This window comes from Phocoena sinus, chromosome 3 (genome assembly GCF_008692025.1).
Source record: "Phocoena sinus isolate mPhoSin1 chromosome 3, mPhoSin1.pri, whole genome shotgun sequence".
NCBI lineage: Eukaryota > Metazoa > Chordata > Mammalia > Artiodactyla > Phocoenidae > Phocoena > Phocoena sinus.
In genome coordinates this window covers 128,180,957-128,253,045 of record NC_045765.1, presented here as the reverse complement: position 1 = coordinate 128,253,045, position 72,089 = coordinate 128,180,957, and positions in this window count along the sequence as shown.

Sequence of the window (72,089 nt, the reverse complement as noted above, 5' to 3'; positions counted from 1 at the left end):
CGGAGCCTGTGCTCCACAACGGGAGAGGCCACGACAGCGAGAGGCCCGCGTACCGCAAAAAAAGAAAAAAAAAAAAGAAAAATCTAATATCCTGCCACACAGACGTGAAGCCACCTTCCAAATACTGCTTTAAAACAGCACCATACAAGAAGCACAGATAATACAAAAAATTCCCTTCCTCTTTTTCTTTTTTCTGGTCAGTGACTACCTCTCCTGAGGTAAAATAAAAAGTTTTCACAGAATAATCTGAATCTTACTGAGAAGGTGAGTTCCTCTTAGAAATAGCTCGCTGACATCGAGGAATATTTGAACCTGTGGTTTTTGCACTGATTTTGGCTGACCCTCACATACAGATGAAATATTAGGGTAAAGTTTGGTGTGTAAGCAGAGCTCCCCTGGCTGAAGTAGCACCAGCTGTGCCTCCCTGGATTCTCCTCTCTTCTCAGGCCACCTCCACTCAGGAAGGGCTTCAGGACGGAGTTTTGCAGCAACTTCCAGAGGTTTCCAGAAGTACCATAGGAAAAGCCCCCTTTAAGATGAAGGTGGCATGGCAAGACCTGGATTGGTATTTTGATTCTGCCTGCTACTTCCTGGAGAACCCTAGGCAAGTCACTTCAGATACCTGGACATTCCTTTCTCGGGGTTAATACCATTTGCCCTCTCAGGGTTATCTTGTTGGTCAGATTAGGAAATGCAGGAGGAAGCACTTCTAAAGCTTAAAATGGAATGTAAGCTCTTTGCACTTACATTTTCTCAAGTCCTCAAACGATAAACAGTCTCCAAAGTTTCTTCTTCCACCCTTACCTCGTTTCTTTTCCTGCACCATATTCTCTTCTCTGGTGATTTCAACAGCACTTCTGGCTTAAAATATCCCCTCGAGGCATATGACTCTCAGGTTGACATCTATAGCTCCAAATCCTTTTTCAAATTTCCCATCAGAACTTCCAACTGTTTCATAGGCAACAAATATTGCCAACCTCTCAGAATCAGCTGGTTTAAAACATCTTCACTATCTCCTCCTTCTCCTAACCTCTTTTCATCATTTCCTTTTTCTTTTTTGTGCATTGTTCCAAGCACAGAGACTAAAATATCCCAGAAATATTTTGGCCTCTTCCTCTCCGTAGACCCAAGGCACCACATGCAGCTTCACATTTGGTTAATTTTTCTTTAACACAGTCCACCCTTTTTCATCCCTACAGTTAATTTCATCCATACTGCTTCATTCAGGCACTCATTACCTCATGCCTGGATCACTGCAGCAGTTCCCTAACTGATCTCCCCATCCACATCAGCCTCGATCAATCAATCCTACACACCATTCCAAATAATTATAAAGTACACAGATCCTGTTGCTCCCTTGATCCAAAACAGTTAATAGCTCCCTGTTGCCTAAAGAATACAGTATCAAATTTCTTGGTGTTGCTCCTTCACCTCTTTGAGGCACCAGTATGTGTTTGCTAAAGGAAATAAGTAGTGATTGTTATACACCGGTTACTAATTTCTCTGTTAGAGCTGGCCTCACTTATTACCACATTTGTTACCGCAAACTGTAGAGAACAGCGGTCAAATCTGTCCATACGTTTGTCCTAGTTAATTTTAACTTTCCCACTACTTTTCCTCAAATATCTGATGTCCTCTTTGCCTATACTATTATTTCTCAAAAACATTTTTCCATCAACTGTCCATGTGGTTTGTTCTTGCTACTTCTTGTAGCTGCAATGCTCATACTCGTAAATTTCATGGGCAGATGTTCACCCTGTGTTTGGAATGGATTATGCCTCCACACCCACACCTGGAGCTGAAGTACACACTTGCACATGGATCAGCTAATGCAGCACAAGATCTCATTTACACTTGGAAGGGAATTGAACATGCATAAAGATTATGTCACTGTGATATGTTTTAATGCATGTAAAACAGCCTAAGCATAATTACTGGCCTGAGGTATTTTAGAATTTACATGAAAAAGACAGCTCACTTTTAAATTCCCTACCAGAAAAAATAATCTTTATTAGTATATAAAAGTAATTCTTTAAAGATGCTAAAGCAGTACATTGACATAACATTATAAGCATAGTAATATATAGGAGATGACCCAAGACTTATTTAGGAGATAACAGAGAAAATACTCCTCTGAATGAAGACCCAATCAACATATGTCTGCAGAATGGCAATAAATATATCTTTGCAGGTTCTTTCATGTTTCAGTGATGGTCACGTTGTGAGAAATGGAAGTGTCATGGAAGATGGCAGGTGATGAGTTCTCTTTGTGGACAGAAAGCTACAGCATCCATTAACCATTTTCTCCCCCATTACCTCACCCACACGCCATCCACTGCACCTCCGAATTTTGTGTGTTCTTACATTTTTAAGGAAGCTGTTTCCAGGGGAACGGGTAAGGCAGGTTGCCACAAGCTGTTGTAGTTGCTACCACTCGCATGACTATGCTGGCTGAGACAAAGTTAGAAAGGGAAAATGCACCAGCATCTCCTTCTCTTCTGTGTCCAGGAGGATGCAAAGCCAGTGCTTTGAATAAAAGACAATGTTTGTTGTTTATCAATCTCAGGAGGAAACAGATGGCACACTCTAAAGGTTTATCCAAACGTATTAGTGAAAGGAACATATACAAAGATGTGAGTACGGTTAGGGAACTAGTAATACATGATGAATAAACCAGTAACTAGCACCAGCAGGAAGCCATTACCAGCCCTGGAGCTAAAGAAATTAGATGAGAAAAACAGTTACCAAATGCTGTCAGAGATGGAAATGCGGGAGGTGGGTGTGGCTGCATGACAAGAGCTGTGGCTCCTATAGGAGACACTCTGATTTCCTGCTGACACCTCCCTTCGGCCAAACCTAAAAGGCAGCAGAGGGCACAGGAGCCACGGGGATCCAGTCTACAGTGGGCAGCCTCCAGGGCAGGACAGAGAAGGGTGAAGAATGGCTAGAGCTGGGACTCAGGAAGGGGCCAAAGAGAGAAAAACTAGCACTCTCATCATCCGTAAGGAGCTTGAAAACTGTATTAAATGGTGGAAAATATTAAGAAGGAGCATATCTGTCATGGTAACTAATAGTAAATCTTAACCATTGGGTCTTAACTGTAATAGATATTACAATATACTGACTTATAGCAAGGCCAGTAGATTTGGCTACCTTAATGATTTCTGAGGATACAACGGTACATACAGGGTATCTGTTCAAGCAGAATATCTGGTTAAATAACTCATACCAGGTCAATACAAAGAGAGTGGTAGAATCGGAACAAAACCCCAGGCACCGTGAGTTTAGTCTATGTGCTTAACCACTGGGCTCTAGTGAACAATGCAATCTTGTGCATCATTAGATATTAAGTGTAGGGACAAGATGGAACTCCCTGGAGAATTTTCCCCCTCCACTACATTGTGGATGGGAAATAGTTCATTATTTTCCTAGTTCTGAGGATAACTAACCACCCTCATTCTGTAAACCTGAGAGCAATTGTTACTACAAATACTAGGAGTAAAGTTGATGAGACTTTAAAATCATAAACCAAATGATTGTTTAAAGCTACCTTTAAATTATATTTACATATGCTAATAAAATAATTTATTACTTAACCTGCATTAGCACATGTAATCCAGATGAAGAAATGAGAGTACTGTAATCCAGAATCACATGGCTAATGAGAGATCAAGCCAAAATCCAAACGGGCCGACGACCAGAATTACTTTCAGGTGTCTTTAAAACAGGTCTTCCAAGTCCCGCTCTGGATCTACTGAAGTAGTGTCAAGATTAGGTTGGGAATGGGTAGTGGAGACATAACAACTGATATCTGCACTTCTTCATGGCAAGACTGATGCACTAGCAGGGTCATAATTGCTAAAGATGCAAACCCATCGAATGCTACAGCAGCAGATTCTGAGAAGCTTGACTGATTCTCTGTCTCCAAGTGGGCCATCTGTGATAACCAGGAATCTTCTTATCAGGTCAGAATTTTGATAGAAGCTATATTTGGAGTGATGTCGTTTTGTCATTTGACCTGTTATTGTCAGGTCGTGAAAGGCAGTTTAACAAAATGTTTTCTCTGAGACTTGATGCAAGAGTCTAAAAGCCTTCCTATTTGGACATTTTGTGCGTTTTTACAGTTTGCATGGAAAATGGGAACTCAGTTAAAAGAAAAAACACTTCCTTGAAGCTCTGGAAATAGCAATTGAGTTCCGCTCATTCCACTTCTCCCTCTAACACTGGGGTTATCCCAGTATTGCATCTCCAAGTGAAAGCAAACATAAATTCACAAATAAACACTTGAAGGGGGAGACAAGAGTGCATTATGGGTTACCACTCCCCACTCCACAAATAAAAAAAATCATTTGTTTCAAATTAAGATCTCACCAAAGCAAGGCAGCCACAACTAAAATAATGAGAAAAGTTTCAATATAATGAGCAGTAGGACCTGATAAATTGGGAAATTCTTGCAACTGAGACAAGGTAAATGACAGAGAAGCAGCCTCTATTCCTCAGTTTAATGATGTCTCAAATTACTCTCTGAAGATTTGAAAAACTTCAGCAGTCAATTTTTGGACTCAAAGTTATGTTGAATTAATATTCCTCTTCTGTTCCTTATCTCTTTCAAACAACTTGCTGGACTATTTTGCTGGTGATATAATTGTGTTTAAGGGAAGGAATTTTTAAAAACAACAGTGCATCTCTTTTTGTACTAATCTTTAAACTGCCAACATTTTCCATCTGACTCTTGTTAACATTTCTGTAGGATAGAATAAGGTCTGAAATCTGGTTACTCTTGAAACATTAGTCATCACTAATATAGAGTGTACTTTTGTTGAATTTAAGAGTCAGTATGCCATTGGCACTCAAGTTAAAAAAAAAGAAAAGAAGAAAACCAACAATAATCCAATTTCCCTTCTAATATTTGGATGGCAGCCTTCTGGAAGATTGGTTGTATTAATTCAAAGTTGTATTATGGTAGGATAGATAAAGCACTGTGGTGACTCAAATGGAATCTGACTACAAGTAAAAAACATAACTTGAGCAAAGCAACTGCCCACACACAACGGAGGTATAAGTGAGCATGCAGAACTCAACTTCAATGGGAAGTTGAGTACATAAGCACATGGTCATTCAGGGTTTGTGCTGACTCAAAAGGCTATACTGGTGCCTGGCTGTCTTTCTGACTGTGACCCTTCTATTTCCCCATTCCTTTCTAAACAGAAGCTGAAGCAGGAATGATGGCCAGACCAGGCACAGCCCCATCTTCTGATTGCCTGCAGCCCCCTCCCTGCTGTCCCTCTGAGGCTGGAGGACCATTTTCCCTCAAACATGGCCGACTCTGATTATGTCACTGAAGAAGCTCCATTGGCTCCGTCCAGATCTAGGGTCTGCTGAGGCAGCAGAGGGAGGCATTTATCTAAAAGAATTTGTGAATAATTTAGATGATACAGAGGGTATATTACTGTATATAATAATGCATATAATGTGGAGGAAGCATGGCAGAGTGGAAAGAGAAGGCCTATCAGAGTCAGCGAGTCTTAGGTTCAAATCCTCCTCTGATGCTTACTAGGAAGTCATCTTTCTACTCGGTCTCTCAGTTTTCTCATCTGTAAATTGTGATTCCTAATATCTACCTTAGAGATGTATTGGAAGAACAGGAAATGTTACTTATAAAGTTGAAGAAATGGCAGTTATTAATAACTAAACAATGTTACAAGGCACTCTGGGATCTCTCCCCCCGCCCCCCAACCCAACTATATTTTTATTCCATTACCTCATGCAAACGTAGCTTACAAGTAGCAGACTTTGTCTTTTAATGCCACTCTGGGGCGTTTCCCATCTGCACTTCAAAGAGGGCTAAACAGATGAAGGTGTATTTGTTGATAAAGCAAGACAACTTTCAGTATCTCAGAAAATAGCACACTTGTTTAGGCAGCAAAGTGCTCTTTTACACCAAAGGAAAATAGCCTCATTCCATACTTCCTTAAATATATTTCACAAGACTGTTTCTGAAATTCGCTCAATGTAAAGTTTACTTTGAAACAGCTTTTAAAGATGCCTGTCAGATATGGACAAACGAACTTAAATACAATTTTTTTTTCTTTGACAATTAAACAGTTGAGTCAGATCCCTCTGAGAAATGAATCCCAGTTCCTAAAACTCATATTTTTAGCTCATCTTTTTTTTCTTTTTTGCTTTTCGTACTTAATCAAGTGTAGCCATTATCTTTTCCATTTTGCTTATTTGAAAATAACTAGTTTGGGTATTGGAACAAAATATATTTTAACTTAAAAATAAATATTTCCACGGACTTCTTAAATCGGCGCATGTGCTTCTCAAGGCACTTTACTTGTGTGTCCTCAAGAAGAGCTTTGGTATAAGAAGCCAAATATCCCAGGGGCTGGCAGCAAAGGAAGCGTGGATCCATTGTTGCAAACACCCACAGCGATAACACCAAGCTACAGGCAAATTATAATTAGGCGAAGAATGTTCTTTCCTATATTTCTCTTTTAAAAACACTACGAAGATCAGCTTTAAAATACAGAGTCATCTTAAGACTCATTTGTCATATACTGTTTACTGAATCACCTGGAATATTCTTGGTTTGATGTCTCATTGCACAACCAATATGTTTTTCTCTGCCCACCAACTCATGTTGCTGAGAGGAATGGTTATTTGTGAGAAATATGTCTTGGAACCATGAGTCTAAGGAAGTCAGTCTATTCTCAAGTGGAGACAACAAGGCTTATCAAGACATCGAGACATGAGTGGCTGGGTTGTCCTAGGGGCCATTTGGTATTTCAAAGTCAAATTAGGAGCCTTACATTTTTTTCCCACTGAGCTTCCATGTAGGAGGGAAGATAGGTAACAGCAGAACTCATTCTGAACTGGTGAAAATACTGCTCAAATACCAAGGGAGATAAAAATCACACAAAGCTTTGGGAAGAACATGTTAACGTTTAGAAAAAAAATGAGGAAACAAGTGAATTTCACATTAAAGGACCATACAGCTACTTCTCAGTGAAAGGGGAAATTAGTACAAGCAGTTTGAAAGAAATAGACAATCAGACAATAGACTCCCTTCATCTATGTTAATTTTTAAAAGCTGAAAGGAAGGGAACTACCACAGTTAGCTAATAAAAAGGAAGAGTCTGAGGAACGGCTATTAAAGAGGAGTGGAGCTGGGATGAAAAATGCCTTTTAGGACTACAAGGATTATCCAAATGGACAGGAAAGAATAAGGAAGAAATTTTATAATTATTACATATTTACATATAACAGGTACAGTTCTGTGTATCTCCCATTCATTATTCTAACTCAAAAAAAGGGTAAATAATATATAATTTCCAGATTTAATTGATGAGTAACTTGACTTTCCAAGAACTTTCCTAATGTCATACAAATGCTAAGTAGAAAGTCTGCATTTAAAACCAAGGCACCGGGCTTCCCTGGTGGTGCAGTGGTTGAGAGTCCGCATGTCGATGGAGGGGACACGAGTTCGTGCCCCGGTCCGGGAAAATCCAACATGTCGCCGAGCGGCTGGGCCCATGAGCCATGGCCGCTGAGCCTGTGCGTACGGAGCCTGTGCTCCGCAACGGGAGAGGCTATGGCAGTGAGAGGCCTGCGTACCGCCAAAACAACAACAACAAAAAACCAAGGCACCTGCCTACCTAATTTCAAAGCTCATTTTTCGCTCTGTACCAACATTGTCCAAATGCGACGTATATTATATGTAACTTTTGGACAACTTTCACAGAGAGGAGAAAAGGAACTCTCAAATTATTAAGATTATTGGTAGTTTCCAAGGATTTTCAGTAATTGGTGCTATTTCTTCCCACAACTAGGTGCTATGTTCCTACCCCCAGGTCTCTAACACTCCTAAGATAACAGTGTAAAATATAGTTTGCCCCTAGGCATTCATGATGCAAGAATTCAAAATCAAAATTGAGAGTTGTAAAGTTTTAAAAGAGGATAAAGATCCTTTAAAGATAAAGATAAAAAAGAATGAAATTTGTGAGACCCTGAATTTTTAAAATGAAAATTGTTTTAAAATTAGCAAATGCTTTAATAATAGAGTTCAGGCTCTCAAAGTCAGTAATATAATTTCTGTATATACAAACACAAGAATATCTATAAGCTGAGTATTCTACTAGGCACTTACATGTATGCATTTGTGAATGTATATTAGATAAATATTAGATATTGACCAAAATATCAAAAAAAGGGACAAAAATAACATAGGAAAATCTCTGGTCCAAGCATTAGTCTATGTTAACGAAGTGATGCCGAAAGCTCAGCTTCTCTGTACACTGGTGCCAAATCTAATCTCAGAGATGGTTTTGGGTGAAGTAGAATAGAATAGCTTTATTGCTTTGCCAGGCAAAGGGGGACACAGTGAGCTCCTGCTTTGAAAAACTATGTGTCCCAACCTGGGAGGATTTGATGAGGAGTTTTATTTTTATTTTTTGTGGTATGCGGGCCTCTCACTGCTGTGGCCTCTCCCGTTGCAGAGCACAGGCTCCGGATGCACAGGCTCAGCGGCCATGGCTCACGGGCTCAGCCGCTTCGCGACATGTGGGATCTTCCCGGACCGCGGCACGAACCCGTGTCGCCTACATAGGCAGGCGGACTCTCAACCACTGCGCCACCAGGGAAGCCCCTAGTGACAATTTTTAAAATCTACTTTCACATTAATCCACAAATGAGAACTATGAAACACACGTTGGCTGTTCACAACCTGGCCACAAGGTTTAAAATGTGTTTTCCAAACACATTTCTTCTGTCAATTGCCGGGAATGTAGGATGGATTTTCTTTTTCCATTTAAAAATATCCAAAAAATAGAACTTGACTTTTGAGGCTAGCCTGTAAAACAGAAAGTAGAAATAAAGCACTTTGAGCATATATTGTTATCATTTATTTACAGGTGAAGAAGCCTTTGTCCAAAAGATAAACTTTAAAACCAAAATTCCATGTTGTGGAAGCCAGTGGTTCTCAACTGGTGGCAATTTCTGGTTTTTAGATACATGTATCCCAATGTGGCTTTAATATGCATTCTAGATGACTAATGGTGGATACTTTATTAAATGTGTTGTGGTATTCTTGTTGGTATTATAGATTGCAAATATCTGCCCCCACTCAGTAACTTGTGTTTTCACTCTCTTAATGGTGTATTTCAACAAATGATAAGTTCTTACACCAATATTCTGATATTTTTCTTCTTGAGTGCTTTTAATTTCCTACTTAAGCCATTTTTGCCTAATGTAAGGCCATGAAGATATTCTATATTTTACTGTATAAAGGATTTCTTGTTTCACCTTTTACATTTAAATCTTCAACTAACCTAGAACTAATTTTTACATAGTGTGTCAGATAGGGGTCAAGAGTTATATTTTCCCACATAGGAATTCCACCTTTGTCACACATCAAGTCTCCATTTAGATACTGGTCTATTTTTAGATTATTTTATCCCACTGGTTTATGTGTCTATCCTTGTGCCAGTCCCATATCATCACAATTACAGTAGCTTTATTATATGTCTTGGCGTCTGGTAGAATGAGTCATACACCATTGTTCTTTTTCTTCACTAGTCTTGGGCATTTTTTGGCCATTTGCTTTTCCATATAAATTTTAGAATCAACTTGCCAAATTCTACCCTCAAAGTCTGATGGATTTTCATTTGTGATTGCATGTATTCTATAGATCAATTTGGGAAAAAACTGACATATTAATATAAGTTCTTTCAATTCATAAACATGATAAGCCTTTAATTTATTTAGTTCTTTAATTTCTCTTAAGATTTTATGGGATTTTGTATGTGTGTGTGTGTGTGTGTGTGTGTGTGTGTGTTGTGATCTTGCACAATTTTCATTAGATGTATTCCTAGGTATTAGATATTTTTGAACTTATAAATTGTTTATTTTAATTTTCTACTTATTGTTGCTAAAATATAGAAATTTAATTGATATTTGTATATTAACCTTGTATCCACCAAAATTGCTTAATTCACTGTTCATAATTTTTAATAGATTTTCTATATCAGCTATCACAGAGTGACTAAAGACTTTTTATTTTTTCCTTCTTTTATTTCTTTGCCTACCTTTACTACACTAGTTAGGACCACTAATACAATACTGAATAGAAGTGATAATAATGAGTACCTTGTTTTGTCCCCTATCATAGGGTAAAAGATTTTAATAATTCAACATCAAGGATGGTGTTTGCTGCAAGATTTCTAGAGATACTTCTGTTCCAAGTATGCTAAGAGTTTTGCTTTCTTTTATTTTTATCGTGAACGGCTGTTAGATTTTATCAAATGCTTTTTTTTTCATCTATTCAGATGACCATCTGATTATTGTCCTTTTGTTGTTAATGTGGTAAATTATACCAACTGGTTATTAAATTTTAAAACAATTTTTTTTTTGCATTGAGAAGAACCCAACTTGTTGCATACATAATTGAATTTGAGTTGCTAATATTTTGTTAGGAATTTTGCATCTCTGTCTACATCATAAAACAAGTTGAGACTATTCCTTTTTATATTCTCAGAAATAGTTTGTATAAGATAAATATTCCTTTTTTCTTAAATGTTAAAATAATTCCCTAGTAAAGCCAACTGAGCCTGGACTTTCTTTGGGAGATTTTAAAGTACGTATTTAACATATTTAATAATTATAAGATTATTTCAATGATCTTTCCTTTAGTTTTGTAATTTGTTTTTTAAGGAATATGTCCATTTCACTTAAATTTTCAAAATTTTGTTGAAGTGTTAAAGTCATTCATAACATCCTTTACTAACATTTTAATGTTTGTAGGATGTTTCTTGTGTCTTTCCTTCTTATTTTCTATCAGTCTTGTCAGATTTTTACACTTTTTTTAGCTTTTCAAAGAACCAAATTTTAAAAAAACTTTACTTTCTCTATTGTAGTTTTATTTGTTTTCATTCAATTCTGTTCTTATATTTACTATTTTCTTCCTTCTACTTCCTTTGGACTTAATTTGATTACTTTTTTTCTATCCTTATGAGTTGTATATTTAGAACATTTGGGTACTTTAACTCTTCTTTTTTAGTATATGCTTTTAAGGCTCCACATTTCCCTCTAAGAGTATTTTATCATTATCTCACAATTTTTTTTTTTTTTTTTTTTTTGTGGTAGGCGGGCCTCTCACTGTTGTGGCCTCTTCCGATGCGGAGCACAGGCTCCAGACGCACAGGCTTAGTGGCCATGGCTCACGGGCCCAGCCACTCCACGGCATGTGGGATCCTCCTGGACCGGGGCACGAACCCGTGTCCCCTGCATCGGCAGGTGGACTCTCAACCACTGCGCCACCAGGGAAGCCCCTCACAATTTTTGATATGTCACATCTTCACTATCATTCAGCTCAAAATATTTTTCAGTTTTCTCTGGGGTATTTATTCTTTGACCAATGCATTATTTAAAAGTGTATTGCTTAATTTTTTAAAATTTGAGAGATATTATATTGTTACCTACTTCTAGCTTTATTATGCCTTAGAATTAACTCTTTATGACTTCAATCCTTCATAATTTGTTGAGACTTGATTTCTGGTCCAGTATGTATTCAGTTTTGGTAAATGCCCCATGTGCTCTTGAATAGAACAAAAAGCACATTAAAGGTCCCCATAGTAAACTAAAAGAATTATGATATTCCTTGAGCATTTGTATTATGGTGAGAAAATATTTTATTCATAAGAGTACATAGTAATTTTCCTTTTTGCCTGCTTTTATCTGATCAAAATCTTCTATTTTGTACATGTATATACAAAAATATATCACATAAAGAAATTGTAGATAGTCATTATGCCTTATCAAAAAATATCTACTACTTTGAGATTTATAACAATTAAACATTGTGAAAATCCATGAAAATGACATTAAGGAAAACCTTTTTAAAAATCTTGGTTCTTCTGCACATTTGTGAAATCATGAAGATGTCAGTATATTTGAGTTAAAACATTTATTTTCTTTTTCCTTCAAACTTTGTACACCAGCATTCAAAAATTTAAACTTTAAAATCTTACCAGTGAAGATCTGAATTGAATTATCCAAAGTGGGGGTCAGAAACTATCTAAATAACCAGCAAAATAACCAAGCTGCCATTTGACTCTCAGGTTGAAAACACATTTAGTGTGTTGCCTCTCAGATGTGATTTCTGTAATCTTGTTCAACATCTCTTGTTAAACACTTTCAAATCTGTCCTCAGATTTTTGCTCAAATGCTTTTCTTTCTCCACCTGTCATATGGAGTAAATGCAGGTGGAGGGAGCCAAGTTAAATCCCAGGGGGCTTTTATAGAAGGGTTAGCTAAATTATTGGGGTTGTGGTATAACAATTTGGAAAACCTTCCATGAGAGTATATTTGTTGAAACCATTGGCTTTACAGGCACACTTTCAGGACAGATTGTTTCAATCTGACCCTTGACAGAATGACAAAGAAAATCCCATGGTGTAGGAAGGGTCTACATCCTCATTGGTTTCTCCCAAACATCTAGTCATGGGTCAACATTCTATGAAACAGATGGCAAAAACTGCTGTAGACCATCAATAACAATATTAGCAACAACTAACATTTTTATGGCTTTTACAATTTGTCCAGAACTTTCATGTTATTTTGGTTAATCATTTAAAGCACTACATAAAAATGTCCAATTTTGTTTATTTCTAACAGAAAATTCATAAACTAGTGTCACGTTTGTTCTTCCCAGTGGCAATGCAGAACTTGTAAGAAACCATCAGTGCAGCAATCACTCTGATTGCATAATAACAAAGAAAGATCTATGACTAAATTCTCATACTCAATCAAAGCAAATACTGTCACTGTTTAAGACCATTGTTTATTAATTAAAAAGAAAAATCTATAAAAAAATAAATTTTATTGAAAAATAATACTCAGAAATGTGTATGAGTATGCAAAACTAGGAAATTCTTGCACCAGATATATTGGGTGTCTACCATGGGAAAGACACTCTGTCACATATTATGGGAAATGCAAATCTGGAAAATAGAGTACAGGATGCTTAGAATATGGTGGATTCTCAATGGATATACACTGAATGAACCTCTACAGAAAACAAAAGTGCCTTTCAATGAACATTCTTTCTAGAAGGAAAAAAAGTAGATATAATGCAAAAAAGAAGTTAATAAATGCTGAGTAGGGTCAAAAATTATCCAGTAGAAGAGAAAAAGGATATTAATAAGACCTAAAATAGCTAATATTTATGGAATGTTGGTCATCATTCTAAGACTGCACTGTTTAATACCTTAGCCTTTATCCACATGTGGCTACTGAATCCCTGGAATGTAGTCAATCTAAATTGAAATGTACCATAAATGTAAAATGCCCACCAGATTTCAAAGACTTAGTATGAAAGAAAGAATGTGAAATATTTCATTAAACATTTTATAAAGGGAGATGTCAGCACAGCCATTTTGCACCAGGGACTCTGCACTGAAGGGCTGGGTGTGAGGTCTGTACACGAGGCATGCTGTGAGCAAGGGAAACTCGATTAAGCACAAAGGCAGAGAAAAAAGGCCCTTTCTTTTCATGGATTCCACTCTGACAGAACAGCTGAGAAATTCTGCAATCTTAGCCAACAACCTTGTGGTGGCCTAAATGAAAGGCTAAGTTTTTGATTAAGGGAATCCAAAAATGCTGAAACAATTGTGACACAGCCAAAATGGCCATGTTCTACCTCTCTGAAATATGAAGCCATAACTTGGATTTAGAATATTTTCATGGTTGGCCATCTTACAAAAATGACAATTTAATAAACTTTTAACTCATTGTTGACCAGAGACGTATAATACGCCTTTTGTTACCTGAACATTATTGAAAAGAGACGTTTCAATATTCACTTGCATAACAAATCGCTGGTAACAGGCATTAGTTTCTGAAAAAATCCCCCAGTCAGTAATGTGTTAATATGAAAATATGAGGGGGACCTTCAAGATGGCAGAGGTGTAAGATGTGGAGATCACCTTCCTCCCCACATATACATCAAAAATACATCTACATGTGGAACAACTCCTACAGAACTCCTACTAAATACTGGCAGAAGACCTCAGACTTTCCAAAAGACAAGAAAATTCCCACGTACCTGGGTAGGGCAAAAGAAAAAACAGAGACAAAAGAATAGGGACAGGACCTGCACCACTGGGAGGGAGCTGTAGAGGAAAGGTTTCCACACACTAGGAAGCCCCTTCACTGGTGGAGATGGGGGATGTGCAGGGGGCAAGCTTTGGAGCCACGGAGGAGAGCACAGCAACAGGGGTGCGGAGGGCAAAGTGGAGAGATTCCCGCACAGAGGATCAGTGTCAACCAGCACTCACCAGCCTGAGAGGCTTGTCTGCTCACCTGCTGGGGTGGGTGGGGGCTGGGAGCTGAGACTCCTGGCTTTGCAGGTTGGATCCCAGGGAGAGGACCGGGGTTGGCTGCGTGAACACAGCCTGAAGTGGGCTAGTGCGCCACAGCTAGCCGGGAGGGAGTCCGGGAAAAGGTCTGGACCTGCCTAAGAGGCAATAGACCATTGTTTTGGGGTGAGCAAGGAGAGGGCATTCCTTCCTTGTCTGCACACAGAAGGCAGAACACCACCTAAATGAGCTCCAGAGATGAGTGCCAGCCATGGCTATCAGCTCGGATCTCAGAGACAGGCATGAAACACTGATGCTGCTGCCGCTGCCACCAAGAATCCTATGTGCAGACACACCTCACTATCCACCCCACCACCACCCCCGGCAGCCTGTGTGGCCCGCCACTGCCAGGGTCCAGAAATCCAGGGAAAAGCTCCCCGGGAGAACATAAGGTGCACCTCAGGCTGTTGCAACATAATGCCAATCTCGGCTGATGCAGGCTCGCTCCGCCTTCCAATTATAATTACCGTACCCCTCCTTCCCCCACCACCCCAGCCTGAATGAGCAAGAGCCCCCTAATCAGCTGCTCCTTTAACCCCGTCCTGTCTGTGTGAAGAACAGATGCCCTCCAGTGACCTACATGCAGAGGCAGGGCCAAATCCAAAGCTGAGCCCCTGGGAGCTGTGAGAACAAATAAGGAAAGGGAAATCTCTCCCAGCAGCCTCAGGAGCAATGGATTAAATCCCCACAATCAACTTGATGTACCCTGCATCCATGGAATACCTGAATAGACAAATAATCATCCCAAAACTGAGGTGGTGGACTTTGGGAGCACCTGTAGACTTGGGGTTTCTGTCTCTGACTGATTTGTTTCTGATTTTTATATTTATCTTAGTATAGTTTTTAGTGCTTGTTACCATTGGTGGATTTTTTTTTTTTTGGTTTGGTTGCTCTCTTCTTTTTTAATTATTATTTTTTTTATTTTAATAATTTTTAAAAATTTATTATTAAAATTTTTTTTATCTTTCTTTTTTTCTCCCTTTTCTTCTGAGCCATGTGGCTGACAGAGTCTTGGTGCTCCAGCCTGGTATCAGGCCTGAGCCTCTGAGGTGGGAGAGCCAAGTTCAGGACCAGAGACCTCCTGGCCCCATGTAATATCAATTGACGAGAGGTCTCCCAGAGATCCCCGTCTCAATGCTAAGACTACTCCACCCAATGGCCCGCAAGATCTAGTGCTGGATACCCCATGCCAAACACCTAGCAAGACAGGAATGCAACCCCACCCATTAGCAGAGAGGCTTCCAAAAATCATAATAAGTTCACAGACACCCCAAAACACACCACCGGAGGCGGCCCCACCCATCAGAAAGACAAGATCCAGCTCCACCCACCAGAACACAGGCACCAATCCCCTCCACCAGGGAGCCTACGAAAACCACTGAACCAACCACAGCCACTGGGGGCAGACACCAAAAACAATAGGAACTATGAACCAGCAGCCTGCGAAAAGGAGACCGCAAACACAGTAAGTTAAACAAAATGAGAAGACAGAGAAATATGCAGCAGATGAAGGAGCAAGGTAAAAACTCACCAGACCTAGGGCTTCCCTGGTGGCACAGTGGTTGAGAGTCCGCCTGCCGATGCAGAGGATATGGGTTCATGCCCTGGTCCCGCAAGATCCGCCATGAGCCATGGTCACTGAGCCTGTGTGTCCGGAGCCTGTGCTCCGCAATGGGAGAGGCCACAACAGGGAGAGGCCCGCGTACCACACACACAAAAAAAAACCTCACTAGAACAAACAAATGAAGAGGAAATTGGCAGTTTACCTGAAAAAGAATTCAGACTAATGATAGTAAAGATGATCCAAAATCTTAGAAATAGAATAGAGAGAATACAAGAAACATTTAACAAGGACCTAGAAGAACTAAAGAGCAAATGAAGAGTGATGAACAACACAATAAATGAAATTAAAAATTCTCTAGAAGGAATTAATAGCAGAATAACTGAGGCAGAAAAACGGATAAGTGACCTGGAAGATAAAATAGTGGAAATAACTAATGCAGAGCAGAATGAAAACTAAAGAATGAAAAGAAGTGAGGACATTCTTACAGACCTGTGGGACAATATTAAATGCACCAACATTTGGATTATAGAGTCCCAGGAGAAGAAGAGAGAAAAAAGACTCTGAGAAAATATTTGAAGAGATTATAGTTGAAAACTTCCCCACCATGGGAAAGGAAAGAGTCAATCAAGTCCAGGAAGCACCAAGAGTCCCATACAGGATAAGTCCAAGGAGAACATACCAAGACACATATTAATCAAACTATCAAAATTAAATACAAAGAAAAAATATTAAAAGCAGCAAGGGAAAAGCAACAAATAACATACAAGGGAATCCCACTAAGGTTAACAGATAATCTTTCAGCAGAAACTCTGCAAGCAAGAAGGGAGTGGCAAGACATACTTAAAGTGATGAATGGGAAGAAACTACAACCAAGAATTCTCTACACAGCAAGGATCTCATTCAGGTTCAACGGAGAAATTAAAACCTTTAAAGTCAAGCAAAAGTTAAGAGAGTTCAACACCACCAAACCAGCTTTACAACAAATGCTAAAGGAACTTCTCTAGGTGGAAGCACAAAAGAAGGAAAAGACCTACAAAAGCAAACACAAAACAATTAAGGAGAAGGTAATAGGAACATACATATCAATAATTACCTTAAATGTAAATGGATTAAATGCTCCAACCAAAAGACATAGATTTGCTGAATGGATACAAAAACAAGGCCTGTATATATGCTGTCTACAAGAGACCCACTTCAGACCTAGGAACACATACAGACTGAAAGTGAGGGGATGGAAAAAGATATTCCATGTAAATGGAAAATCAAAAGAAAGCTGGAGTAGCAATTCTCATATCAGACAAAATAGACTTTAAAAATAAAGACTATTACAAGAGACAAAGAAAGGCACTACATAATGATCAAGGGATCAATCCAAGAAGAAGATATAACAACTGTAAATATTTATGCACCCAACATAGGAGCACCTCAACATAAGGCAAATGCTAACGGCCATAAAAGGGGAAATCGACAGTAGCACAAGTCACAGTAGGGGATTTTAACACCCCTCTTTCATCAATGGACAGATCATCCAAAATGAACATAAATAAGGAAACACAAACTTTAAATGACACATTAAACAAGAGTGACTTGATTGATATTTATAGGGCACTCCATCCAAAAACAACAGAATACCCTTTCTTCTCAAGTGCTCATGGAAAACTCTCCAGGAGAGATCATATCTTGGGTCACAAATCAAGTCTTGGTAAATGTAAGAAAATTGAAATCGTATAAAGTATCTTTTCTGACCACAACACTATGAGACTAGATCTCAATTACAGGAAAAAAAACTGTAAAAAATACAAACACATGGCAGCTAAACAGTACACTACTAAATAACCAAGAGATAACTGAAGAAATCAAAGAGGAAATCAAAGATTACCTAGAAATAAATGACAATGAAAACATGAAGACCCAAAACCTATGGGATGTAGCAAAAGCAGTTCTAAGAGGGAAGTTTATAGCAATACAATCCTACCTCAAGGAAAAAGGAAAAATCTCAAATAAACAACCTAACCTTACACCTAAAGCAATTAGAGAAAGAAGAATAAAGAGTCCCAAAGTTAGCAGAAGGAAAGAAATCATAAAGATCAGATCAGAAATAAATGAAAAAGAAATGAAGGAAACAGAAATATAGATCAATGGAACAGGATGGAAAGCCCAGAGATAAACCCATGCACCTATGGTCACCTTATTTTTGATAAAGGGGGCAAGAATATACAATGGAGAAAAGACAGCCTCTTCAATAAGTGGTGTTGGGAAAACTGGACAGCTACATGTAAAAGAATGAAATTAGAACACTCCTTAACACCATACACACAAATAAACTCAAAATGGATTAAAGACCTAAATGTAAGACTAGACACTATAAAACTCTTCGAGGAAAACATAGGCAGAGCACTCTGACATAAATCACAGCAAGACCCTTTTTGACCCACCTCCTAGAGAAATGGAAATAAAAACAACAATAAACAAATGGGACCTAATGAAACTAAAAAGCTTTTGCACAGCAAAGGAAACCGTAAACAAGATTAAAAGACAACCCTCAGAATGGGAGAAAATATTTGCAAATGAAGCAACTGACAAAGGATTAATCTCCAAAGTATACAATCAGCTCATGCAGCTCAATATCAAAAAAACAAGCAACCCAGTCCAACAATGGGCAGAAGACCTAAATAGACATTTCTCCAAAGAAGATATACAGATTGCCAACAAACACATGAAAGGATGCTCTACATCAGTAATCATTTGAGAAACGCAAATCAAAACTACAATGAGGTATCACCTTACACTGGTCAGAATGGCAGAATGGGCATCATCAAAAAATCTACAAACAATAATTGCTGGAGAGGGTGTGGAGGAAAGGGAGCCCTCTTGCATTGTTGGTGGGAATGTAAATTGATACAGCCACTATGGAGAACAGTATGGAGGTTCCTTAAAAAACTAAAAATAGAACCAGAATATGACACAGCAATCCCACTACTTTGCATATACCCTGAGAAAACCATTATTCAAAAACAGTCATGTACCACAATGTTCACTGCAGGGCTACTTACAATAGCCAGGATGTGGAAGCAACCTAAGTGTCCATCAATAGATGAGTGGATAAAGAAGTTGTGGCACACACACACACACACACACACACACACACACACACATATATATACAATGGAATATTATTCAGCCATAAAAAGAAACGAAGTTGAGTTATTTGTAGTGAGGTGGATGGACCTAGATTCTGTCATAGAGAGTGTAGAAAGTGAAGTAAGTCAGAAAAAAAAACAAATACCGTATGTTAACACATATACATGGAAACTAAAAAAAAAAAAAGGGTTCTAACGAACCTAGGGGCAAGACAGGAATAATGACACAGACGTAGAGACTTGAGGACATAGGGAGGGGGAAGGGTAAGCTGGGATGAAGTGAGAGAGTGGCATGGACATATATAAACTACCAGATGTAAAATAGATAGCTAGTGGGAAGCAGCCTCATAGCACAGGGAGATCAGCTCAGTGCTTTGTGACCACCTAGAGGGGTGGGATAGGGAGGGTGGTAGGAAGACGCAAGAGGGATGAGATATGGGGATATATGTATACGTATAGCTTATTCACTTTGTTAAACAGCAGAAACTAACACAACATTGCAAAGCAATTATCCTCCAATAAAGATGTTAGAAAAAATTTATAATGATTAAGTGTCAAATTGATAATGTTTTTGGTATATTAGATTAAGGAAAATATTATTGAAATTATTTTCAATTGTTCCTTCACACTTTTTAAACTGAACTACAAGAAACTTTGAAATTACCTATGCAGCTCACATTTGTGACTAGCATTATATTTGAATCGGACAGCTCTGTGAATCTAAAAGCTTTAGCAACATGGTATCTCATTTAATCTTCCAAACAATCCTAAGAAGTCAGTACTGTATTTGATACAAAGCATATTTTAGATAAACTGTCTAGAATTACCTCAATGAGTAAAGGGGTGGCTCTATAGCCAATAATCTGAGTAAATGAAGGAATGCTACCTGATGGATGTTGACGATGTCTCAGTTACCAGGTAGTCTCAGTTAATTATATTTCCTTAGCCAGAACTGTGCATGAATATGAAGGTGTCAATTCTAAACTCAGTAATTTTTGCAAATTACAATGATGAAGATTTCTAAGGGAAAGAGTAAAGGAGTGTTATTGGGAGTTATTTGGGCAACTGAGCTTGTATCTTCTGAGGTATATCTATTGCCATATTCCATAGTAATGCCTTTTGAAGACTGCATAACCACCTGTTCCCATTTCCCCAAAAGTTCATCCAGTAAGACCACATAACTGAGAGTGGCTCAATATCTCTTTCATTCTGAGTGAGAACAAATGAGGTGCTTCTCAGTCTTTGGCCTTCTGGAAGCCACCAAACTTACGTAAATTTGGATTTCCCTTGAAGAGGAAGTCTTAGTGTAAGTTTCATCATACTTCTATCTGCACATGATATGCGAATATCAGCACAAGAGGCCTGTGACAGCAACTAGTACAACTTTGTGAAACCAGTCACACTTTGGGCCTATAATTTTTTAATCGCATGACACACACACTTAGGAAATGTCATGAGGAAGCTCTGAGCCCCCAGAGGACCTACTTCAATTGAATACTGTAAATCAAAATCTAGAGGATAGGCTTAAATGTGGGTAATACAAAGTCTTGGCTCCTATCCATTCCCTGAGCATGGAAAGAGAGAAATGATGTTTTGCCTGGATTAATGGAATCTCGCTTATGGAGAATCATTCACATAAAATGTTTCCATTCCTGTTTCACTGCTGGAAGTCGGCACAGGGCTGATTTATCTGAGTGGTAGGAGAGTCTAAGCTGTAGGTCAAGGATCTAAACAATCCTCAGAATACAAGGGAGAAAAGATTCTCTGCAGCACCTAGGGAGGCCTCTGTGAATTGGGCAAGCCATTCATAAAGAGAGGCAAAAAGAGAAACAAAATGAGAATTTCTCCTTGTAATGGGATTAAAGGATTTATATGGCTGTGTATTTTGAAGCAGTGTTAGGACTGACCTGCACAAATGTGACTTGTAATCGATCTCTGAGCTTCTACATCTCAGAGTCTAAAATACCTTCCAAGTGACCTCTTCAAGGGTCCCTATGAAAAAAAAATCTTTGCATAAAATTCTCATTTAAGGCAAACCCTTTACATAAAATTTTCAATTTGTAAATTTCAGAAAAAATCAAAAATTAAAAGAAAACAACTTGCCTGTCACTCTTTACATTTCCATACAAGTTCACCTTACGTTTCCTTTGAATGGTAAGCTTTCTCAGAACATGTAAATTTTGATTGAATTCTACAGGTATTTGGAATGTAAATAATAACCAAAATAAGGTGTACCTGGTGGGAAGGATAAGTATATAGAGATAGTCTACTTCACGAATTTGTGATCAATAACAATAACCAAAACTGATTTGAGAATATTCTTGCACAATAATGACTAAAGCAGTCTAGTTGAGATTTTGACTTTGACCCAACACTTTAACATCTGGGAATGTATTCTTTAGCTATTAAGCATATGTGAAATACCATATGTTTAAGGGTATTTACTGCAGCATTGTATGTAATAGCAAAAGTTGGGGAAAATATTCTAAATGTTCATCAACAGGTGCCTGGTAAAATAAATCACTATATAGCTATAAAATGGGATATTACACAGTCGTCTTTAAAAAGGGAAAGCTTGATATGTACTAAAATGGATTATATTCCTCATAAATATTATTTTCAAAAGCAATTGGCAATACAGTGTTTAAAGTATACTACATTTTGCCTTAAAAAATTCTTATACTTGTATGAGCGTAGCTCATCTATGGAAGGATTCCCATACTAACAGTGTTTCCTGGCCAGGTGAATTGTACAGTGGCTGGACTGGGGGCTGGGTACATACTTTTTCTCCAAATTATTTGCACCTTTTGAATTTTATAACATACACTTGCATTACCTGTTCAAAGATATAAATAAAATTCATAAAAAGATTTGAGGGGAGGGTTAAGGCTTTGTGCTTTAAGGAGAGAGTTGGTGGAAGAAAGAAACAAAGGAAATACCTCTTTAAAGATTAACTGTCAAAGTAGTCTTTTGTAAGTAACATAAGATTCTGGAAAGACTGTCTTACTTTGACCAGTTCAGTTACTGATAAAATGTGCTGAGCATGGGAGTACTTAAGAAACACTAGTTGGTAATAAATATGCTTAATTGAAGGTACAGGAAAAAAAGATATGTGACCTGTTGAACAAACTCTCTCCATTGTACATATTGCATCACATATTCTGGGCAGAGCCGTCCACAAGGAAATCCCTCTAATGGAGTAAACACTACTCTGGGAACACAAGCAGGAAATGGGAGTGATAAATCAAAAAGGCAAAAGGAACATAATGAATGGTGGAAACAGCTAGAGGAAAGCAGGAAGATATCAAAGTGTTCAAAGAAGTACCAGAAAAACAAGGCTGTTAGATGACATCAGTGAAAAGACAATAAAACTTGGGACATACCAACAAAAGAAGTTCTAAGATGATTTGACAGCTCATCAGTACTACGAATAGGGTACCAAACTACCCATACTTATTGCCGGAAGATCTGCTATTACGGCACACATTGTGATCAAGGGTCGATGCTTCCTTCCATATAAATTTTGGATTTTAATCTCTCAGTTGGACAGTATTTGCTGAGCACCTGCTTTGCAAGGTACTATGGGTGATTCAAAGGTGCAGAAGATAAAGACCTGCCATCTGGAAGCTTACAGTCTACTTTCAAATGGAAAACCATCTGGTGAAATCCTAAATTCAAAATTATTTTCTAATTATTGAGCCATTTTCTCTTGAACACTTCTTTTAGGGTCTTCAGCTATAAACAAAGATTACTGAAAGCTGCTTTCAGTTTCTTTCAACTATTTATTCCTCTGAGACATAAGCAGTAAATTATTAACAATCTAAAGTTTTCATACAGATTCAATCTACTTTCCTAAGATGTCTTAGAGTTTACAGTCAGTAATGTTTCAGAGGATCTGGGATCTTGAAAAAGTTAGGTTGAGAAAAAGTTTCTATTCCAAGATATCCAAAACCGAGTATCTGTTGAGTCAAAAATAGATTTCCTTAAGCCTAATTAAAATTCTTCTTGCTGCAATTCTGACTTACTTCTTTGGCTTCCGTGTAATTTATCTCATCCTTTCATCAACAATATTCTTAACACAAATGGAATCAAACTCTTGATCTAAACAAAACAAAGAGCATCAATTCCCCAAACATCTACCTAGCATATGCATAACTTGAGTAGATCTACAAGGTAAAATACAGGACACGGAGGTAAATCTGTATTCCAGAGAAAACAACAATTAATCTTTCTTAGTATATGTTTGTACCAAATATTGCATCGGACATAAATATACTAAAAAACTATTTATTGTTTCTCTGAAATTCAAATGTAACTGAGTACTCCCATAATTTTATTTGCTAAATCTGACAACCTTAAACTTGAGTAACTACTTAAAAGAAAAGTTAATTATAAAATGAAACTGAAACCTGTATTACATAATGTTTAGCACGTTTGAGATTTAAAAGTTTCAGATGACAAGCTGCTATTTAGTAGTCTACCATGTCAAAGGTAAAGATTACCTTCTCTGGAATGTATAGAGCCTTTTCACTCATTTAACTATCTAGAGTCAAGAGACAGAGTACCCTCTGGATGGAAAATTGGTGTAAGTCATTGACTATTAAGAGAATTTCAAAACAATTTACTGCTTTATTTTCCTTTATGTGTGTGCAGGGTGGTGGGTGCTTTCCTAGTCATATAATGCATTGATGTCAGGGAGTTCCATGTGTGACTGATGCCTTAACTTGGAAGGAAACTCTTACCGGATACTTAGTGTCTCACTTTGACACCACCCCAAGAAGCAGTCCCAATATATTCGAATGTGTACTCTTTCAGACTACCAAAGGATTTTTTTTTCTAGAGTTATGTGAGATGAACAGTGGAAAAAAATATTTTTAAGTGTGGAAATGTGATAGATGAAATATGAATATACTCTAAGAAATATGCAGAGAAAGTAGAATATGGAAAGTGGTGGATAAAATCCATTAAAAGGCACATATAAAAGGAAGACAAGTGTGAGGGAAGACAGATACAAGCAGTGAAAAAATAACTATAAAAACTTTTAAGGGATTTAAGTCTGATTAGATGCTAGAAGCAAGTACATCTCATAATAAAATATAGAACAACAAATGTGTTGAATACTCTTTGTGCAATGGGTTAGAATAGGTATATAAAGACAGTAGAAGATTTGCCACTGTTCATTCAATCATCCATTCATTCATTAATCCAATAAATATTTATTGAGAATATATTATGTACCACACACTTCTCCAGGTTCATGGGATACAGCTGTGAATGAAATCTATTAAATTCCTGACATAGAGAACTTACAATCTGTTTGGAAATTGTGGAAGTAAAAAATTAAAAAGAGGGCTTCCCTGGTGGCGCAGTGGTTGAGAATCTGCCTGCTAATGCAGGGGACACGGGTTCGAGCCCTGGTCTGGGAGGATCCCACATGCTGTGGAGCAACTGGGCCCGTGAGCCACAACTACTGAGCCTGCGCGTCTGGAGCCTGTGCTCCATAACAAGAGAGGCCGCGATAGTGAGAGGCCCACGCACCGCGATGAAGAGTGGACCCCGCTTCCTGCAACTAGAGAAAGCCCTCGCACAGAAACGAAGACCCAATACAGCCAAAATAAAATAAAATAAATTAATTAATTAAAAAGAAATGATGGCTTTCCAGTCCAGAATGTAAGGAGCTTAGAAGTAATCACTCCATTTTAACAAGTAAAAATATGAACAAACTAAAAAATCAACAACTCTTTTTAGGTCCATCAGAGACATAAGGTCACAAGATAAACTGCTGCTCACAGAGTTGGGAAGACAGGTGAGTACAGAGAATCACAACTTGCTGGAGCAGCAACCCATGAGCAGAAACCTTCATTGGAAACTAGTGTCAGGGCAAGAAAACCTATCCTGTAATTGACAAATACCTGGAAGCTCAGTGTAGACAATTCTGAGAGTTAAAAACTCTGGGAGGACTCAGTCACCTTATCAACAGAGGAGCAAAGATAAAAATTACATCCAATTTCTCCTCAGAAACCATGTAAGCAAGAAGAGGGTAGAATGAAGTATATAAAGTACTGAGAGAAAAAAACCCACCAACCTAGAATTCTGCACCCTGTGAAATTATCATTCAAAAGTGAAAGAGAAATAAAAATTTTCTCAGATAAACAAAATTTGAAATAATTTGTTGCTAGTGTAGACCTACCTTGCAAGAAATGTTTAAAGAAGTTCTTCAGAGAGAAGGAAAATGATATAGGTCAGAAACCCAGAAATACATAAAGGAAGAGTATCAAAGAAAGAATAAATGAAGGTGACATAAAACTTCTATTTTTCTTATTCTTAATTGATCTAACTGATAAATGTTTGTTCAAAATAATAGCACTACCTGTAAAGTGGTATGGTGTTATTTGAAAGTAGACTTGGAATAGTTGTAAATATATATTGTAAACTCTAGGGTTCTAAAAAAAGTTAAAAAGAGGTATAACTAATACACTAAGAAAAGAAAACAGAATCATATAAAATGCTCACTTAAAACCACAAAAGACAGAAGAAAAGTAGAAGACAAAAATAGGGAAAATAAAGGACAATGAATAGAAAACAGTAACAAAAGGATATTTATCCAACTATATCAATAATCACTTCAAACATTAATGGTCTTTATATACTGATTAACAGACAGAGATTGTCAGAGTCGATCAAAAAGCAAGACACACCTGTATGTGATCTACAAGAAACCCACTTTAGATATAAAGATACACATAGGTTAAAAATAAATGGATGGAGATAGATATATCATGCTAACAATAAACAAAAGAAAACAGGAGTAACTATACTAATTTCAGACAGAGCAGACTTCAGAGCAAAGAAAGTTATCAGGGATAAGGAGGGACATTACATAATGATAAAGGGTTCAATTCTCCAAGGAGGCATAACAATTTTTATTGTGTCTGTAACTAAAAACACAGTGTCAAAACATGTGAGGCAAAAACTGATAGAACTACAAGAAGAAACAGATGAATCCACTATTATGGTTGGAAATTTCAACACCCCTCTGTCAAAAATGGACAGAACGAGCCAACAGAAAATTAGCAAGGACATCGTTGAACTCAACAACACCATCAATAACTAGGTACAATAGACATCCATTCATACAACAACAGAATATACATTCTTGTCAAGCTCACTTGCAACATTCACCAAGATAGACCACATTCCGTGCCATAAGATACACCTTAACAAATTTAAAAGAATAGAAATCATACAATGTCTGCTCTCAGGCGACAGTGGAATTAAACTAGATCAATAACAGAAAGATAGCTGGGAAATTCCCAAATATTGGAGATTTAAAAAATGCACTTTAAAATAACAGATCAAAGAAGAATTCTCAAGAGAAATTTTTAAATATTTTGAACTAAATGAAAATAAAATATTATTTATCAAAATTTGTGAGATGCAGTGAAACACTGTATAGAGGGACACTGATGATATTAAATGTATATAATAGAATAACATGTATGCATATATTAGAAAAGAAAAAAAGAAAAGACCAGTGATTTCACCAGCAATTTTGATAAGATTATAGCCAAACTAACCAAGAAAAGAAAAGAGCAAACACAAATTACTAGTATCAGGAATGAAAGAGGGAATATCACTACAGATCTCATAGACGTTAAAAGGATATAAAGGAATTTTGTGAACAATTCTGTGCACAGATTTTATATCCTAGGTAAAATTGGCCAATTCCTTAAAAGTCAGTCTGCCAAAACTCATGCAAGAAGAAATAGACAATCTGATAGGCCTGTATCTATTAAAGAAATTGAAATGACAATTAATAACCTTCAAAAACCGCAAAGCCCAGATTGGTTCACTGGTGAATTCTATCAACATTTAAGGAAGAAATTATACCAGTTCTCTACTATGTCTTCCAGAAGACAGAAGTAAAGGGAATACATCATAACTCATTCTATGAGGCCAACATTACCACAATATCAAAACCAGACAATGACATCACAAGAAAGAAAAATAACAGACCAATATGTTTCATGAACATAGATGCAAAAGTCCTCAATAATATATACTAGCAAGTCAAATCCAACAATGTATAAAAAAGAATTACACACTTAACAGAAGGAAGTTGAAAACTATACATTTTTGACTTACCTTTTATCTCAGAGATTTATGTGTATCAACTGGACAATCAACAGAAAATGTGCCAATAAAATTAATTGAATCTTATGTTTGTTCTTAGGTCTGTTTCAATGCCCCAAAGTCAGTGACATATTTACAATCATTAAAAAAAAAAAAAGACCTGACTTTTTGTTATTTTCCAACATAAAAATCTCTAGACAGTGCATTTTTCCAGTATATTCATTCCTTATAATTACAACTTTAATATTAAAAAAAGTCCCTATACCTAGAAGTTTTAGTTATTATATTTATTGATGGAGAAAATACAAATTGAAAAAAATCTTTTATAGATCAGTAACTCTTTTAAATGAAAATTCTTAAAATTCAAAACAAATTTACATGCATCCAAAAAGTTTTTTCACCACTTTGCCTTCATCAGTTCTTTCTTAAAATCTAGTCACTATGTTAAGTGTTCACAAGTATTATCTAATTAATTTCACAACATTTCTATGAATTGGCATCTTTATTGTTATTCCAAATTTAGTAAAAGTAGAAATTGAGGCCCAGAAAGGCTAAGCAATTTGCCCAAGGTCATAATGTTTGCCTCACTATTCTAAGCCCACACACTTAATAGTGTGTTCACTGCATTTATGGATTTATGGGCTTTTAAAATAACCTATGAGCCCAAACCAAATGGGGTACACAGTTTGAAAACCATTGTTTTAAGTCTGTGCTATCCAATATGGTAGCCAGTTGCCATATGTGGCTCTCTAAATTTAAGTAAAATTAAATAAAATTTAATCTTTATTTAAATAAAATAAATAAATAAAATTTATTTCACTTGGGCTTCCCTGGTGGCACAGTGGTTGAGAGTCCGCCTGCTGATGCAGGGGACACAGGTTCGTGCCCCGGTCCGGGAAGATCTCACATGCCGCGGAGCGGCTGGACCCGTGAGCCATGGCCGCTGAGCCTGCGCGTCCAGGGCCTGTGCTCCTCAACGGGAGGTCACAACAGTGAGAGGCCCGCGTACCGCAAAAAAAAAAAAAAAAAAATATTTTCATTTGCATACCTCAGGTGCTCGGTAGTCCTAGGTGGCTAGTGGCTCCTGTAACGCACTGGGCAGATATAGAACATTTCCATCATTACAGAGACTCTATTGGACAGTGTGGCTCTAAATGATAGAGAACACCCATGTGTCTGGGTGACATATGGTAAGTAAGATTCTTTTCCTGGAATCTCTTACTAACAAAGAGTTTTGAAAATGATTGCTTTCCAATAGTTGATGACAGAATCAAAGGATCATTTTAGTTCATAAAGCCTAGAGATATTTAATGATGATCAAGACAAGGTTTAAAGGATAGTAATTGACTATGTTTCATAAGATTTATTCACATTTGGGGACATTTAAGTTTTGGAAGATGTAGAAAGTACTCATAGAATTTTCCCTTTGCTTCAAAGTTTGGAGTCACTACCAACTACTGATCCAATAGGAGCCAGGAAAGATCTAATAAAAATATTTCATTTCAACAAAACCAAACTAGACCAAAATGATGACATTTTTTACCTGTTTCGGTTTCTTTTTCCTGGTGTAGTTTCAAGCTTCAAGAACAATCATTCATTTTTATATATGTCCTAAGTTGCTGACTATAAAGGCAGGTCAAGGAGTAGATACAGGCTCCTGTGATTTTTTTTTTTTTTAAGTCTGTTTTGGCTAAGGGCAATAAGAAGTAGATTGGGTTGGGTGATGACATTTGAAAACCATTGAATAACATACAAAATGAGCAATATTAACATGGAAGTTTTTCTTAATCCAGGAATATGTTTAGAAATAGAAAATAGTTTCCCTTAAAACCTCCTTTATCTGATGAACTTGGAAAGTTTCACATGTGGAAAGGGCCACATATGGAGGAAATGCAGGCAGCCTCTAGGAGCTGAGAGTGAACCCCAGATAGGTGACAGTCAGCAAGAAAACAGGACCTGAGCTCTGTTGGATTTTGCCATCAGTCATGTGAGCTTGGAAGAAGACCCCAAACTCCAGACAGGACAAAGTCCAGGACGTCTTGATTGCACAGGACTTAGTTAAGCTGTGCCCATACTCCTGACTCATGGGGACAATGAGATAATACATGTATGTTAAGCTTCTAAGAAAAAGGAAAGTAGTATCTGCTCATCAAAACAAAAGTGAAAATAGTACAGAAAAAGAAAGGTGCAAAATCCCTCACCCCTAATCTCATTCTTCTACGTGGCCACTCCTAAGGTTGTGTGTGTGTGTTTGTGTATGTGTCTTAGACAAAGGTGCATGCATTCTTCTTTATTAAGGTGTGCGGTCCATGGGACAGGAATGAGGACAAAGTTGGGAAAGAGGGATTTCTCACAGGAGGGCATTATCTCCTTGGGGGCAGGTAAGTGTTGCTGATTGCTAATCTCTCAGGATCATCCTCTAAAAAGCCTTATAAACTGCATCTCAGGACATCCATCCAGCAGGACCTAGAACAAGAGATGGGTGAGGCTGAGAGGACCTGAATTCTTACATGAGACATGTCTGATGAGGAATCCTTCTATACACTATTTATAGATATTCAAACATGTATTTGTTTTTATTAAAAAGCTGAATTGACACTATGTATACTGTCTGGCTTACTTTTTTCATTTATTAATTATTTATATGAATATTTTTCTGCATACAGATGTATTTCATTCTTCTACAGGCTACAGAGAAAAGAGAGAAATTTTAGATTAGAGGATCAATTTTAGAGGTTATTTTGTATTTTTCTTTTCTTTTTTTCTTAGTTTTTTTGACAAGTAACAACACATTTTATTATATCCCCTAGGGTATCATTTCACTTAAGCCTAGGGAAACTTGGTGTCATGTCACTTAACTTTTAATATTTATTCAAGTTTTGCATTTACTTATTCAAAATATGATCAGCTGTGTTAGCATATGCTTCTGATTTACCAGAAGTTAATTTGGTGTATTCCTGGGGAAAGAAAACTTATTTCTTTCAAGTCAGAGGAGGATGGCTATGATCACCCTGGTGAAGCTATAAGAAGATGACTTTAAAGCTCTATTACAAAATTAATACCTGAGAGTCTATCAATCTTGTCTTCTCAACTCTGTGCCCATTTCTCTCATTAGCCATATTCCACCCTGCTCTATTGATTAGAAAGAAGGAGGGAAAGAAGGAAGGGAGGGAAGTAGAAAGAAAGTTAGTTCCTTGACCATTATTAGATTAATTAATTTAGTTGTACAATAGCTAGATTTTCCTGTGAATTTAGATATTCATCTGAATGAGACAGTCAACCAATTCTTGCGTTCTCAACTAGAGGGTCAGTCTAATTCACTGGATTTGACAGCTACTTAACAAAAATTTCCCTGGGTACTTGCTCCAAACAAAGCTGACTCCAGGGAAAACAGCCTGTTTCAAGTCTTAGGAAGAGCTGTAAAATAGTCCAGTGGTCACTTCACACAGTTGTCTTAACAAAGTAAAGTTGGAAGTGAAGCAAAGGGAAAAGAGGTTTTCCAGACAGATAACATGATTGCCAAGAGATCACACCCTCCTCTGGCCTCTCCCTAAGGACACTGATCCTATCAGGAAGAAGTAAACTGGGAGGCAAGACAGCTTTCATTCTGTGAACATTCCTAAGCAGAAAAACAAATGATGAATCTCTTAATATCATTTTCCCTCTATCCTCACCGGTGATTAGAAAGAACTTCTCAACAAAAATGTTAAAATCCATCCTCTCAGATGAGCACCCCATTATGTCCTTCATGAAATTTTTTCAGCACACCAGTCATTTCTGCCAGCGTGATCACTATCGCATGTCAAGTGCTAAATTTTTGAGGCAAAGAAGTTTAAGGAGAAGTTAAGAGAAAGATCTAAGACAAAAAAGATGGGTGAGGCAGTGAAAGGAGCTGGACATATTTGACTAGAAATCAATCTCCTTCAGAAATTATTTAGGGGTGAGGAGGGGTTATCTATACTATGTCTTCTTTGTTCTTTTATATAAGTTCATCTTATATAAAAGTCTGTCTATTTCACAGACAAACTTCTAGAAACAAAATATGTCTTATGATTTTATGGAACATGTTCATATCTGGATGTTGGATTTGGCTGTGGCTGATCTCTTAAGACAATAGTTCTAGGTGAAGAGTTTTATATTCAGTATCATGGATGTCAGCAATATGCAGTGTGTAAAAGACAAAAGCCAAATGTTTGCCTTTATTACTCTGAATTATAGAAAGGGGATCAATTAAACCAGAGTAGCTTAACTGAGACCTGAATTGTGATAAAACTGTCAAAAAGGCAACTATTTTATTATTCAAGGATATTTTAAAATGTATTTGATGTCTTTAGCCTAGGCATGATAAAGCGTGTCTCAGAGTTTTTGTTGTAAGATATTAAGATCAAGAGCAGAAAAAAATAAATGTACCTTTTTTCCTGACTCTAAAAAGTCCTATCTCTCAGAAATGAACAAAACTACATCCTAATGAAAGAGGTATGAAAATAGAATTATTAAGTTCTTCAATTACAGAAGGAAACATTCCATTCGCCTCATTATTTAAGTTTCTTCTGTGTCCTACCAGTGAATATAGACATATAAATACACTAGTACAAATATACGTCTGTAACTTGGACAAGATACTTAACTTTTCTCTGCCTCAATTTGCTCATCAGTAAAATGGGATAAAAATAGTGGCCATTCATAAATTATTGGGGGAATTTAACTTATTTAATATCATACACATTTAGGAGAATGCCTGGGATATAGTAATAACTCAATAACTATTAGTTGCATCCACCATCACCTTCATAATCACCATCACCATTATGTAAGAGCACATAGCAACGTGCCCAGGATGAAGTAGGTACACGTTAATTTGTTAAAAACCCCATCTAGGTTTGTTTGTTTGTTTTAATTTATTTTTGGCTGTGCTGGGTCTTCGTTTCTGTGCGTGGGCTTTCTCTAGCTGCAGCTAGCGGGGGCCACTCTTCATTGCGGTGTGCGGGCCTCTCACTGTCATGGCCTCTCTTGTTGTGGAGGACAGGCTCCAGACGCGCAGGCTCAGTAGTTGTGGCTCACGGGCCTAGTTGCTCTGCGGCATGTGGGATCCTCCCAGACCAGGGCTCGAACCCGTGTCCCCTGCATTAGCAGGCAGATTCTCAACCACTGCACCACCAGGGAAGCCCTGGGCTTTTATTTTAATGAGATATACTTTCCTTTTTCTTTGTTCAGGAATCAATGATATATTTGGGGAAGCAATAGGCATGTTATTTTTCTTTCCATGATCCTTGTTCCCGGCTCTCTTGGCCATCTATTCTCAGTAGAATGCAAACCAAGACAACAGTTCGAAACCAATCTGAGTTCAGTAAACTCGAAAACCACATCACCCAAAACAATGGAGATTGAGGAAATAATCTTTCTTAACTTCTCCTACTTCCTAATGTAGAGTTTTTATTGATTTCTCATTTTCTTAACTTATATGTTGACTTAGGTTTCTGGATTTTCTTTCTTCATTAAATTAAGTATGTTACAAATTCCACTTAAAGAAGATAGAGGCAGTCTTGAAAAAGGGAAAGACAGCAGGCTGTGAAGCTTTAAAAACACACTTGCTCCACATTCAGATTTAACACAACAAACATCTCAGGACCTACCATGCTCCCATTGCAGAGCTTGGCAATTTAATTTAAATTATGTCCTTTAAATTATAGAACATCCTGCATATTTAACAGGGAAATCAAGTAACTTGTCCAGGATCACCCACCTGGTAATTAGCAAAGTTTAGGAACTTTATTTGCTGTGGTCAATTCCTGACTTTCTTCTACTCCATGATAGAAACAAAAACACCTGCCCTTTGAAGCCTTGGCGTTGTTGTAAGACTATTATTATTATTAATTGGTAATATTAATCAACATAATAAGAAAGAGATGTTATAGACCACAAGGTACTATAAACAAATAAGGTAACAATATAATAGAGAAATACGAAGACCTGTAAAACATTTTTCTTTGTTGTAAAAATTATTGGAAATAAACCAGACAGTGACTGAGTTTTGGGAATAATTTTTAATATGGATATTGTTATTAAATCAATATATTTTTTGCTACAGAGTATTGGGATACAAATGATTGTAGAAAGAATTTTATTCCCTAAAATCATTCAGCTAGTATATTTTCCTTGCATCGTATTCTACAGAATCTTTCAGATGGTATGTTTCCCATGCCTGTAAAAAAAAAATCAACTTTTGGGCTTCCCTGGTGGCGCAGTGGTTGAGAGTCCGCCTGCCGATGCAGGGGACACGGGTTCGTGCCCCGGTGTGGGAGGATCCCACATGCCGCGGAGCGGCTGGGCCCGTGAGCCATGGCCACTGAGCCTGCGCGTCCGGAGCCTGTTGCTCCGCAACGGGAGAGGCCATGACAGTGAGAGGCCCGCGTACCGCAAAAAAAAAAAAAAAAAAAATCAACTTTTGTTTTTATAATTTTACCACAACTGTACTGGGAGAGATTATAAGGAGAGGAAAAAATAATTCATGGTAATAGCTCTCTACGAAAGGTGAACCCATTTATCTCCCAAGTCATAATGAGCTAGTTCGAGAAAGGCCTGTGAACTTGCTTCTGGCAAGTGGAAACATTAATAAGCCCATTTTGAGAAGAGCTTTTGAACTTCTGGCAGGTGGACACATCAGCCCCAACAAGTCATCGGGGAAAGCTCAGGTCAAAAGTGCAGCAGCAAAAAAGTATTTCCATTCATGTTTCAGAAAGACCAACCTATCTGCATGAGCTATCACGTTTATGCATAGTTTAGCCAACTTTCAAGGAGGCTTCATATCCAGGAATGGATAAAGACGATTCCAGCATTGCTCAGGGCAATATTTTTTAAACTGCAGCTGGCAACCCGTTAGTGGTCACGAAAGCAATTTATGGGTCTCAACCAGAAAGCAATTTATGGTGTCATTTAAAATAATGACACCAAGTAGAAAAAATAGAAAATATCAGAAGGCACTCAGTATTAAAGATAAATATTGTTTGTGAAACTGCTGCTCCAGGTGTGTGCTTTTGCTTGATCCCAAAGTAGGAGGTATTTCTTTCTGCGAGCTGTAGTCAGAAAGGCAGAAAACATTGGTCTGGGGCTGTGAGTTCTGACTAGATTCTAGTGGGGATGAAGAGAGAAAAGGCTTTGAGTCTGAAGTCGGAGCCAGAGAAACTTTGCAGAATTTAAGTACATCTAGCTCTTTGTTCTCCAAATCAGGATAACATACTAGGGAAAAGATGGTGAGATGGATCAGTTGTCCTGTGTCACTTGCGTTAGGTAGATGAATTCGAGTAGCTATAAGATCATTTCTTCAGTTCCTGACTTTAAGGCCAAAGTAGTGTTTTCTCCTTTAGCAAGCCAATGGGGGCTTGAAAATCACAGTGAGACAGGCATGTACCTACCTGCCACTTTATCTTTCACCTTCAGAACCTACTGCAAGAGATTCAGTATTTTGATAGACAGAGAGGCTTGCATTGTCTTGCAGATTATATATTAAGCTTTCGGGAAAATTCCATGAAAGTTAACACTTGACTTTGCCCTAATTACTTCTCATGAAATGAGAATTGCTTGACATTAATGTTAGTCATGTCAAACGCTTGCATTTAAGGTGGAAGAAAGATTGAAATATAGGCTTAAAGAAACCAATTTAAGATAACTCCACAGCCAACTCATAGTGCACATTAGTTTACTTTTAAACTTCTCTAAAGGAAATGCATATTGGCTGGCTGATGACAGCTACCACTTACTGGATTTTATAAAAGACTATAGAATATGCATGGGTTAATTTGTATACAGCTGGCACATGGCAATTTTTATTTTTTAATTTAAATTTTATTGGCATATAGTTGATTTAGAATGTTGTGTTAGTTTCAGGTGTACAGCAAAGTGATTCAGTTATACATATACATATTTATTCTTTTTCAGATCCTTATCCCATATAAATTATTACAGAATATTGAGTAGAGTTCCCTGTGCTATACAGTAGGTTGTTGTTGGTTATCTATCTTATATACATTAGTGTGTGTATGTTCATACCAAGCTCCTGATTTATATCCCCCCGCCGCCCTGCCACGACATTTCCCCTTTGGTAACCATCAGTTTGTTTTCAATATCTGTAAGTCTGTTTCTGTTTTGCAAACAAGTTCATTTGTTTCATCTTTTTAAAAAATTAGATTCCACATATGAGTGATAGCATATGATATTTGTCTTTCTCTGTCTGACTTACTTCACTTAGTATGATAATCTCTAGGTCTATCCACGTTGCTGCAAGTGACATTATTTCATTCTTTTTAATGGCTGAGTAGTATTCCATTGTATATATGTACTGCATCTTCTTTATCTATTCCTCTGTCGATGGACATTTAGGTTGCTTCCATGTCTTGGTTATTGTAAATAGTGGCACGTGGCAATTTAAATCTTTGCCCAAACATGATTCAAATACCTCAAAAGATATTACTGTTCTAGAGCAGTGCTGTCCAAAACAACTTTCTGTGATAATGGAAAAGCTTTATATTTGTATTGTCCAAATGATAGCTACTAGCCACACACAGCGTGTTGGGTATTTGAAATGTGGCCAGTGTGACAAAGAAAATGAATTTTTAATTTTATTTGATTTTGATTAATTTAAATAAAAATTTAAATAGCTACATATGGCTAGTGACTAAGGTATTGGACAGCCCAGTTCTGTAAGTTTTAATTTCCATGCAAATTTAAGCCAAATAAAGAGCCCACTTTTCTATTAATGTCCTAAAAATTAAATCACACAAATATAATAGGGTGACTTTTTAATCCTATCTTGTTATGTACTCTTTTCAAGTCTTCTCCCTTAATCTCACCTCTTAGTCATGTCTTACACATAATAGGTACTCTATAAATGTTAGCTGTTATGCTATTATTACTCATATACTACCTACCTTTGACCCCAAATTAATCCTTAAAGACTTAAGTTTATTAGAATATTTTGAGGATCTGTTGTGATGAATTCAGATACCTTGGCATTATTTTGGGCAATGTTTTTCAGACTGCAGATTGAAATTCATTAGTGGTTCTTGAAAGCAATTTACATGAATTCTTTTTTGTCAGAAGAATTATAATTAAAACCTGTTTAACTAAATGTTTCTAAAGTAACTTATGGTAGGTACCAAATGGATAAATTGTTTTTAGTTTACTTGGGCAACTCCCTTTACCTCTCTTGCCCAAGTGCATTTATTTATTAAATGGGGATTGGACTAAACCTACCAGTGTCACAGGAGTAGTGCCCACAGGATCCTGACGGCTACTTCACGAATGAAGCACACTGAGTATAAGACAAAAAGGCACAGAGGAAACTGTCAAACTGGAGAATTTATGTCCCATCTAGAAAAAAAAAAAATGAACTCAACTCCAGCCAATGCAATTCGTTCTTATGCAAATTCAGACCCTGTGTTCCTGAATGCTTTAATTTTCCAACATAAACCAAAGATTTAGATTCTATGAGCGTTGAAACCAAATCCCTTAGAAAATAATGTGGGTCAAGTGAATTTTAAGGTATGTAAATCACATTTCAATAAAGCTCTTAAACAAAATAATGTGTGGGCCTGAGGGTCATCAGTTTGCAACTTCTGGACTATTTGATTTTTAAGATCCTTTCTAGTGCTGCTACTCTGGCCTTTCTAATTCTTTTTCATACATCTTTCTTGAAATTTTTAGTAGATGGTATCTGGAGAAGAAGTATGCCTTCAGAAGTGACTTCTCTGAGGACAGAAACTTATCTAGCAATGAGCACATGCTTTCAGGCCTAGGCTACAAGACTTTAGGCAAACTAGTTGACAGAGAAATAAGAAGTGTAAGCCCAGCAAAGGAAAAAGACTGAAGTAAGAAGCCAATAACATTTTTTAAAATAAGAGTGCGGTGAGGGCTTCCCTGGTGGCGCAGTGGTTGAGAGTCCGCCTGCCGATGCAGGGTACACGGGTTTGTGCCCCAGTCTGGGAAGATTCCACATGCCGCGGAGCGGCTGGGCCCGTGAGCCATGGCCACTGAGCCTGTGCGTCCGGAGCCTGTGCTCCGCAACAGGAGAGACCACAGCAGTGAGAGGCCCACGTACCGCAAAAAAATAAAAATAAATAAAAATAAAAAAGAGTGAGGTGAGAAAAAACAAATCCAGATGAACAAATGGCATAGAGAAGAGGCAAAGATGAAATACTCTGATGATTCTGTAGCCCTTCAGTGTTTCTTAAGGATATTTGCATATTCTGAAAACCTTCTTTTGAAAATACCGAAATGCATGTTAATTTACATTTGTCTGGAAATAGATCATATTCTACATATTCTATCATGAATAGTGGGTAATTACTAACAGAGTTTTAATAGTCAATTTCTAAGAAGGTGAGGATAAAAATCAGCTAAAACGGGGTTTTCAACCCAATCCTGAAACACCCATTACTTTAGACTTCCTTCGAGTGCCCCAAACTTATGTGTGGCAATTACATCTGGAGGACAATAAAACAGCACCTCTGAGCTCTAATCAAAGTCAGAAATGGGAGCACAGAATCAAAGCCAAAATTGGGAGTTGAAGGAGACTCTGCCTGCTATCTATATTCATTCTAGATGTACATTTTTCAGTCCCTTTCATACCAGTTCTAGCCCAATCGATTTACTGAAAAGTATGTAATTCACAAAACAAATGAAAATGAAGTCATCATTTTAAAGAAAATGATCATAAAATACTACTAAGTAGAGTTGTGGAGGATTCAAGTCATAACCAACACCTGTATGACTAATCTTTTTTTTTGGTGGGGGGCGTTGGGGTGTGTTGGCCTCTCACTGTTGTGGCCTCTCCCGTTGCGGAGCACAGGCTCCGGACGCGCAGGCTCAGCGGCCATGGTTCACGGGCCCAGCCACTCTGCAGTATGTGGGATCTTCCCGGACCGGGGCACGAACCCGTGTCCCCTGCATCAGCAGGCGGACTCTCAACCACTGCACCACCAGGGAAGCCCTGTATGACTAATCTTTATGGAATATTGACTTATTCATCTGATTAAAACTTAAGTTCAATTCTGATATTATTTTCAGATGTCTCCCCAGCTTGGCTTCATCTTTATGAGCATAAATGGACTATTTGATCTTTGGAAAATTCTAGAAATAAAGTTGTCATTATTTCTCACAGTCTGTAAAAAGTTAAAAGACAGAGAAGAATAAAAAAGAAAGAAAGGCTATCTTGTTCAAAGACAGAAAACCTTCTTCAGTGTCAGAATCAAAAAATCTTAAAGCTAAATATGCTAAGATTAAAACTTTTAGAAACAGAGCAAAAAAGATGGGTCAAATTTTCTATTTAACTCTTCAATTTTATTCAATTCAGTTATGCATTTAATTTTCAACTAGTTGCCCTGCAAGCTTGTAGGTGTTACTGAACACAATATGGACAAAAACATGACCCTTACCTTCTCAGGTATACTTTTATCTCACTGTGAGTTCAAACTTATGCACAAACAAGGAAACACACCAAGTAGGATGGGGATGGACAATGGGAGCTTTAGAAGGCCAAGCAACCCACCTGGGCTTGACCTGGAAAAAGACATAGAGCTCATCTTGCAGACCTCAGGTGGTCCATTTCCTTAGAAGGATGAGGAATCAGAGAGGCTTCAGGTAGAACTTTACATAAAGTTGTGAGCCCAGAACTGTAACTCAGGTTCTGGATCTCTGTCCCATACTCCATATAAGTCCTATGCTGAACCTGTACAAATCATATTCTATTTAATGTTTCTCCTGGACCCAGTTTATATTTGAGACACACAAACTATTATACCCATCTGGTTCACAGGATTTAGTGATTTGAAACAGTAAACCTCAGGAACATTTATGACATTTTTCCAAAGAAAGAAAAAGGTTTAAAAAGTATAAATTCCTCTCCTTCTTATAAATAGCTATTGTGTGCTCACTATTTGCCAGACACATGGCACTGGGTGTTAGAGATAGAGCCAGGGGCTCAGCCAAGACCCTACCCCTACACACAGAAAGTGATCTTTAGAGGGAAGAAATACCATGTGTCACTGAAATGCACAAAAACAGGAGTTCGAAGATAGAACATTAATGTAAATATCACTGAAAAAGAAAGCATGGCTTCTAACTAAAGAGTATGGCAGTGCCTTAAAGGAAGGCATGTTCTACATATAAATCACTGATACGAGCCTATTTTGGTTTTGAATTTTCTTCCTTGTAACCTGAGGGCTTGCAGCCATTTCCCTGCCTTCGGCTGCAGTTTCCAGCATGGGAGAAGGGAGAATTCTCTTCCATATATCACTACAACAAACATGTGATACAGCCTCCTCTCCTTGTGGATATCTTCCTAAGAATAGGTCCCATAAAGCAATGCTTTTCAAAGTTTAATGGGCATATGTAGTTGGGATCTCTTTAAAATGCAGGTTCTGATTCAGGAGGTCTGGGGTGCGGCCTGAGAGTCTGCATTCCTCACAAGCGCTCAGGTGATGATGTACTGCTGTCTGCAGGCCATATGCTGAAGGAGCAAGGCCATAGATGCAATCAGTGGTTACTCTGCAAGAACAGAGAAAATTGTGATTATTCCTCAAACAATGAATAAATGTTTCACTAAAACCAAATTATACTCTATTGCTCTGCGTAAACAACTTTTGTTTCAATTACAATCATGGTCCTCAGGTCAACAGCAATGACAAGACATCATTGATTTCAAGACACATCAGTGATATTAAAGTGTACATATTAGAACTGAGGAAATACGGTATTTAATAAATCAATCATTGAATTGTTGTAAGTGCCAGGACGTGCTGGGGGCGAGTTATCAGACAATTACAGCACAGGTTAAGAAGACCACATCAAACCTGCACAGGGTCTATGAATGCTCACAGACGGGACAACTAACCTGGTCTTAGGGGTGGGAAGTTGGCAATAGAGGGTGGAGAAAATGGCTTTGCTGCAGGAAAAAACACAACAAGCATTATTCACATCTGATTCCAAGACTGAAGTTGTTAGCTTTTGAGTCATATATGAACCTAACCCTGAGGAATGTTTTTCTCCTTTCTGTCTTTACTGGTTGGCCTAAGTCAAAATCTGGAAGGACATTTGTCAGCAGGTATCCTTATTTTTCCATGAAAGCAGAGCTCACTTAATTCAGAATGCTACAAGCAGGTCTAGACATAACAAATCACCATGGTCCAGGAAACTAGGACTTAATTGCTTAAAAATTATTTGTCCCTGGGACAAAAGTTTGGCTTGACAAAATATGCAATTAGTGATCAGAGTTACTGATATTCTACTTAGGTGCTAATGAACAATTGCTTTGTGGCCTCCAGAAATACCTTGCACTTACCACTCCAACTTTTTCAAAGAAGCTGAATTTCTATTTTCCATTTGAGAGCTACCTGTAAGTGATAGATTATGAAACTTAAAAAACAGAAGTAGAATTGCATTAAGAATGCATCATTGGCTTTGAACCTATGAATTTAAGAGAACATATTCACATAAATAAAGGCAACCTACTTTGAAAACAAATTTTCCTTTTTAGGTCTATAAGTATATAAATGTGTATGTGTATGTATATATTTATACATATATATGTCTATCACCTTTAGTAACTTTGTTTTTAAGACTGTCATAGCATTTTAAACATCACTTTTAGTTATCTTACACACTTTGTAGTGAAAATCATCCATCACAGTTTAATGAAATTTATCTTAATACACCTTACCTTTCCAACAAAAGATAGTTTGTAGAATAATTTCCACCTCTTAAAATGACACATTAAAATTACAGCATATGTCTTGGCAGCCAAACAAGTTTTTAAAAAGTAATCCAGTAGAGACCAAAAAAAGAAAAAAGATTATTTGACATTTTTTAAAGTAAGAAGAATGTCCAGGGACTTCCCTGGTGGTGCACTGGATAAGACTCCACACTCCCAATGCAGGGGGGCTGGGTTCGATCCCTCGTCAAGGAACTAGATCCCACATGCCTGCCACAGCTAAGAGTTCGCATGCCACAACTAAGGAGTTTGCGAGCTGCAACTAAGGAGCCCTGGAGCCACAACTAAGGAGCCCTGGAGCCACAACTAAGGACCCCATTTGCTGCTACTAGGACCTGGTACAACCAAATAAATAAATAAAAATAAATATTAAAAAAAAGAAGAATGTCCAAATTTGACTTATTGTGTGCTTTATAAAGATGAGAGGAATGCCTAAAATGTTGTGATTCTTACAGGTTGTCTATGCGTGCTCATTAATAGCAAATGCCATAACCATTTATATTTCTTTAATAAAAGACAGGGGTAATTAGTGCTGTAGTTACCACTGTCACTTTCTGGTAAGAGGCGTAGCTACCTGCTTTACTTCTCCCGGTAAGGATTACTCATTTCTTCTGACATTTTCAAATGTTCTTCTAAACTTCAGGTGACATAATCTGTTGCTACAGTAACATCTCCAAATGTGTCAAAAGACTATGATTCAAGGGAATTCAGTAGCAACTTCATTTTGCTATGACCTGGAGCTACTATTCTCCAAGTCTGCCAATGCTCCAGTTTTGAAAGCATCTATGTGAGGTTGCCAACCAGCAACCCTTTAAAATACATTAAATAATCATTCATCTCCCTTAATGGCCCAGTTACAGATCTTTGCTTCCTACTGAGGTCAGAAAGTACTCTAGCTGTACGAATTGTGAATTATTTTGGAGGGCACAGTTCTTCAGCTAAGTGCCCTGTCTTTTCTCAATAAGTTAAATGAGGTGACAAGTAGAAAAGAAGACTAGAAAATAGTGAATAAAAGGATAGAAAAGCCAAATAGGCTTTTTTATTTGACAGAATCTCTCTTCTTTGTGGTGTTAGATCTCACAAAAATGTCAATTTTGAATTTTGAAAGTATTCTCAGTATGAGTTTTCCTTCAAATGCACTGCTGAATTCCTATCAGAAAGACATAGTTTTGGAGTTTTGTAATTTTTAGCAAAAAGCCATATAAAGACTGCATGTTAGCCTGAGGGTTTTTTCTATTACTTTATCGAATTTTCTTTCTATTCTTTTATAACAGTAGATGAATTTGAAGCAGTGATAGGTCTGACTTCAAAGCATAATGATTTTCAGAATCAAAATGACACCTCCATGAGATTAAGGACGATGAAATTGTCAGGATCAAGTTTGAAAATAATTGAAATAGGAATAAGTGTATTTTTTTCCATTGGTATTCAGGATTTTTCTTGGAAGAGACTTATGTTTTGACTCAGTAAAGTTTATCCCTGGATAAAATTTGAAATCAACATCTTGGGCTATCCCTGCATGTAGCTAATGGACACATCCCATCATATTTCATTGTTAACAGCTTCATAGCCCATTCAGGTGTCAGGCATTATGCTTGATTAGGTATACAAAGTTCAAATGCAGTCTTCCTCCAAGACCTTACAGTCTACTGGGGAAACAAATATGGAATCAATGTCAATATGGCATCATAGAAATAATTGGCAGGATGCCAAAGGGCCTCAACTAAGCAGGAACAAACCCAGAATGGTTATGACAAGCAAGGGGTCCAGGGAGATGGATCACCGAGAGGATGGAAGGAAAATAAGGTGAAGAAGGGCATTGCAGGATGCAAAGACAAGCATGTGCAAGGCCACAGGGTAGACAGACTAGATTCCTTCAAGAAACCAACTCTAGAGTTTGGTCTGAGTGGTTCGTAGTAACTGGGGAGGCCGGGAAAAGAGCAGCATGCTGAAGCATGAACTTGGAGAGGGAAGCAGATTCAAGATCATGGAGCATTTTGGGTGCCATATTAGGGACATGTTAATCAAGAAACTGAACTTTAGCTTCTTTAGCACAAGTTAACAGTCCTAACAGAAATTATCTGATAAAGCATATATCTTGTCTGGATTTGACATTCTTGAAGCCTACAAAAACATATACATACGAGATTATACCTGTATTCCTATGCACACTAAGAACATAAAATACCAAACTTCATGGCCTGGATGAGTCAAATGCCTTCCCACTCCCACCCAAAATAAAATGACTGCACTTCAGTGGTCTGCCAGTAGAAATGTCAGGAGAAGACACAAGTGGATGCACAGGGAAGAGACACGGTGGTAATTAGAGGACAGATAAACCATTGCCACTTACTCAGCTGTAAAGCCCCAAATTAAAACCTTCAAATTCTGCAGTAGCTCAAAGACAGATTCTCTGAGGATATAATGCACAGCATGTGACTATAGTTAACAATGCTGTACCGTATATTTGAAAGGTGCAAAGAGAGTACATCTTAAAAATTCTCATTACAAGAAAAAAAATTGTGTAACTATGTGTGGTGATAGACGCTAACTAGACTTTACTGTGGTGATCATTTCACAACATATCCAAATATCAAATCATTATATTGTACACCTGAAACTAATGTCATATTAAATGTCGATTATATCTCAATAAGATAAATAATTGTAAGTTAATTAATTAAATAAAAATAAGAGATTCCCAGAGGCTGGGGAGATCTCTAGGTTGAAGGATGATGAGGAAAAAATGGAAATAAGAAATGGACAAAAGGAAATTCCCTGAGATCCAGGATAAAATGGGAAAAAAAGAAAAGAGCAATGATTAAAAAAATCAAAGGCCAAACTTTTGGTGATGAATACTTATGAACTGGGTGGGACAGATAGAAGAAACTTGCAGAGAAAATTTAAACCACATGGCAAAGGTGTTTGGTCTACAGTTTGAGTATCCTGCACAGTTTTTCCCCCTCCTCCTCTTTACCATTTTCCTCTTGCTTTGAAGTAAATGAACATCATATTTCAACTAGTTCCTGGTCTGGTTTTTAACTCGGTGTGATTTTTTTTGTTTGTTTAATTACAAGCATTATAAACTTCTCCTTTAGGTAAGGTTTCTGTTAAAAGTAGAAACTTTAGTGGAAACTTCTGTTTCTACCTCAGTCTACCTTCTACCCTCACTACCACCTTGGGCCCACGTCATCTTTGCCAAGGCTCGTACCTAGGAGGACTATATAGTGCAATGGTTAACAGCATGGTGTCTGAAAGCAAACTATATCAGTGTGATTCCCAAGGCTGCTGCACTCTGTATTTTCTTGAGAAAAATATTTAACTACCCCATGGTATTCTCCAATGTATATTTAAAAAAAAGATGATAATACCGGCCTTATAAGACTGACCCAAATACCCAGTGAGTGACCTATCACTGAGGAAAAGATGGCTGGAGCTGCAGCATATGCACTGCAACTGTGAAGGGCAGGTCAAGCACATCACAGCAGCATTAGCACTGACACATCCTTGGGCTACTGCGCCAGACCTGGATTACCTGTCTCCATATTGCTTAATGTGGGAGAAGGAGAAAACTATCTTATTGAAGCTACTTTATTTAAATTTTCTGTTACCTGCAGCTAACATTAAATCTTAACCAATACAAGAGTGTATCCAAAGTCAAAGTCCATCTCAAATCCCAAATCTTTTAAAATGTCCTCTCTGCAACTCTTTTTTCAGTTGGGTCAGGATCTATCTTTCCTTCCTTTGAATTCTTATATTATTCATTTTATACTTACCTCTAATTTTCAAGTTAAACATCGCTTATTTGTTGTTAGATTCATAATTCATTTCTGTGACAGGATTATAAACTATGTGAGGGCAGGGACCACGTCCCATTTGCCTACGGGATCACAGTATGTTGTGCTAGAGATATTTGTTGACTGCCTGATATAAAGCGTGTATTTTTTTTTTAAGGTTCTGTAGTTTTTTTTTTTTAATTTTTCTTTTATATTGGAGTATAGTTGATTAACAATGATGTGTTAGCTACAGGTGTACAGCAAAGTGATTCAGTTATACCCATACAAGCATCCATTCCTTTTCAAATTTAAAGCATGTATTTTTTAAACATAAGACATTACTTTCTCTAGTAAAAGGTTTCATGGTCTGAAAAATAGATTGGCAAATTAAATTAAGTAATTAATGTAAAGGACAGATATCAAGAGTTTTTAGGCTGTTTTTGTTGTTTTGTAGTTTTTAAAAGACCACATACATAGGCATTTCATCATTTGCTTGCTAAGAATAAATAATGGCTGAATAGGCCTTTTGTTTCCCAAAGCAGAGCATGGTATATTATTTTACTCCATAGTGACATCAAATAAGTTTGACATAAAATGAAGGTTTATTTGGATACAGGTAGATCGAATGGATCTTTCCTATTTGAATGGTGGACTTCTATGTCCTTCAAACCATAAGAATTTTTATCAAAGCTAGTTTTGAAAACATATTTGAGGGATATGCATGGGTATTTTTTTCTCTTGTTTTTATGAAGTCAGCCCCACAGAGCTCTGTTGGCATGGAATCTAGAACTTCATCCAATAGGATAATACATTGCTCAATTATTCCAGAGAGCCTGATGCCATATTTTTCGATGCCGTAACAATGTACCCCTTTGTAAACAAGGATGAATTATTTTCCTCCAAGTATCCATGGTAGATAGACATCGAATAATAAAGCTGTAAGGAATTTCAAGAAATCACCAGATTGATTCACCTGTACTCTGCAAGATGGTGTTTTAAAGCCCTTGGACATTGGCGAGTCTGTAACTTACTATCCAGGCATTGCCTGGACCTTGGCATCTCTAATTTCTAATTCCAAACATTTACTTACGGAAGGGCATTCCTGCTTTCCAGGTTTGATGCATTTTTCGTCCTAATATCTCTCCAGTACCTTTGTGCATATGGATTGTGATAGGGTAGGCTAGGCTATAATAAATAGATCCCCAAGTGTACATAGACTCAAACACGATGAAAGTTTGTTTCTCACTTATTTAATAGACCAAATCAGGTGCTTCTTACCATGTGGTAACTCCATTCCACGTGGTGATTCAGATACCAAAGCTGCTTTCATACTGTGGTTCCATCATCTTCACCTTGTGGCTCCCAGGGATTCCCTAGGGGAGGGGACAGGGAAGGAAAGTAATGGAGGGAGGTCAGGGATTATTATCAAAATCATTCAAAAGGAGAAAATATCGGGAAGAGAGTGCATGTGGGAGACATTAATAGACCATGCCTGGAAATGACCACCTCCCTTGCTCTCACTCACATGGCCACTTCTATGAGAAAGGGAGCCTGAGATATATAGTTAGTTGTCTCCAGGATAAAAACCAAAATGGATTTTTGTGAAAACTAACAGTTTCTGTTATATGGATTCTCTTTTCCCACAACACTAAAATATCCATTCGTTAATTCAGTGTGTTTATGGATTCCCTATCCTCTACTGCTTACAGTCTAGTTGGGGAGAGACATACTAGTTACGTAGTCTCACAAGTGCACAGAGGAAAGGGACAGAGTGCTGTGAGAGTACATCACAGGATACCCGACCTAGAGTGAGGGATCAGGTGAAGCATCTCTGAGGAACAGACGCTTAAGCTGTCATCTGAAGAATGAATGCACTTTGAGTATCATATCCTTTTATTTGTCCTGAACCAGCTTTTTCTTTCTTTCTTTGATAGAATTATCAAAGAAAGGGATGATTAATTATCAAAGGAGGGATGATTAATGAAATGAAGTGGCATGTATTTATATCTCCCATTACACAGATCCCCACTATATGGCTTTATAACAGGTAACCAGTGTGTATACATACCTGGTATCCTGCCTCATGCTTCAACCAACTGCCATTACCAGCAATCCAACAGGTGACTTCAAACTCTTTTGAGTTTAAGAGTTGGGGGTCAGTTTACCTCAAGTGATGACTGTTACTGGCAAAATTCAGAAGAAAGTAAGGGAGCATTGGAAGATCTCATAAGCAGTATAGCCAAGCTTTATAGAAAATGGGAAGGTCATGTAGAACACAATAGAATCTCTAATCTGCCTACCCTGTGACTCTTCCCTCCAGTTTGGTTTCTATCTCTGTTTCTACTCAAGCTACCCTCTGCCAGCTCTCTTTCCCCTTTTCTCTATTCCATGCTTCTTTCTTACCTGTAACTTCTTCTCCCACATGGTTTCTGATTGCCACTTTCTTTGTGTCTCTTGGCTTTTGGGTTATTTCAGTGCCCATGTCTTCTGATCCTTCTGCTACCATGGTCTTTTTGAATGTTTTATATTTATTATCCCCATAAAGGAAAGTGTAAGGGACATTAGTCCTTGTTCCCTAGCCAGCCCATAGATGCTATCCTAGGCTTGGGAACAGATCTCAAGTGGAATCAGTTGTGTGTGACCAGGCGCAAGGTAGGTCTGTGGCTCCTGACACTAATATGAGGACTCATTTTTATTCATGGCCACAATGGACCAGATTTATTCTGCTGCCTGAAATAATTTTTAAAATAGGCACAGCACGTGAAATAATAATGTTCAGACATTGAATATCAGTTGGTAAAGGACAGTGAAACCTTATGGAGGGGAAACAAATCAGGGAACCCTACCATTGACCCAGTTAATCATCTGGAGAGAGTTACCAGGGCACAGCTGAGTAAGCAGCCCCGGGCAGAGCTCAGTGGACTTTCTCCATTGGGCCCATGGAGCTGGGAGTCTGAAGAATCCAGACTAAAGAGCTGATCATTTGGGACTTGATGCTTATTTACAGAGGGAATGAGATTATGATCACCAGGAATCTAAGAGACATTGCAAACCAAGCAAAAGAAAGTTTAAAAAAAGAGAGAGTTTCATTCTACATCTTTTCTCCTCTCTACCCACCCTCACCTCTCCCTCCCATGAGCCCCACTTCCACAAGTCTTTACCTGCATTTTAAACTATTCCCAGGTTTCTCTTCTCTAGCAGTGCCCTTGCTCTAAAATAAGTATTTCCCAATTAAAACTCTACTTTCTGCATATCTTAGTTAAGTGGTATGTCAATTGCTCTCCATCCCATTTTCCTATTTTTTTCAAGTACATATAATTATGAAAAATATTTTATGTATTTAATTATGTATATTTTTAAATTGTCCATTAAGTTAGGAACCCTTTCTGTCCTGTTCAGCTCTGTTCCTCTGGGGCCTGACACAATGTGAACGCAAAAAAAAAAAAAAGTAATAAAATTGTGAGTGGAAGGAAGGAAGGAGGTCAGTATGGTATAGCAAGTAACTGGCAGTTTAAACCCCCTGGGTGTGTTTGAGCTTTGAAATAATGAGTTAACTTTAAAAAATCTGGACCTGTTAGAATTTGTAGGGAAGATAAAGGTCTGTCCCCATGAGGTCTTGTGCTCACAACCATATAGAGAAGTGCCAGTTGTCAGAAATGGTCAATTTCTGAAAGAAATTATCTCTTCCCAATAGTTCTTATTTTTCCAATACTTAAAATCTCCTCTGGCTAAGGAAATTTGTCTCCTAAGAAAATGAACATTAGTTGTATTTGTCTTACCGCTCAAACAGTTGAAACAAAGAGAATGACCGATTCAGGTGGCAGAGGTCCATGAAACACTGGAGATCTCGAGGCCTTTACCAAAGTTGGAGCAAGAAGTCGGGCAGGAAGGAAGGGAAGGCTGGGGATTTCTAGTTTCAGGAATAAGAGTTAAAGGCTAAAACTCCAAGTTTCTTCAGTTCCTTCAGATGGCAAGCAGACTTAGAGCTTTATAAGACATACAAGGTCTTTGATAAAATTCAGGATGTTTTTCATTTCCCTGCATCTGTGTCCAGTTTGTTCTCCATAAGAATTTTCAATAAAAGTCTTACAATGGAAAGAATAGGTTTGCTTGTCTTGATGGTGCAAGGAGAATTGGGGGTGTCTGTCCCATTCTGCAGAAGTGCTGGGTGTGGAGAAAGGGACAGAGATAAAAATTGCAAGTGCCCAAAGGTTGGAAGTACCAGTCAAGAAAAAAGAAAGATCAGGGAGATACATTCTTTTTTGCGATACGCGGGCCTCTCACTGCTGTGGCCTCTCCCGTTGCGGAGCACAGGCTCCGGACGCGCAGGCTCAGCGGCCATGGCTCACGGGCCCAGCCGCTCCGCGGAATGTGGGATCCTCTGGGACCGGGGCACGAACCTGCGTCCCCAGCATCGGCAGCACCAGGGAAGCCCAGGGACATATATTCTTGAGAGAGGACCTAGACTGAACTTCAGGAAGGCCTGAGAGGGACTTCTTGATTTGTTTTTAGTGATTCTCGCCCCCTCCTCCAACCCAACACAGGATCTGGGAGAAGGGTGCCTCCAGTTTGATCTCTAGCCCCTAGATAGCTTGTGTAAGTGCAGATTCCTGAGCCTTGTACAAGACTAAATATCTCATACTCTCTGAGGGGCACGCCGACGAATCTGAACTTTGAAGATGTGAACCAGTGATCCTGATGCACACTAGAAAACAAAAGGAATTGACCAATTATCCACAAAACTACACTATTGTCACCCTTAGCTTCTGTGTTATTGATAGCAGTGACGATTTCAGGGAGTAAATAGAAGCTTAGAACCTAATTTTAAGTGGTGTGAATCCCCCTACCCTACTGGGTCACTGGAGTGGACAAGTGAGAGGATTTTCTCTGCAGGTTCATCCAGAAATTATTCTAGAACTGAAATCCTACCCTGGATAAATCTCACAAAAGAGACTCTAGAAAATGAAGTGAGGAATGGGCCTCCCGTTTGGCCCTATCGACTATAGGAAAGAGTGAACAAGAAGCCACATTTCTGGGGGTAAAATGTGATAACTGCAGCAGGATCTTTGATGCTATGTAATCCTGTGTGTGTTCATTTGTATCTGGCTTCGTACCTGGCCCCTGAGCATTTGCACAGGCTCCAAGAGCAAACATTAGTTTCTGCCAGCTATAGTTCATGGGGCCTAGGACAGCTTGTTCTGCTTTTGCTTTTCTAATTAAAGGACTGGAGAGACTACAGGTGAGATTTATTTCCTTTATAACTCACCTAATATATTCCAAGTGCCACTCTCCAGAGGCAGCAGGAACCAGCTTGTCAGTTCCCAGATTTCTCTGTGAGAGTCTCTTTGTTTTTAACTAGCAGAGTGGAGACCTGGGGACAGAGGAAGAATCTAGTAACTGCTGAGAGACCAACTAATCTGTTGCTACATGAGTCACCCTTACAGTTTTTTTATACTTCCACAACGTTCTTAAAGAAGTTTTCAAGTTATAATTACTGGGCTGTGCTTGCATGCCTGGATTTTAAACAAATTTTTTAAAAGACCTCTTTTTTCTTTTGACGAGCCATGATATATTATTTGCAGATTTTCTAAAACATGCAGCAATTTTGTTGAGGCCGGTGATGTGAAATTATGTCTTGTTTCAGAGAGAAAGAGAGAGAGAGAGACAGACCCACCCTATCAAACATTGGCAAGGATTTGGAACAAGTTTTTTTTTTTTTTTTAAGTTGTATCTCGAGCTTCAGAGAAAAACAGTGAAACCTTTGTGGAATGTTACCATCTCATTCCACAAAAGGAGATAAACCAAAGAAAACAAAACTAACCTAGGATCTCTCTGTGTTTTTTACCTTAAGAACTAAAGCAGAATTGGGTATATCATCCAGTTAAGCCTGGTGTAAGTCTCACAGGTCATAGACTGTGCTTGCTGGAAAGAACTTTGGTGATTATAGACACTTTTCTTATCTTCAGATCACTCATGACTAAAGTGATCATTGAGAATGAAAAAAACTTAAATTTATTCCCCAGGATCTCACCATCATTTAGTGGCCAAGCTAGGACCAGAGCCCAGATTCTCTGAAGATTTACCCTGTCCTCTATTTCCTTAAAATTAAAATGTAAATACAAAGCCCTCCCCCTGGGAGGCTGCACAGTACCAGACAAGGAGGGGGCGCTTTGGAGTCTGCTGTACCTGAGCATGGATCCTGAGTTCATTTGCAAGACCTTGGGAAAGTTACTTGAACTGTCTAAGCCCCAATCTCCTAAGTTGAAAACGAGGATAACACTTTGTGCACATAGTGGTTTGTTCAACGAATATTTGAGCAGCTACTTGGAGCCCATCACTGTTTTAAGGCACTAGGAATGCAGCAATGAACAAAATGAGAACTCTTGCCATCACGGAGTTTATATTCAAGTGGGCACATGGGATAATAAACGAATAAACAGGTAAAGTATATAGTATGTCAGGTAGTTGCAAGCACTACAGAGAAAAATGGAGAATGGGAACTAATATTACCATCTAGAGGAGGTAGGGGCAGATGGGTTTGTGTTTAAATAAGGTAATCTAGGAAAGCATTATTGATAAATGGATAGTTGAAGAGATATGTGTAGAAAGTGAAGGATAAGAACATTCCAGAAAAATAGCAAGCCAAACCCCCTTGAGGGAAAACATACTCAGTGTGTTGGATTACAGCACAGAGGTGGTGCGGCTGGAGTGAAGTAAACCAGAATCAAACCAGGAGGGTGAGATGGGGCCCAGGCGGAGGCCCAGGGGTGATCCAATAAGATCTATAGCCACTGTAAACATTTACCTTCTATTTGAAATAAAATGGGAAGCTACGGCAATGTTTTGAGCAGAGAAGGGACGTAACGACTTATGTTTTAAAAGGATCATTCTGGCTGCCATGTTGGAATAACGTATAAAGGCAGCAAGGGTGTAAGTTAGAAGACCAGTTAAGATGATTTTGCAATAACCCAGGAGACAGATGATCATTAAAAAAGTCAGATTTTGGATATAATTGGAAGAAATACTCAATGAGTTTTGCTGAGAGATCAGATATAGACTTTGAGAGAAAGAAAGTAATCAAACATGAATCCAAATTGTTTGCTCACATAATTAGAAGGATAGAAAAAAAACTTGAGAGGCACGGGTATTGAGGGAAGATGGATTTTAGACATTAATTTTGAGATGCCGATTGACCATCCAGATGAGATAGTGAGCAACTGGCTCGTGGAAGTGGAGTTCAGGGTAGAGGGTCTACATTGGAGACTCATCAACCTATAGATGGTGTTGAAGGCCTTGAGATTGGCTGAACCCTTTCTGGGAGCGAGTGTAACGAGGCTGAGTCAGTGCCAGTAGGAGGGAGTGGTCAGCTGTGTCCAGAGAGCTCAAATAAGATGAGGTCTAGGAAGTAACCACCGATTTTAGCTACATGAAGGCAATAGGTACTTTTGATTGGTGGAATGATGGAAACAAAGGACTACATGGTGTGCGCTCAAAAGGTAATGGTAACTTTTGGGGAAGCACTAATAAATTAATAGCAAAACGAGCAAAAATGAACATAAAAGAGCTCACAGAAAAAGAAATCCATGTGGCAAACAAAACAAAAACAGAGAAAAATGTGTTCAACCTCACTCATAATAAGAGAAATACAAAATAAACTTTCCAAGTTAATTTTTGAATTTAAAGCTCTACCAATAGAAATTCAACCAGGACATTTTGGAACTCTAGAAAATAGACTTTTCACACGAGCACTTACTGTATTTGGGTGAGGATAATGGCCTTTGAACAACTCAGGTGAATTCTGGATCCCCACTTGCTCATTACTGTGCCTCTCTGTGGCTTCAGCTGCCCCATCTGTAAACAGGTTTTTTATTCGTACCATCCATTAGAGTTGAAGACCTTAGAATAATGCTTGGCTCATAGCAACAATAATAGGTAACATTGACTGGGTGATGATTATGCATGAGGCTTTGCTCTTATCACTTTACATTTATTTATTTTTCTTCATAGCCACCCTTCAAGGAGGACAAAGAATGAAGAGATTAAGGAATTTGCCTAAGTTCGCAGGGCTAATCAGTATACATAAAGACTGAATGCTTAGCCACGGCACTAGGCTGTATCAAACAATAATATGAGAAAGAAAAATAAAAAGAAGAAACTCATCTTAATAGTATAAGATAACAAACATTAAAACAATATAGTATGTTGACTGTATGATCTGTATGACAATATAGAATATCCAGAAATATACTTAGTCATACATAGTGATTATATATTAATTTTACATTAGATGAAGCCAAGCTCCTCGAAACAATAGGAAAGGCTTATCTGACTGAGACACATCCACATATTAACACAGTTCCCTGACAAAAGGACAAATAGACATAAACACTTAGTTTTATAAAAATCTCTGAGTTTTTTATCTAGATTCATTTCATTCAGCAAAATAACACTATGTGAACTCATTTCCTTTATATATTAACAATGATCTAGATATACTAGGTTAAAGAGGCTGAATTTGATTTACCCAAGTGTTGGCCTATCTTTTAGAATGTTTAGTATACAGACATAACAAAATCAGTCTGCTAGGGCTACCTTAATAAAGTACCACAAACTGGGTGCCTTAGATAACTGAAATTTATTGTCTCGTGGTTTAGAGGCCAGGTGTTCAAGATCAAGGTGTCATCAGGGTAGTCCCTCTCTGAGAGCTGTGAGGGAAGAACTGTTCCTGGCCTCTCTTCTTGGTTTGTAGACGGCAGTCTTCTCTCTCTGTGAGGGAAGAACTGTTCCTGGCCTCTCTTCTTGGTTTGTAGACGGCAGTCTTCTCTCTCTGTGAGGGAAGAGCTGTTCCTGGCCTCTCTTCTTGGTTTGTAGACGGCAGTCTTCTCTCTCTGTGAGGGAAGAGCTGTTCCTGGCCTCTCTTCTTGGTTTGTAGATGGCAGTCTTCTCTCTCTGTCTCTTTACCTCGTTTACTCTCTATGCATGCCTGTGCTCAAATTTCCTCTTCTTATGAAGACACCAGTCATATTGGACTAGGGTCCTTCCTAATGACCTCATTTTAACTTAATTACCTCTGTAAAAATCTTATCTCCATATAAGGTCACATTCTGAGGTACTGAGGGTTAGAACTCAGCATATCTTGTTTTTTTTTTTAAGAGGAACATAATTCAACACATATCACTTAATATTTGAGTATAAACCACAGTAGTAGACACAGACCCTTAAAAAAGTTGTCCTGTTGGCCTCATTGATGTTTTCTTAGGTCCTTGTCAATTACCCATGTACCTCTAATCCTTTTCGAGAATTAGTCAAGGTATATATAAAACCTCAGCACAACATTCTTCTGTAGGACATCAGAGTCCCTCACTCATTTTTCATGAAAACAAAGCACACTCCTTGGGCCTGGTCCGATATTTCTGCAGTCGTATAAGAGCAACCTTAGTGTTTCAAAAATTCCACAACATGAGAAAATCCAGCAATCAAATATACAACACACTGCTTCACAACAACATGGACATCACAATGGGGAAATAAGCACTTTACACACAGGGCAGAAGGAAATGGGTTAGGGAAACAAAGACTGGGTGTGGGCAAGAATCAGTGGAAATCTGAAGGGGAGGTGAAATCTCTCTCCTACCATCCCAAGATGTTTGGTGTCACAGTGCAAGAGCCAGCTTTGCCACACTCCTACCCCTAAACAAAACTCCTCACACTACCTGGTGGATTACCAACTGGGACTTGCAAAGCCTCCCTGTGGGCACAGATACTCATCTCTTTATCATCCCTTATAGAAATGGGGGGTCATCAGCTCTCTTTCCTTTCTTTTTGCCAGCAAGCACTCACATCATTTGCATTGTTATCTCCAAAATATATCTTGAAGCCATCCATTCCTCTGCATCTTCACTGTTGTCATGTTTACCCAAACCACCATCACCTCTTGCCTAGGCACTACATGTACTCCTGTGTCTGGCTTCACCATAACCCCAGGCTAATATGTTCCCCACAGAGCATTCTCTCAATTGTTGGAAATGCTCCAATGAGCTTTTAAATAAAAGCCATTGTACTTACCAGACCCGCACCCCCTGGCCCTGTCTTCCTTCATTTCCTTCCACTCTCTCTCTTGCCTACTATATATCCAGCCTCTCTGCTGTCCTTTTAGTTCTTTTGAATATAATTTCTGGCCTCAGGATCTTCACACATTCTTTTCCCTCTTTCTGGAAACTTAGCTAATAGTCAGCCAGCATGCTCTCATACACTTGCTCTGGTTGTGAAATGGTAAAATACCTCTCCACCCCTTTGGGAAGCGGTACGACCCCATGTCCCTACACACCCTCACATATATCCATCTTGCCCCTTTCCTAGAATCCCCTGGACCTCCACATTCCCAGTAGCCAAAGGAGTAATGCCTGGCCCTATGTGAGACCTGTAAGACCCTGCATTGGTCAGGATGCAACCAGAGAAATAAAGCCAGTAGGAGACATATAATAAAGGATTTATAGCAAGGAACTGGTTCATGCAATTGTGGAGGTTGGCAAGATAAGTCACAAATCTGTAGGGCAGGAAGGGCAGACTGGAAGTGTCAGGAATGAGTTGAAGCTGCAGTCCACAGCAGAATTTTTTTTCTGGGAAGCTTCAGTTCTGCTCTTAAGGCCTTTTGACAGATTGAATCCAGCTCACGGAGAATATATAGGATATCTCTACTCACAGTCAACTGATTATGAATGTTAATCACGTCAACAAGACACCTTCTCAGCAATACCTAGATTAATGTTTAAATAACTGGGGACTGTAGCCTAGCTAAATCGACTTTCACAGACGTTGTTTCAGCACTGTGGTTACTGGTTGCCTACCCTACTAGTAGTTCAATATTGTTATTATCATCCAGGTAAATTGACTGACACAGAAAACTGACCATGCTGACCATCACGGATATCGTTCCAGCACTGTTTTTGCTGGTGTTCTACCCTATGAGTAGTTCAGTAGTTTTAGTATTATCCCTGCCTGAACTCTCTGCTCGTCTTCTCCCTTGCTCTTTAGATGGTGGGCTGGCTCCTGTTCTCCTTTCCATCCTTAAGGACCCCTCTTAAATGTCACCTCCTCACTACCCTCTCTGAGTAGGTCCCCCCTCGGAGGGACCTTCCCTCCATTCTTTCTCCGTCACCTCTTTTTTCTCTTCATTGCACTTACCACAAGTTATTAATTTATGGGTTTTATCTGTTTGTTGACTGATTTTTTCTGTCATTCCCATAAAACTGTGTGTCCCATGAGCGCTGAGGTTTTCATTTGTACAACACGGCATACAAAGAGTTAATTGCCATGACACACATAACAGTAGCTCAACTCATATGTATCAAATGAGTAAATGTCATCAGAGGTTACTATCATTTGGCTAGATGCAAAGACTCCACTTGCTATACACTTACACACATTCTATTTGCCTTGCCGTGAAGCCACCTTCCACGTGCAGAGCCCTAGTTCTGGCACAAGCAGGGGTTCCGTGCAAACACATTGACGGAGCACTGCTTTTAGAGACCAGAACTGGCTGATCTTCCCTAAGATCTACAAGGTGGGTTCCTTCCACCCTCAAATCTTGTTTTTATTCAGATATATAGCCCTCAGTCTTATCCCAGATGTCTGCCCCAGGTCAGCTCCCACTGGAATAAGAGGCATTTGTTGGAATTGCTGATATGATATTAAATACTTGCCGAGAAGAGTAGACACAACTCATGCATGCATGTCGGCGAGATGGCCTTCCTTGTTAGCAGGGCTTGGAGTAGGACATGATCAATTCAAAGGCACAAATATAGAACCTCACTAACTGACGTGGGTTCACCAAGCTCACCCCCCACCAGAGCATCTAGTGAGGAAGTACACAGATATCATCCAAATTGCTCAGAAAGTCATTAGTGCCCTCACTGCCCATCATTTCTAATCTTTTCCCTCTTTCTGATCCAATAGCATATTTAAGAGATGTCTGCTCTTAGCTTCCTTGCTCTGCGTCTATGGTATTGGGCAGCAATGCCCGCTGTATCCCTGGGCTTCCTCATAGTTTGAATAAGGGTTATATGGCATTTCCTGATGAAGTGGATATTTTTCCTTCACTCAGTTGCTAACGCATACATGTATTCTTGCGTCACCAGTGAAAACGCCTCCAGAAGATTTGTGCGTTTAATAAATCTTTGCACTATTCTCACTTCCGAGGATAAAATAAGGAGGTAATTAGATTCTGTCTTAGAAGAGACATATACTGGGGCAAAACCAGATAATTTAAGAAAGTGATAAAATTATTTCTGTCAACAGAAGAATTGGATGGTTCTGTTAAAGACATAATGATGATTGTAGATCAAAAAGAATAGAATACGGTTCAGAGTGACGTACTATTCTATAGATTATCTGAAACAAGCCATTAAGCAAAAACATCCGTGCAAAATTCCTTCATATTCCTAATTGTGACCAGTCACCCTTGTTGGTCTGTTTACTCTGCTATTAGAATGTGAAATGTTAGGATACAGTATGGCCAAGGTCAATAAGAAGAATATTGCATCTACTCTGAGCCCAAGACAAAATGATGAAGTAAGTGAAGTTTAAATGTGAGGCCTCCAGTCCAAACATGGACTGTTTCCTCACTTTAAGATACTTTTGTCTTCCCCTCAGAATCTAAACCTTCCTTGCTTTTTCCCTTCAGGATAAAACTGAAATCCTGCATAGTCCCTCCCACAATCAAATGTCCCTTCTTTGAATTCCTATAACACAGTTGTCTCCTATTATGCCAACTTGTCCTTTATTTTTAATTATAGACTAGCTTCATTGTTCCCAAATGAAATTATGAATTCCTGAAGGGCACAGCACTATTTTCTATATCTTTACTTCCTTATACTCCACCACATAGATATTTTGCCAACGTCTAGTGAAGAAATAGTGAGGTTGTGACAGAGGTTACTTTGTTGTTCATTCAAATTTGCCTTCACTTCTTTCTAGACAAATAGCTAGATTGCATGTCCCAGCCTCTTCAGGGAAATAAAGCCTGTGATAGACTGTGCAACTTCCAGGCTGGTTCCATTTGAGCCTCTTATGTTGCCCTTTCCATCTTTTTTCTCCTTATTCTGCTAAGAAGGAGTCCTTAGGGATGACAAAACTACAAGATGGAAGGAGCTTAGGTCCTAAAACCATGTTGTTGAGAAAACTGCCCACAGACCAGGAACATCTGCCTTGGACTATTATGTAAGCATGAAACCAACATCAATTGTGTTTGAACTGTCACCTATTTGTGGTTCTACCTGTTATAGCAGCTAGCAGTCATTCTATTACATCTAGTAATTCTAGCAGAAAGAGCTTGAGCTGGGTTTAATTCTCAGCTCTGCCACAATGACCAACCTATGTGATTCAAGACAAGTTACTTAATTTCTCTGAGCCTCAGCTTCCTCATCTGTAAAATGTAGATAATTATAGCAACTATCTCCACCAGTTTGTTGTGAGTATAAACAAGTGCCTGCAATCAGGTGCTCAGTGAATACCAGTTCAGTACCACTCAGGTGTGTGCTTAGAATTAGTTCTTGACAAGCAGAAGGTATGTTCCAAGAGAGTCCAGAAAAATGGCATTGAAATAACTCATTTTTATGTCCTGACTACAGTTGTAGTAGAAATATTTTTGAAGGGAAATAAGCTTATGGGTGGGGGTAGCAGTCAAGAGGAGGTGTGTAGAGAGGGGAGACAAGCTAAAGAAGTCTAAAAAGAATATTTTGTAATATTCTTTGAACTCTTAGAACTTCACCCCTGGCAGGGATCTAAAATTTTAGGTTAGAGTATGTAAGGACTTTGCATTAGGCCAGTCTGTGTCTAAACAGATATTTGGGGATAGACAATTATGCTGCTATGTAGGGCAAAGGAACTCTCCTTTCCAGGCTGGGCTATTCAGTACCTGAGGAGTTCGTTTAATTTTCCACTGGGTATTGACGATTAAATAAGTTGTTCACCTAGTCACTGGTTGCAAATACAGCAAAGCTGGGTGAAGTTGACATTTGCTTGATTAGGTGAAGTTAAATTTGGATGGAGGAATGAAGTAATCCTTTTCTTTGATGCTGGGTCCCACATACTCCTAAGAGTTCTCAACACACAGCAGGTCTCATGCAGTACAGTAAGCAAGATTGAAAAAAGCAAAACTTAATTAGGTTTATATTTGTAGGCTGAATAAATGCCATCTGCTTCCAGAAAATTGTAGATTTCCTGTAATAACACATTTATCCCTATTTAGTTGACATTCTGTCTTGATGTTTAAAGTTTGAACATATAATTTATTATCATCTCTTAAATCTATTCCTTTTATTTTCAGGAGATTTAACATTTTTTTAAAGATGGAGGTGGAAGAGTGGGAATCTGCAGTAATTTGTCCTAAGATGGGTACCTAAATTAAATTTAAAATGATTTGCAGTCATGCTATCCTCTGCTATAATCTTCTACCAAGAAATCGATTTTTAAAACTTATAAAACATAGATGGATGTTTATTGTAACATTGCGTGTAGTTACAAAAGGAAATAAAAAAAAACAAAACAAAAAAAATCTAATGTCTATGAATAGGGAAACTGTTGAATAAATTACACATACACACGCACGTATATAATTCCATATTTGTAAAAATAAACAAAACTAAAATTTAAAAAACACAAAGAAAACTCCCTACGTTTGTGAATATACATTTTAATACAATTTTATGTAGACAAAATAAACACAAACAATTTCATGTTGATTACTCAGGGACATAGAAAATAAGGATTTGTGAATGGTGTGTGTTAGCTTTGTGTGTAAACCTCAGTAATGTTTAACAGGTACAGTAGGAAAATGACACTGTTGTCATTTTTAATAATGAATAACTATTAAAAAGTATTTAAGGGCTTCCATGGTGGCGCAAGTGGTTGAGAGTCCGCCTGCCAATGCAGGGGACACGGGTTCGTGCCCCGATCCGGGAAGATCCCACATGCCACGGAGTGGCTGGGCCCGTGAGCCATGGCCGCTGAGCCTGCGCGTCCGGAGCCTGTGCTCCACAACGGGAGAGGCCACGACAGTGAGAGGCCCGCGTACCGCAAAAAAAAAAAAAAAAAAAAAAAAAAAAAAAAAAAGTATTTAAATATGGAAGGTGTTCCTGAAATGTGGGAGGACATGAGTATCCAGAGAAGCAGGTATTTTTATACTTCCTAGAATTTTGCAAAGCTTTAGTATTCTAATTTGTGTCTCATGTCCCAGAAGCTACAAAAATTTCACATAGCTGACATTCTACCAAATACATGCAATGCTAGGGATAGTCATGAAACAGATTCATTTCAGAAGTAAAGTGAAACAGAGTAGCTTACAGTGTTGAATATAAAAATGGTTTAAAAACAAGCTTATCTTAAATAAAGAGAATAAATCCTTTAATTATTACTAAGAAAAAGTACTCCACATTCGATTAAATAAAAAGGAAGGAAGGAAAGGAGGGAGGGATGGAGGGAGGAAAGACAGAAAGGCAGAAAGTATATGAAAGAAAGATAGAGAGGAAGGAAGGAAGGAGGGAAGACAGGGAGATAGAGAGAAAAAGAGAAAGAAAGAAAAAGGGAAAAACAACTTATAGGTTGCTTGACTGCCATGTCTACTGCTGGTGATTGTAGGAGGTCTTAAGGCATTAGGGTGAAACGTGGAAGAGAAGCAGATGTGGTGGTAGCTGCTAAATGTTTCAGAGCATCCTCACAAGGTAGAGTGTAGAGGAGGGATATTAGTCTACAAGGAATTTGAGGACTTGCCTATTCCGCTTTCCTCATCAAAGCATGATAAATTTCATTGGTACTAGGGCTCTAGAATTGCTGTAGCCCTGCAGTTGGGTTTGTCCTACATCCACGTCTATTACAGTTATGGCTACAGCCCAGGGGTTTTGTGCATGTGTATGTAGTACACTGTCAGCTGTGGTGGAAAATTACACCCAGCCATAGACAGGTCCAGGCACCCTGTGAGTTCATGGAGTGTCTGTGGATGTCTCACTCATGACATTCCTCATCACTCCCAATGTATGAGCCGTTGCCAGTTGGAACAAGGTGCATAAAACAGAATCCCTCCCCAGCACTGCAGTGAGGAATGGAATATAACCTGGATCAAGAAACAAAATTTAGGGCTTCCCTGGTGGTGCAGTGGTTGAGAGTCCGCCTGCCGATGCAGGGGACATCGGTTCATGCCCCGGTCTGGGAGGATCCCACATCCCGCGGAGCAGCTGGGCCTGTGAGCCATGGCCGCTGAGCCTGTGTGTCCAGAGCCTGTGCTCCGCAACGGGAGAGGCCACAACAGTGAGAGGCCCGCGTACCGCAAGAAAAAAAAAAAAAAAGAAACAAAATTTAAAGTGTGCCACGAATAGAGAGGAGAGAAGGGATAACAAGTGAATCCCAAAGAGAAGGGACAGCTGTCTTGACTAATAAAAACAGTCTGAGAAATAGAAGAGGATATAAAATACGAATGCTTTAAATTGGGAGAATGATCTTAAGGAAGTCAAACATTTCAGAAGGAAAGATACATGATTAAAATCAGAAAGGATTATGAGGTCATCCCTGCACTTGAAATTGTTTGAAGGAGAAGCACATTTTAAGAGTAAGCGAGGGAGGAGACTGTTCATCCAAATGTAAGATGTCAAGAATTTGGATTCACTTTCATGTCTTGGTAAAGGAAGGATGGCTATGTTAGGCTAAGGGCTTTTCCGGAAAACAGGCTGGCAAAATATCATGCCCTGTGGGATTTTTAGATTTTCTCTCCAAATCTCATGTATTTGTTTGGGACCAAATCCAACCTTTTGTTTTCAAACAATGCTCTATTCTGAAGTTCTTCCGAGGAGAATCCTGCCTCCTGGATGGGCTTGAAATCACACACAGTGGGTCCCCAAAAGTATTCCCTGGAGTCACACAGAGTGAGACTCTGGCCCATCAATTTTCTGTGCTTCTTTCTGACAATCTGTATAGGGAAGCCAGAGGCTGAGTAACTCAGCCAGCCCAATCTGTGGGAAAGCTGGTTTCCAGCTGAGTTGGCAACCAGACTGTGTGACCCTTTCTTCTTCCTCCCAAGTTCGCTCAAGTGAAGCCTTCCGAGAAAGCCTCCAAGAGAGTTGCCGTTTTGACTCAGGCAATTTTTTAATGTTTTCTCATCATGTGAGTATCTTTCATCAGTCCCCTTCAGCTTTCTGTTTGGATTGTTCATTCTTACGATGATAAAATACAATTGTTTAACTTGTCTGGTTAGGACCCAATGAAGAGAGTGACCTAATAAAAAAACATGAGGGAATAAAAATAATGACCACATGGTCCTATGTTAACTAAGATTTATGTATCTAAATTCTGACATATTGGAGTATAAAAATTCATCCCAGGGGACACTCTGAAGCAAGAGGAAAATGTAGGAAAACAAATAGGAAGCAGAGATGCAAGATAAAATCGATAGGTATGACTCCACTTTGTCCTTCTCCCACCATTTTCCACCTGAAGTTCTTATTAATGTTTCTTAATAAAACCTTTTTGTATTAATGTTCTTAATTGTACTAAACAGGAAGGCAAAGAAATATGAAGTGCTACTTTAAATAAATTTCTTTAAATTAAATGCATGTCATATAAAAATATTTAAAACATCTAATAATGTTTAAAATAACGATTATAAATAGTTTTAGCACAATTAGAAGAATGAAGAGAATTCACTTCATTATTTTCCTCTGGCAATGTAGGTGATCTGTCCAAGGTTTCTCAGCTAGTTAGTAGCACAGATCTGAAACTAACAATCTCCCAATTTGCAAACTAATATTCTTCTTACTCAGCAGTGTGGTTTCGGGAATAGTATTGAACTTTTTCTTAACTCAGTTTCCTGAGCTGTGAAATGGGCAACATCCTGGTATTTAACTTACAGGGCAGTTGTGAGGAATAAATAAATTTATATATTTAAATTGCATAGAAGAGCACTCTATGCTCACACGTAGTAAGCGCTCTGTAAATATGAGCTGTTATTACTTACCACCTTGCCTTTCGATTAATTTTCTACTTAAAACACCCTTTCAAGTTATTGTTTTTGAGTGTTTAATTGCTGGAAATATAGAATTAGGCAGTAGTGAATCTTGGATGGGAATGGGAAATTTTTTCTGGTTTCTTTTTTTTGTATCCCCCAAAATGGTTTTGCAGACCATCTTCCCTCTTCAAGCCCATGTTACTTCTTGGATAATCAATAGGGATAAAGTAGACAAACTATTTGGAAGAAGGAATATGATTTCTATGTCCTGTCCCAAATTAGACACCGAGTCCAGGGTGTGCCATTCACTGCAATCATAATTATCATGACAAATTGACCAGGAATAAATCGAGCTGGCAAACTGAACTAGAGAAAAATACATACCCATTACTCATGCATCACTTCAAGTGCCACCTCCCCAGTGAAGTCTTCTCCAATCCCACCCATCAGAATTCATTGCTCCCTGAGCAAGGATCCAGTACATCCAGTACAGCTTTGCTTATACTTCACTTTTGGCACCAACCATATCAAGCCCGTGCATCATTCTTCCGCCGCACTGGGTTGCAAGATCCTTGAAAGCAGGATCTATGTCTAATTCATCTTTCTGTTTCCAGGATCTAGACTACCTCACAGCAGTGATAGGTGCACAGTGAATATCTATTGAATCAAATACACAGAACTCACTTAGGAATAAGTGAGAATATAAGGTTTTAAAAATACTACTATTTATTGAGCATGGATCATGCATCTAAAACTCTACGTTCATAATGACTATGTAAAATGTCATCATTATTTTCATTTGTAGGTGAGAAAAACTTAGGCTCAAAGAGGTTAAGGAATTCACTCTGAGTGGTAGAAACAGAATGTAAACCCCACTTCTATCTGGCACTGCTCCTTGGTAAGAAGAAAATAAGAATCAAACACTTCTTATTTTTATTAGTTGATCTCATATAATTCCTTCTGAAACAGGTTCTGACTTCAGGAATGCATTCTCTTTAGGACAATCATTCTATAATATTTTATCACACTGTAACCCTGAGTGTCTTACACGAATAACACCAACATCAAGAAGATTGCCAGTACCATCACCCTCTGAGTAATAATGACAACCCCACCGTATCAGCCCTTTGAAGACTTCTTGTGTTCAGACATGATTCTATGGATTGGTCTGGCTTTGTTTCGTTGCTGTCACTTACTTGCTCCTTCACCTGTTGGTATACCTTATATAGGCTATCACAACAATGCCCATACCAGTAAAACTTGTCTGCGCACACTCATGGGATTGGCCTCCAACTACTTCACTTCGGAACTGCAAGATGAACCAACTCTTTTCCAGCTGGAAACCCAACCAGTGTTATGCATTAGTATTCAATACAAGCCTATTAAATTCCACTGTGACCTTTCAGAGGCTATAATTTGAAAAGCATACTGAGTTCTTTAAATATGCTGCTTCCCCTGTTTTTTTCAATCATGCCATTCTTTTAGTAATTCTTTTTTTAAAATTTCTTAGCCATTCTACAACCTTCTGTTTGGCTATCCTTTGCAAATTCTCTGCAATATCTGATTTATGTCACTCTCTCACACTAGAGAGAGTAGTGCCCATTTTAATTATGTATGTGTTGGGAGCTAGAAAAGTCAAGTTTAACTGCATATTAATGTACAAATCAAACTGGAGAGTATAGTAATGGAATACGTGTTTTAAAAATGATTCTGTGCCCTAATTTGATGGTACCAACTAACACATCCAACTACAACTTTCTTTTCTTCTCCAAATGCTGTGGCTACCCATGGCAAAACAAATGAATGTTGAAAAATGTGGAAAGTTAAAAAGAAGCTTTTTAAAACAAATAAAGCCTAAAGCATTTCCTACTTTGAGTTCAGAATCAGTGTGAAATTAAGATAATCATGCCAGGAGAGCAATAGAAGCTACCCTGGGGGAAATGTAAGATGATAGCCTTTCAAAGCAACAGAGGAAATAGAGGGCATTCAATATAAAACCCAGCATACTCCCCTTTAAACTAAAGGTGGTCTCCGTGTGGATGAGTGTGGAGCAGCTAGATAAGTGTCTTAGTATCCAGACACTCCCCCAGGTCACCCCACCCGCCAGAGAAGCCTGGTCCAGGCTTCCAGTTATTACCACTCGCAGCAGAAGAGCAGTGACCTGCATTCTCACTCTTCTTTCTCAGTGGGCTGGTTCAGCTCCATTTCCTGGAGATAGCATTCCTCATAGGCACTTCTGTCCCACACTGTGAGCTTTTCTACGTTAGGAACAGGACGTATTGATTTGTAGCACAATGATGTGGCCTGTCGAATGACTACCAGAGAATCCAGTGGATGCTTCCCTGGGGACCAGCTTTCCCAAAGAGACTGTTTCATAGACTTTCTAATCCCAGTGGAGTAAGAGCTTCAAATGGATGAGATCTTCCAAGGGAAAAGTATCAAAGGCATTTCCTCTTCCTTGTCTTCCTGTTCTTATAAGTGTATGTCATGTCTAGGTTTAATCTGGGGAAAGGAACAAAACAAGGAAGGGAGGAAACAGAAAAAATATGGACAGGGAGACCTAGACTACCAAAGCACCCTCCTGCAGATAGCAGCCATAAAGCAATGGTCTGCGAACTCATAAAATACATCTGGCCCCGGTCTCTCTTCATCTGCTGTAAATCTCTAAAAATAAACTAGAAAGTTCTTCTTTCCCCAAGTTTCTATAGACTTCGATATCACAGTTTACTAAATCCTGGAAGTGTGAAGACAGTGAACAGCACAGCCTGGCACAGTAAGCAGAGCCAAAGGAAAGCAAGTCAGGTCTTGGATTCTAATTGCCGTTTTCTCCTCAGTTTTTAACTGGTATATCACTCCACAGGGGTAGTTATCTTCATCTGTAAAAATGGAAGTGGCACATGCACTCCACAGGCACGGAGAGGCAATGCAGTTTGTTGTAGCGTAAACAAGAATCGCGTGAAGAAGGCATTTAACTGGATGCATAACCATTCGAGGAGAGACAGCCCTAGTGAGTCCTGTGCAAATGTTTTGGGGACTTTTCCAACTACGAGACCTTTCAGTGTCTAAAAGTTTTAAAGGATGATAAACTAGCCTGCTCAAAGCTAGGATGTATGTGTGCATGTTTTTATGGCTCCACTTAATTCTGAGTGCTTCATAAGCTGTTGTTCAGACACAGAACTTAAACCTGACCCTCCACCTCATCTGTCCCTCATGGGGCCGCTGTTTGCACTGTCTATGTCCAACCCATCAGTCTAGATTGAGCCTTCTCTCTGTCTAGTGCATCCTAGTCTCACAGTATGAGGGGTTTACTTCAGTTCATTTTTATAATCCATTTTTTATTCCATTTTTAGATACAAAGATATATTGTTGCATTCATTTAATCCTATTAAGACATGCCCACTCTTCAACTTGACCTACACTCCCAACCTCCCCCCAGTGCCACCCAGTCTCTGAATCTGCCTGCTGTCTCAAGGTTGGCTCTTGTTGAGACAGGGAATGATATTAGGAGGCAGGTTAGGATACCACAACTGTCATGGGACATTTTTATCCTAAGGTGCCTGTTCTTGGCACATTTGAACCTGATATATTTCAGTACATTCTTGATATATAGGAGCATATAGGTTCCAGAATGATAGATGTCATATGACTACTTAAAGAGTTAATTGATTTTTAAATAGGTGGCCACATTTCTTTTGTTTTTATTTTGGCAATGCTGTGTTGGTTCCTCTTAAAACATCCAGGTAGTACTAGGTGAGCACGACCAGTGGCAGAAAACTCTACACTAGTAGGCTCTATGGCATGAGAAAGACTCATTAGAAATAGAAATGTGGGGGAGTTCCTTCTTGTCCTCACTGTTTCTGAGCTGTCCTGCCCAGCAGGTGCCACCTCCTACTCAATTCCAAACGAGAAGCTCACGATAGTTCTCCAGCAGCAACTCTGTTGTCATAATCACCAAGCGAGGTTTGAATCCAAGCAGCCCAAATGCCATTCTAAGTTTGTAAAACACGCAGGGATACATCAGGTGTGGGGTAAGCCTGCAGAACCCAACACACAGGCTCTGCACAGGGAAGGACGGGAGGAAGCCCCAGGCAGAACTCATAAAAATGGACCATGCAGAGTCCCTTAAAGATAATGAGAACCAAATTGATATAATCAGTTGAGAGAAGGAAGGGTGATGATCCTGAGCTGATTTATCCATCCTCTCAATTAATCAGGTCACAAGGCCTCACCACATTTTTCATAATATCCCTAGATCCATGTGTCATTACTGTTTGCAGTTCATATGTTATTCGTTGTTTTCGTTGCTGCTGACACACCATTTTAAAAAACTGATTTGCCTACCTTATAAAGTCAGATGCTGCTAACCATTGCCATAGTCCAGCTTCTTAAAAACAAACACGTGCAACCCCTTGAAGTTATTCCAAGTTCTAAAAAGCAGGATGAAAACAACCAAGGTATGAGTGAAAGCTCGTTTGTTACCTTGTTTACTCTGTCACTATGAAAATTCTTGCCATTTGGCCATTTCAGTGGCTTTTATTCCCTGTACAAAACTAACCAGCCAAATACATGACCACAGTTTCTTGATTTATGGACATATTTCATCAACATGCTAATATTTTTGAAATTAGGTATTCCTTGCATAATTAAAAGAAAAGCAACTTGCCAGCTCCTAGAAGCATAAGTTATGCTTTGTGGTAACTGCCTGAATGTGTGCAAACTTAACTGTGTATAAATGTACCTGCCCATGTATTGTCACCTCTATTGAGATATTTACAACTGTAGTACCACCTGTGATTGAATTTCAATCAAAATTGTCATTCACCAGTTGCCATTCGAAATACCTTGAAAATGACTATGATCCAGCAGAGAAATGAGAAATTATTAAATGCAGAAGGTTGTCATCTGCCAGGCAGTTTGGAAGCAGGCAGTGGAAACCACCAATCAGTCAAACTAGAGCAAAATTCTCCAAATCTTGGCAAGGTTGACATGACATGACCCACTCAAATATTAGTTAGGATTGGCACCAAGGGATTGATCAATGCCAACAGCTTCCAACTAACATTAAAGAGAAACTGTCAAATTCCAAACTAAATTAGTGAAACAGCTCCAACCAACCAATCAACTGACAAACCAACCAACCAACCAATGAGTTTAACAAAATAGGAAAAGCAGGTAAAAATACATGTATCTTCTAGTACTCATAGTAAAGTCCTAATGGTGCTAAGAATTTCAAGATCATTATCACAGGGTATAATAAGTGTAGAGTAAGCTTTGTAGGTGTTTTGAAATCAATGATACATCTTAAAGTCCTGTAAAAAGAAATAGGTGAAAGAAATGAGAGAATTCACTCATAACACCATGGTTGATGGTGGTGAAAATTACAAGATTATAAGCTCACTTTTACTTTGGCATTGAAGATGAGTTGGTGATGTGTTCTTTGAGTCATGAATGAGAATATATTTCTTCTGCCCCATCTTTCAACCTTCTCTGTTGAGCTAACTGAACTCATATGCTAGCAGAGACCTTTCTTTTACTTCCAGTGATGTCCCATGGTTTGAAAGGTCAGCCAACATCTTACAGGTTCCACTTCTTTGTGGCCTTCACTCTTTCTTGGACCAAGCAACTAGGACAATTCATAGGCATAGATTTCATTTAAAAAGTACACAGTGCCTTTGTTGAAGAGAAGATGCGGTTCTCTGTCACACCCTTCATTTAAAATACATGTCTGGAGTCCAGTCCCTTGTCTCCCAGCCCATTTGCTCATATGTAAGGTGACCTACAGTTTCAATTTGCCTGGGGCCATCTCAGTGTGTGTCTGTTGTCCAAATAGTCCTTCTACTTGACCATTTTCCCGGACAAAAGCTTCCCTAATATCATAATAAATTATATGATCACTCTATTCAGTCATGATATGCTAAGTAGACTAAAGAATTTAAAAATCTATTTCAAAAAGATGCATGTCAATTCACTCAAATTCCTTATATGCAGAGCTGACCACCTGCCCCAAGAAAAATCTTAGGTACAAATCCTGCACATCAACACTGCTTTCAAAGCAAAGGACATAAATATAAAGCAGTTTAATAGATCCAAATCCTGGCCAAACGATTGAGGATGGAGTGTGTACTTTGTTGGATGTTACATGGAATTAAGTTTAGTACACAAGGTAGATTACCATGAGTCACTATCCAGATGTTCCTCCTTCCTAATGCTAAAAGGATGCAACCTTAGCCTGACTGGGTGAGTATAAGACCAAGAATGCACAGCCGACCGGAAGACTGAAGGTGGTGTAATCCAGACTCACTCATTCCTTTAGATGATGCATGCATTGTTGAAAAAAGGCAGCAATAGAGTGCAAATCTGTCATATTCCTACCTAAGGACACTAAATGAACAGTAATGCAAGGCCCAAATACCTCCACCAGGTATTGAAAAGAGGACATGCCTTCTTCTACTGGGAAATATTAAAATAAAATGCTCTCCTCTTAACAGTAATATCAGCAAGGTATCTTGTACAATGATTCATTTTGAAATAGAAACTCCTATCTAGGATAGTTGGAATTAAGAAAAACTAATCTAGGTTTCTCTGTTGGAAAGGGAAGAAAAGAAAAGCAAAGTCCTCACATTGTTCCAGAAATTTTATTCATTTTAGTGATGCCATCACTGGACTGGGCTATCATTTTTCTCAATACAAAATTAAATTTTGAAGCTGTATTTTCGTTTGTCGTTACTAAGGTAATTTCATTTGTATGCACTGCACTTTTCTATTACTAGAGATTTATTATAATATTATTTAGACTGTATGATTGTTTATTCTAGAATTTTTCTTCCATTTTTACCCCATCACCAGCTACAATAACTACAACTTGGAAATTTTATGCTAACAGCAAATTTTGGACAAAACAATTTTGTTTGGGTAGCTGATGTTTGAAGAAGGCAAATAGATTCGGTGCTCCCTTCCCTTCCCTCTGGAGAAAAATCTGAGTTTCAAATGGGGCCTATTCTCCCCACCTCTTACATCCCCTTTCATCAGCACATAATCCTTCAGACTGGCTTTTACAAAATGCCCACATCAAGACATGGCTCTTTGTAAGTAGGACTGGAAAGAAGCAAGATGGGCAATTCTGCTTTAACACAACTCAGAATCTTGAGCCTCTCCCTCCCTTACCCAACCCCAAGTAACCCAACCCTACACATCCACCCTGGATTGGCATTTTCAATGTCTATGGGGTTTTCCATTCCCTCTGTGGCTAATGCAGAACTATTAGGTATCCACTAGTGCCCTCGTGGCCTGAAGGGGCTTAAGAATTCAATCCAGGAAGGGGCAGTAGAAAGAGAGTTCTCTCTCCTGTGTACTGAGAAGCCATTTCATAGAAGAATAGAATTAAATGCACTTCAAGGGCTTTTTAAAATCCAGGATTCTAGTTAGCAAGGTTGCTGTAAATTTTCCTTTCTCCTCTTTCATCCTCAAATAAGCATGCAAGATGGGGAAGCCTGCATAATCTCTCAAGACCATTTCAAGTTGAAGATGCATTGACTCTCAAATTTTCTACACAGTGAGTTTTCTTTCTGTTGAATATCTGATTATACTAGATAGTTTTGATAATGTTCTAATTTCTATATAAATCTGCAAGAATTTTTAAAAAGATAGCTGCATACTTGCAGATTAAAACCAGCATAGGCAGAGCTAAACATATTCCTCATGTCTGATTTGTACAATAGTCCAAATCCATCCTGAATATCTTCCCTGCACATGATAACAAAGAACTTAGTAGGTTTTGAGCTGTGGTTATACAGTGACAGGTTTTAACCTCTATTGCTGCTACATAGAAGAACAAAGGCCATTTTCCCAGGGGAGATGAGACAAGAACAGAGAAATACAAAAAAAGACAACAAATAATAAATGTTGGTGAGGATGTGGGAAAAAGGGAAACCCAGTACACTGTTGGTAGGAATGTAAATTGGTGCCTCCACTACAGAAAACAGCATGGAGGTTTCCCAAAAAACTAAAAATAGAACTACCATACAACCCAGCAATTCCACTCCTGGGTATATGTCTAAAGAAAACAAAAACACTAATTCAGAAAGGTACAGCCCAATGTTCATAGCAACATTATTTACAATAGCCAAGATATAGAAGCAACTTGAGTTTTCGTCAACAAATGAATAGATAATGAAGATGTGGTATATATATACAATGGAATACTACTCAGCCATTAAAAAAATGAAATTTTCCCATTTGCAACAACGTGGATGGACCTGGAGAGTACTATGCTTAGTGAAGTAAGTCAGACAGAGAAAGACAAATACTGTATGTTTTCACTTATATGTGGAATCTGAAAAATAAAACAAATGAAAGTATATTTAAAAAAACAGAAACAGACTCACAGATATAGAGAACAAACTAGTGGTTACCAGTGGGGAGAGGGATGGGGGGAGGTGCGAGATAAGGGAAGGGGATTAAGAGGTATGAACTCCTAGGTATAAAATCAATTAGATACAAGGATGTAATGTACAGCTCAGGGAGTATAGCCAATATTTTATAACAACTTTAAATAAAGTATAATCTATAAAAATATTGAATCAGTATGTTGTACACCTGAAACTAATATAACATTGTAAATCAACTATACTACAACTAAAAAAAAAGAAACATATGACCCACCAATTCCACTCCTAGTAAAGGAATTGAAAACAGGTGTTCAAGCAAAACTTGTACACAAATGTTCATAGCATCACTACTCACAATAGCCAAAGGAACAACTCAAAAAAAAAAAAAAAAGGAAAAAAGAAAGAAAGAAAGGAAAGAGAGATACAATGGCAAAGGAATTCCTCCGTTGAGGGCAATTATTCCAGACGTACCACATTCCTTGGCCTAAGACTAACAGAAGGTGTTAGGAATGGTTCCCAGAGTGTATACACTTCTTGAACTAGATTCCTTTAACTATGGGTCTCCTAGTATATGAGCTTCACTGATCAAGAAAGCAAAATGCCGTATTTCAAATCCTTAGAATAATCCAGATCCTAACCAAATTGAAACGTGTAATTAACAGATGTGGTCCTTCTAGAATCTAACATTTTCCTTCTTGTCAAAAAATATGGACTCCATCATCAATTGAGTTTTTAAATATGTTTTTGATGTTTAACCTATAATTTACTGTTTTTATATCCTATCTCTTTCCACTTATTTAAAAATACAGCTGCAATAAGTAAACACTGCTGGAACCTATTGTTATTAAACTAAAAAAGCAAACCATTCAGAAGTTTGTAAATATCAGAATAACAATCACCAGCCATTCATTTCCTGTACTA